General features: G+C 46.1%; 2 long non-coding RNA genes across 3 annotated transcripts; one reads left to right on the top strand and one right to left on the bottom strand.

Moving 5' to 3' along the window:
- The first annotated feature begins 30,558 nt into the window (after nt 1–30,558).
- Nucleotides 30,559–36,530, top strand: LOC309521190. The gene is made up of 4 exons (XR_014214545.1): nt 30,559–30,600; nt 34,304–34,367; nt 35,910–35,984; nt 36,467–36,530. It is a non-coding gene; the product is annotated as an uncharacterized lncRNA (long non-coding RNA).
- Nucleotides 36,531–43,124: 6,594 nt separating this feature from the next.
- On the bottom strand, nt 43,125–43,815 carry LOC309521172. Of its 2 annotated transcripts, none has more exons than XR_014214517.1 (3): nt 43,432–43,815; nt 43,208–43,362; nt 43,125–43,164 (listed from the first exon to the last, which is right to left on the bottom strand). It is a non-coding gene; the product is annotated as an uncharacterized lncRNA (long non-coding RNA). The 2 variants fall into 2 exon arrangements; XR_014214518.1 differs by having other exon boundaries at nt 43,147–43,164; nt 43,254–43,362; nt 43,432–43,814.
- Between the last annotated feature and the right edge of the window lie 28,274 nt (nt 43,816–72,089).

The raw sequence follows: 72,089 nt of genomic DNA, 5'->3' as shown, positions 1-72,089 counted from the left end.
ATTGGGCCGCATCCGGCCCCCGGGCCTTAGGTTGCCTACCCCTGGTATAGTGGTTAGAATTTCAGACTAGCATCTGAGAGACTGGGGTTCAAATCCCGACTCGGCCATTTGAAGCTCACTCGGCGTGACCTTCGGGGGGGGGGCAGTCACTGTCTCTCAGCCTAACCTATCCTGGAGGGTATTTGTGGGGATTAACTGAGGGACGGGAGAACCACAGGCACCACCTTAATTCTTTTTTTGGGGGGGTGGGATGGAAAAGCAGTAAATGAAAAAATAAATATTCGCCAGTGACGGTTTTCTCCTACAATTTTTACAAATGACACATTTCTCCACACATTCCATCCCCTTTTGTGTGTGTGTGTTTGTTTTGTTGTGTATCAAATGCAAATATGTTGTGTCGTGCACAGGTAAATATAGCCTTTTAGGAAATATTGAACAGATAAACACACCATATATATATATATATATATATATATATATATATATATATATGAAGGATCAGTGTGTGGAGACATTCAATTACTTAGCCACTGCCTGCGGGCTTGTGGAGATGAGGTCTCTGGAGTACTCCCTCAGAGCAGACACCACAGGCAGGCTGTCAGCCAGTCTCCAAAGTGCCAGTCCACCGCATCGCACTCTGCGAATGTTATTAAAAAGGAATGGATTATCAGAATTGCCCCCGCGTCTCTTCTTGACTACAATGCAAGGTTGAGTTTAAGCAAATAAACAAAAGCCGTCTGTCGTTATGTAATCTGCTTTCTCTCTCACACACACAAACACACACTCTTTCTCCAGCTGCCGTTTCAAGATGCAAATCTTGAGAAGTCTTTGATTGCTGTAAGTAGGCCACTCGCTACCTTGACAACATCTTCCAATGTGATCGGAATGAAAGCCTCAAATCCCAGGGCAAGGCGTTCAGGGATCTCAAAGAAGCCTTGGGAGACTCCCGGATTCTTTGGAATAAGTGTTTAATCAAGGATTTGTGGTCATTCCGTCTTTCTCCTCGTCGGATGTTGGGAAAGGGTCACCAACATCATTTGGCCACCTCTGGTTTGAGACATTCTGGGATAGCCTTCCATTCATTCTTCCCTTCAAGGCAGATGATATAGGGAATGAACAAGCAGCCTTTAGGACAAAGGTAGCTCACCTGAGGCCCTCCAGATGTAGTTTGAAGTTGGTAGATTCAGCACAGATAAAAGAAAGGACTTTTTCCACACAGCATTGTTGTTGTTGTTTTTTCTCAAAGTCAATAAAGAAGTTTACTTACATCAGTTCACAGTTGAATCCCTGAAGGCAGACTTAGTTACAAATATGTACATGTGGATCTACCCCGTATGGGGGAATAATCCCACTGTTCTGCTAGCTAAGAGCTAGCAGAGCAGTCCTAGCTAGAAGGTAGTCAAACGAAGGAATACAAAAAAAGAGGTGTGTTGCGTGACTCTTCCTTTTGTAACCTGGACAGATTAGGTCATGCCCACCTTCTTCTTCTTTTTATTTCACAAACTTCATTTTACTTATCTTATAAAATAAAATATATTTATTTTATTTATTTCATAAGATACACTAGTTAATGGTAAAAAATAATAATCTCAAAGCAGTTTACAAAAGATAAAACAATAAAAGCAGTAAAGAAAATCTCAACCCTACTTTAAAACATACAAAAGTTATAATACTAAAGCAGATTAAACTTATGTCAACTTTCTAAATATCTGGTAAAGGGACCCCAGACCATTAGGTCCAGTCGCGGACAACTCTGGGGTTGTGGTGCTCATCTCGCTTTATTGGGCAAGGGAGCCGGCGTACAGCTTCCGGGTCATGTGGCCAGCATGACTAAACCGCTTCTGGCAAACCAGAGCAGAGCACGGAAACGCCGTTTACCTATCCACCGGAGCAGTACCTATTTATCTACTTGCACTTTGATATGCTTTCGAACTGCTAGGTTGGCAGGAGCTGGGACCAAGCAATGGGAGCTCACACCATCACTGGGATTCGAACCATCAACCTTCTGATCAGCAAGTCCTAGGCTCTGTAGTTTAACCCACAGCTTATCTCAACAGGAATGCTGTGCAGTGTTAAATGATAGAACTCACTCCCGCAGAAAGCAATCAGGACCACCAACTTGGATGGCTTTAAAAGAGGATTTAAAAGTAAAAGAGAAGAAAGCTGCTAGCTGCAATGGCCAAAGTCTGCCACCACAGTTTGAGGCAGTAAAGGTAAAAGGTAAAGGACCCCTGGATGGTTAAGTCCAGTCAAAGGCAACTATGGGGTTGCGGCGCTCATCTTGCTTTCAGGCCGAGGGAGCCAGTGTTTGTCCACAGACAGCTTTCCAGGTCATGTCGCCAGCAGGACTAAACCACTTCTGGCGCAACAGGATGCTGTGATGGAAACCAGAGCGCACGGAAACACCGTTTACTTTCCCGCCGCAGTGGGACTTATTTATCTACTTGCACTGGTGTGCTTTCGAACTGCTAGGTTGGCAGGAACTGGGACAGACCAGCGGGAGCTCACCCCGTCACAGGGATTTGAACCGCTGACTTTCTGATTGGCAAGCCCAAGAGGCTCAGTGGTTTAGACCACAGCGCCACCCGCATCCCACGTTGCTGGAAACCGCAGGAGAGCATCTCTTGTGCTCAAATTACAGTTAAGAGCAAGAGAATGTAAAAAGAGCCTGGTGGATCAGGCCAAGAGGCCACCTAGTCCAGCATCCTCTTCTGACAGTAAATGGACATAGCCAGGGGGGCAGCAACCCCCAATCATGTAAGGATATTAAAATACTTAACTAATACTGCAGAAACTGCTGCTTGCCTTCTATCACTGTGCCACTGAGAGCGTGCTCACTTATGGCTTATGTGTGCGGTACGGAAGCTGTACTGCCCAGGACAGGATGGGGTTGTGCAGGGTTGTTAAGGCAGCAGAGAGCATTGTTGGCTGCCCACTCTCCACCTTAGAGCAGATTTATGCCACAAGGTGCCATAGGAAGGCACTGGACATAGTAAAAGATCCATCACATCCTGGTCACTGTCTCTTCGAGCTCTTGCCGTCGGGACGGAGATACAGGACGATGAAGACAAGAACGAGCCGTCTTAAGAACAGCTTCTTCTCCAGAGCGATCTCGGCCCTGAATGGGAAGCTTCCAGGAAAACTTGTTTTAGTTTGGATTTTTTTAAAAAAAAAGATGAAAAAAGGGCATGTCCTTTGTAATTTTGCAAAATATACCCATTAACTGCATGAAAGGTACACCTTGATATTATTATTTTACTTCCTAGTTTTCCAGTGACTGAAGATGTTGACAGATTTCTCTGAGCACTCGGGGTCTAAAGAAAGCCATTTAAAACAACTGTGGTTGAGACAATTCATTCCAAATCTGCTAGACAGAGCCAGACAGAGGGTGATGATGACAGGCGGGTGTCATGGGCATAGCCAGGATTTTTGTTAGGGGGGCAGGTTTCATGTTGGGGGGCGGACAGAACCTCAGTTAGTTGAAGTATTTTTATTACTTGATTTCGGGGGAGCAGCTGCCGCCCTTCGCTATGCCAATGGCAGGAGACCTGCGCCCCCTCTCCACATAAATCCCACAGGCGTCTGTCACAGTGGTCACCCAGATGCCTGTGGGAAATCCACAACAGGATTCGAACTCAAGACCACACGCCCCTCCTGCAGCAACTGGCATTCTGAAGCATTGCTACCTCCAGCTGTGGAGCCACAGCTTCGCTCTCCTGGCTAGTAGCCATTGATAGACCTCTCCTCCATGAATTTGTCTAATCCCCTTTTAAAGTTACAGGACGCGGGTGGCGCTGTGGGTTAAACCACAGAGCCTAGGACCTGCAGATCAGACGGTCGGTGGTTCGAATCCCTGTGACAGGGTGAGCTCCTGTTGCTCGGTCCCTGCTCCTGCCAACCTAGCAGTTCGAAAGCACGGCAAAGTGCAAGTAGATAAATAGGTACCACTCTGGCGGGAAGGTAAACGGCGTTTCTGTGCACTGCTCTGGTTCACCAGAAGCGGCTTAGTCATGCTGGCCACATGACCCGGAAGCTGTACGTCGGCTCCCTCGGCCAGTAAAGCAAGATGAGCGCTGCAACCCCAGAGTTGGCCACGACTGGACCTAATGGTCAGGGGTCCCTTTACCTTATCTCAGCTGCTGGCCATCACTGCCTCCCATAGTTTAACTATGCACCACTTGAAGAAGGGCTTTCATTTATCTGTCCTGAAGCTAACAAGGAGGCTTTCATCCTCCCGGAAGGGACAAGTGTCATCGTCCCCCGTCCCCCCATCACCATTCCTGGCAGTTCTGGGACTTCCACACCAGCCTCTCTGCCACAGGACCTCGAATTTGGCAGCGATGCCAGTCCAGCCTTTGATTGTCTCTTCACCCGAAACGCCAGCCTTGTTCTCTGGCTCGGCCTCACAGGATCTGCAAATCTGTCCCTGCAGGGCATCTGTCATTGCCGCATCGACATCTCTCCCAATCTCATCCTGCGTCAAAGCCAGTTGCCAGCCAAGCGCCCCCACCGGGGGGTTGGGGTTTGCTTTTCAGAGGCAGGAAGGGACTCGGAGGGAAGACGGATCGGCAGCTAATCCCAGCAGTGGGTGAGAACGCCAGGGCTCCCCTCCGTCCTCCTCTGACACTCTGTCACTTTGGAAGGAGAAAGTGACAGATGTAAAAAAAAACCCCACATACATAATTAAGTAACAGCTGAAACTCATGTAAATTGGGTGCGGCGAGGGGAGCTCTTCCCAGCAGCTGCTGATGAAAGGGATTCAGGGATTGGAAGCAGAGCGTGGAAATGGGACAATTGAGGAGCCCCAGTGGTGGAGGAAGCGGGTGTGGTGGGTCATCACTGAGGGGGGTGACAAAAATATGAGGTTTTTTAAAAAATTACACAGCCACCCAAACCACACACCCCTGCCAAAGGCAGCCGCCCAGAGTGGCTGGGGAAACCCAGCCAGATGAGCGAGGTAAAGGTAAAGGTAAAGGTAAAGGGGACCCCTGACCATTAGGTCTAGTGTAAAGGGACCCCTGACCATTAGGGCTAGTCGTGGCCGACTCTGGGGTTGCGGAGGTCATCTCACTTTATTGGCCGAGGCAGCTGGCGTACAGCTTCCGGGTCATGTGGCCGGCATGACTAAGCCGCTTCTGGCGAACCAGAGCAGCGCACAGAAACGCCATTTACCTTCCCACCTGAGCAGTACCTATTTATCTACTTGCACTTCGTGCTTTCGAACTGCTAGGTTAGCAGAAGCAGGGACTGAGCAATGAGAGCTCACCCTGTTGCGGAGATTCAAACTGCCGACCTTTTGATCGGCAAGTCCTAGGCTCTGTGGTTTAACCCACAGCGTCACCCGCGTCCCTATGGGTGAGGTATAAATAAATTATTGTTGTTGTTGTTAAAGGGGATGAGAAAAATAAAATTAATGGACTATGCTGAAATGGCAAAACTTCCTAGAAGAATCAGAAACCAAGAAAAAGCGATGTTTAACAAAGAATGGGGAGCATATCTTTTATTCGGGAAATTACTGTGAACAATTACGGTAAATCCATTAGCAGGATTAACTTAAAACTCATAAAGCTGAGGGAGTAAATAATACAGTGGAACCTCGGTTGTCGAACGCTTCCGATGCCAAACGATTCAGAACCCAAACGCCAACAACCCGGAAGTGAATGATTCTGTTTATGAATGCACCTTGGAAGTCGAACGACTTCCAAGACGCGTTTCTCCAGTTTTTAAAAGGAATTTGCCAACTGACAATTGCGCCTCAATTGTCAAATGTTTTAGAAGTCAAACGGTCTTCTGGAACGAATTACCGTACTTTTCCGTGTATAAGACCAGGTTTTTTTCTTTTAAAATTATGCTAAAAAGTGGGGGGTCATCTTATACATGAATAGTGAATAGTGCAAATTTCTGAAATCTGAGTCCCCCCAAATAGGGGGGCATCTTATATGTAGAAAAATACGGTACGTTAGACACCCGAGCTTCCACTGTAATTGGAATCAAAAAGGAGCTGCAGTAAGAAAACCTTAACACAAAGAACCACAAAAGGGGGCAATGGAAGTCAAAGAGGATATCTGTACTGTATTGTACTGTATTGTATTTATTGTATTGTATTGCATTTCCATTGGATTTATTTATGCTATAAAACTGAAAAACTCAAAAATAAAAATTATATTTTTAAAAATGGGGGGGACGGGATGAGAAAGATTGTAGATGGGTATCAGTTTAGCACCATCTGGAGATTGCTCCCTTTCCAGAAAATTTGTGCATCTGGGCTTGCACACAGGAATGGCAATCGATGACTAAAGAGCCGAAAACCACAAAAGGAAGTTTTGCATTTTTTTAATGGTTAAGGGAGTGGGAAATAATACTCTGTGATTGGCTGAGCCTACGTTTGTATCATCTTCCTACAGACCACTGTGCTGCAATCTCTGAAGCTGGCTTGGCTCCTTCACTCTCTGCATCAGTCAATATTTGGGCTCTTAATAAAAGAGCTGTGTGCTCCCCCCCCCCCTCCAAACTCACACATGCCACTTTCGCTGAGCTTGGCTCCACTTGAGAAAGAGAGAGAGAGAGAGAGAGAATGCAAGCCTGCTCCTCTGTGTGGCTGCAGCTCCCCTTATCAGATCCGCAGCTGGCAACCAAGGGCTAAATCTCAACAAACAGAGAAATTAACTGGGAACAAGGGGAGGGCGAAGTCCTTTGCAAACACGGCAACAATGAAATGAGAAATGCCAGTCTCGGTAGGCTTGGCCGGCTCATTGAATTATTATCTGCCACAGGTAGCTCATGTATTTGTCCTGGTATATCCCCCCCCCCCCATTCTCCAGCTGATAAATACCGCTCTCGGTGAGTTTAGGAGCTGTATCAGAAGTCAGTTAGCAGATAAAGTAAATAAATCTTTCTCTTCCTGACACACACTCTCTCTTGCATTAGATAGCCCCAGCACCTTGTCAGTCTAAAGCATGGGTAGGCAAACTAAGGCTCGGGGGCCAGATCCGGCGCAATCACCACCTCAATCCGGCCCGCGGATGGTCTGGGAATCAGCGTGTTTTTACATGAGTAGAATGTGTCCTTTTATTTAAAATGCATCTCTGGGTTATTTGTAGGGCATAGGAATTCATTCTCTCCCCCCCCCAACAAATATATAGTCCGCCCCCCCCCCCACAAGGTCTGAGGGACAGTGGACTGGCCCCCTGCTGAAAAAGTTTGCTGACCCCTGGTCAAAGGCAGTGGATCCCAAAATGTGATTCCCTAGGGGGGCACTAAGAGGCAAGTGGGCAATGGAGATATAAATGAATATCCAACTTTGAAAAGCTGGAATCACTGGATCAAGTTCGTCAGTTTTGTGAAATAGTTTGGATTTTGAAGAAATGTGCAATTAATTGTTACTGGTTTTTTATGCCGCTCTATTCTCTTCCCTAGTGGGTCATGCAAACTGCTCTTCTGTTATTCTGAATAATGCTTTTTATAGGGTAGGGTGCGTTGCACTGGAGATAAGTTTATGGAACCAAGGGGGCAGTAGCTCCAAAGGATTTCGGAACCACTGGTCTAATGGTTCCTTGGTTTTGAGAACTGGAGCTAAGTTTAAAAACAAGACATAATGAACATCTAAGGCAGAGTCCCCCTTTTAAGGCATTCTATTTCACTGTCCTAAGGTCTGGGTGGGAGGCGGCTCTTGCGGGAGGACCAGAAGGAAGACAATGTTGGCGTAACGTGAACAATGCGTTGAATTGCACAGGGCCTGGTCTCATGTCTTGAGTTAGTAAGCACACACACCATGTCTGGGTGTTCAGAGATAAAAGAGCAAGTCCATTGGGCTACCATAGCAAAAGAGCAGAGGTCAAGTGTATTCACCCTCTCATTGGTTCGGGAATGTCGAGATGGGTGCAATAGTCTCTAGGGCATTGCTTTCATTGTGTCTGTTATGTTTATGTTTGTGTTCTGTCCTGTTTGCTGTCAGGGTCTGAATGTGAATCTGTGAGTGTTAGGGGAATAGGCTGTGGGTGTTACACAGCAGTGTTAGCTAGCATGGTTATAGTGTTAGTGGATGCTTGTTTACAAAGCTATTGTACAACCAACTTTACTGTATGCTTGTGAAACATGGACCACTTATAAACGCCATTTCCAACTCCTCAAAAGATTCCATCAACGGTGTCTCCGAAAAATATTACACACCACTTGGGATGTGCAAAACATCAGCAAAAGATGTTTAAATACTCTCTCAATACAAATGTAGTATATACTAAAAAAAGTAGTATAAACACTGACCACTGGGAAACACTGGCCTGCGAGCGCTCCAATTGGAGAACAGCCTTTAAACTTAGAAAATAGAAAGTGTAATGCTGGTGGTCAACAAAAGAGGTTCAAAGACTCTCTCAAGGCAAATCTTAAAAAAAGCTAGTATAAACACTGACAACTGGGAAACACTGGCCTGCAAGTGCTCCAATTGGAGAACAGCCTTTAACAAAGGTGTCATGGGTTTTGAAGATGCTCAAACTCAGGACCAAAGGGAGAAACGTGCTAAGAGGAAGGCACACTTGGCAAACCCTCACCGTGATTAACTCATCCGGAAACCTATATCCCCACTGTGGAAGGACTTCTGGATCCAGAATCAGCCTCCACCGTCACTTACAGACTCACTGTTAAAACCGTGTTCATGGAAGACAATCTTATTCGGCTGTGAGTGATTGCCAAAGACGGAGATGAATCTCTATAGATCTGAAGAACTGTATATAGCAGATAGTAGTGTTTAGCTTTGTCTTGTATCTGCAGACAGTAAACATATTATTACTTTGAACTGTGTGGGAGCAGGGGCGCGGACTTATAAAAAATATTGGGGGCCCCCGGGAAAGCTCATGAATAATAAATAAGCTCATGAATATGCAGATAAAGTGGCGCCGCCTCCTCGTGAGCGAATAGGGGAGAGCGTGCTGCGCCTATTAATCAGCTCCGAAGGAAATTGGGTGGAGCTTTTGCTCGGGAGGGAGGGCAGGAGGCATGCAGCCTGCCCCTGTGCATTTTGGGCTGGGGGAGGGGCGGCGGTGGCGCTCTGCTGGAGGGGCGCCCGAGATTATTGGGGGGGGCAGAGCCCCCCAAATAAATTTTTGAGGGGGCTCGGGCCCCCTCAGGCCCCATGGAGTCAGCGCCTATGTGTGGGAGAGGAGTTTTCCCCCTTATCTGGGAACTCTGGAAGAAGCTGTTCTGCTGGGAGCAGGAATTTTCTGAAGACTCTGCTGCTGTATCTCACCTGCTGAGGAGTGGGGAGCTACCAGTTGACCTCCACAAGTCACCAACAGACAAGAAGCCACTTCTTTGAATCACAGGGCAAGTCCTGCTAGTTTGGGGTGGAAGGGTGAGCACAGGATTTTCACTCTCCTCGTTCGGATATTTTCTCCTCGCTCTGATGTTTGGTTGCAAGTTTTATCGGTTGTTTTAATACTGTGAAATCACTGTATTTTCCCCCCTCTGTTCTGTTTTATGAATGTAAGCAGCCCTGAGAATGTATACCTTGAAGGGTGGCAGACTAGGGCAATTAAATATATAAACAATAAAGATCTGATCTGCTTTGTCTTCTAGCAAGTTGGGCGATTTTCCTGGAGGTAATCAGATCAAACCTTGGATCTGTCAGAGCAATCAAAGCAGCCCCAGACTGATCCGACTTCAATGCAGCTCAGAAGAAATTCAGAAGGATCAGCAATATCTTTCTGAAATGGCCTTTGTTCCAGTGTTGGGGGTTTGCTGTTCTTTTGCAGAGCTGCTTTCTAAAAAACCTTCTCCTAGTTATCTCCTCTAAATAGCCAGTCCCTTGTGACTGCAGACTCTCCAAGTCTCTCTACTTTCAAGAGAAGTCCCTGATTTACAGAAGCCGTCCCAGTTTCTGATTTGATCCTGGAATGTCCTGCTTTTCCTTAGGACATCTCTATTTTCACTGGAGAAATGTTGGAGGGTATGGAGTTATCTGACCCCCCAAGCAGTCTTAAGGCAATCCTATATAGGGAAGTTTTTTTAAATGTTTAATGTTTTATATAGGGATGGGGTCGCACTGTGGGTTAAACCACAGAGCCTAGGACTTGCCAATCAGAAGGTCGGTGGTTCGAATCCCCACAACGGGGTGAGCGCCAATTGCTCGGTCCCTGCTCCTGCCAACCTAGCAGTTCGAAAGCACGTCAAAGTGCAAGTAGATAAATAGGTACCGCTCCGGCAGGAAGGTAAACGGCATTTCCGTACGCTGCTCAGGTTCGCCAGAAGCGGCTTAGTCATGCTGGCCACATGACCCGGAAGCTGTATGCTGGCTCCCTCGGCCAATAAAGCAAGATGAGCGCCGCAACCCCAGAGTCGTCCGCGACTGGACCTAATGGTCAGGGGTCCCTTTACCTTTACCTTATGTTTTTATATATGGTGGTACTTTGGTAGTTGAACGGCTTGGCTCCCGAACAAATTGGCTCCTGAACCCCGCAAACCCAGAAGTGACTGTTCCAGTCTGAGAACATTTTTTGGAAGCTGAATGTCTGAGAAGTGGCTTCTGCAGCTTCTGATTGAGAAAGCTCCTGCAGCCAATCGGAAGCTGTGCCTTGGTTTTTGAACCACTTTGGGAGTCGAATGGACTCCCAGAACAGATTAAATTTGAGAACCAAGGTACCACTGTATGTTGGAAACTGCCCAGAGTGGCTGGGGCAACCCAGTAAGATGTGTAGGGCATAAATAGTACAATTATCATTATGGAATGGGACGTCCCTAGTTTCATCGGAGAAATGTTGGAGGGTATGTGACTGTCCCTTCTAATTCCAAGTCCAGGCAGCCCTGTTTCAGGAAACTATTAATGTTTGATGCTGTATTTTGTTGGAAGCTGCCCAGAGTGGCTAGGGCAACCCAGTCAGATGGGCGGGGTATAATAAATACATCATTTTTATATTATTATTATCCTCAAGAGGCTGAACTGCCAAATCGTTGCAGATCAGTCAATTGCTGTGTGAGATGCTTTACCACCTGAAGAAACAATCTGATATACAGTGGTACCTCGGGTTAAGTACTTAATTCGTTCCAGAGGTCCGTTCTTAACCTGAAACTGTTCTTAACCTGAAGCACCACTTTAGCTAATGGGGCCTCCCGCTGCTGCCGTGCCGCCAGAGCACGATTTCTGTTCTCATCCTGAAGCAAAGTTCTTAACCCGAGGTAATATTTCTGGGTTAGTGGAATCTGTAACCTGAAGCATATGTATCCCAAGGTACCACTGTACAGGGCTTTTTTTCAACCAGAACTCACCAGAACTCAGTTCCAGCACCTCTCAGGTGGGCTCCCATGCCATTATAAGAGAACAAGGGAGGTGTTCATGGTGAGTTCCGGCGCCTCTTTTTCTAGAAAAATAGCACTGACCATACAGACACTCGCATCATTGCAATAAACGAAAAAGTTCTTTCTACCCTGTAAGTTATCAGGTGAGGAGCTTCAACCAATTGTCTTGTGGGAATCCTGATCTTTCTTTGCTGGATCAGAAAACCACCCACTGGTTTTGTTTTATTTTTAAAAAAATCTATGTGAAACGAGACGGATACGTTAGCATTAGAGCAGGTAAATTGACTTCTCTGCCCCCTTTTTAAAGTAAAGCGTTAAAGCTGCGCTCTAAATCAATTAGAAGGAGCCTCAGGCCAGTCAGGAAACTGATTAATGAGAAACCATGCATGTTCCCAATAAGGCTAAAAAGCTTGTTCCCACAGCATACAAACATCAGGAGCTTCCTTATACTGAGTCGACAGCAGATGGATAGCTCAGCTGGTTAGAGGGTGGTGCTGATGACACCAAGGTTGCAAGTTTGATCCCCATATGGGGCAGCTACATATTCCTGCACTGCAGGGGGGTTGGACTAGATCAGCCTTTCTCAACCTGCGGTTCCCCAGATGTTGTTGAACTACAACTCCCATTACCCCTAGCTAACAAGGCCAGAGCTCAGGGATGATGGGAGTTGTAGTCCAACAACATCTGGGGACCCGCAGATTGAGAACCACTGGACTAGATGATCCTCAGGGTCCCTTCCAGATCTACAGTTATGTGAAACAATGGTCCATCTAGCTCAGTAAGGTAAAGGGATCCCTGACCATTAGGTCCAGTCGTGGCAGACTCTGGGGTTGCGGCGCTCATCTCAGTTTATTGGCCAAGGGAGCCGGCATATAGCTTCTGGGTCATGTGGCCAGCATGACTAAGCTGCTTCTGGCGAACCAGAGCAGCGCACGGAAATGCCGTTTACCTTCCCGCCGGAGTGGTACCTATTTATCTACTTGCACTTTTGACGTGCTTTCGAACTGCTAGGTTGGCAGGAGCAGGGACAGAGCAACGGGAGCTCACCTCGTTGCGGGGATTCGAACCACCGACCTTCTGATCGGCAAGTCCTAGGCTCTGTGGTTTAGCCCACAGTGCCACCTGCATCCCTTATCTAGCTCAGTACTGCCTACAAATACTGGCAGTAGCTCCTCAGGGTTTCAGCCCTCCCTGGAGATGGCAGATTCGAACCTGGGACCGTAGGCATGCAAAGCAGATGCTCTACCGCTTCATTCGTTCCAGCTACACAGGTCCGAAAGGGAAGCTGCCAGTTCCCCAATATGATCCACAGCTCTTGTGCCTGTAAGAGAACATTTGAGAGCTTTAGCCTCGGGTATAATTCTGATTTGCCTATTGTATCTCTGTCTCTCTTATGCTGAGCAACAGGAGCATGGCAGGCAACAATTGTGAGCTATCAAAAAGAGGCCTTAAGAGCACAGCTAATCCCCCCTTAATCCAAATTGGATTAATTATATTCGGGAAGAAGATTTATATTTGATCAAGAGCTAAGTGGATTGAAGTGGATTGCAAGATTTCATGGTGTGCTTTTTGGTAGGGGGAAGGATCGGCAATCAGGAAAACAACTTCACTGAACAATGGTTAATTGGGAAACCTGTAAAAAAGCAAAACAAAGCGTTCAGAAGTAGAGGAGTTGAGATGATTGGGCTGGCTCTCAGCTGCTTTTTGCTAATAGGGTAGCCTCAAAGCACCCGCCTCCAAGTTCATCTCCAACATTAAAGCCACCAGAATGGCGGAGGAGCCAGAGAGATTTGGAATGGCGGCTGTTTGTTGGGTTTTTTTATTTTTGTCTCCAGCACCTGCTGGGCCCTCCTGAGGGAGGCTGGACATTCATATTCCTTCTGCATTGCAGCGATAAAAACTACAGCCATGCATTTAAAGGGGAATTTGCTCGCATCATGCTGTGACACAACTCTGAACCTCTCAACAACCACCTCTGGGGACTTTCAATTGGTTGCCATTTAGGAAACCAAGTGAGTCTGGTGCAATTCATGCTGAAAAAAATAGATATAGAAGGAGAATTGCTGGATGCCAATATCCAAGTTTAGGGATCTTTGGAGAGAGAACCCCAAGAGAGATTTAAAATAGCAAAGCATGGAGACATAGGCTGTTAGACATTTAAAAGATGTCCCTGTGAGCTCCAAAACTTACTTTATTTATTTATTTATTTATTTATTTATTTATTTATTTATTTAAATTAAAAATTAATGATAAATTTCCAAACCCCTCTTCCCCCAACATAGGTAAAAGACTATACACTTGGTAAGTTAAAAGTCTTTTACTTACCAACTCTCCAAAGGTCAGGTTTGTGTGCTTTTCCATACAGCATTCAGAAAAGCTTGCACAGGCAGCAAAACTTGGCTTAGTTACAGTGGTGAAAGTTCCTAACTTATTGGGATAGGAACTCAAACAAAGGCTTGTTAGAGCCATGTGGCCTGAGCTTGGAGCAACCAGCTCAAGACATCTTTACGTGCTGAACTTCTCAAATAGACTGAGGTACAAAAACAGGCTTGATTACTTTCCTCCCAAGGTGAGGAGAAGTGGCTTAGATGAGCCTGGCAGGACAGCTTACTCTGTGACGTTAACCCCTTCGTGCATGAATTAAACTTCAACATGTTGATCACATGAGACTGCTTATCCCACCATTACAAAATATCCAGTGGAAGATTTGGCCACTGGAAATAGCATCTGGGGGGGGGGGATTTCCGGAAATTGATAAAAATGTCCAAGAAAACCCAGGTGTACGGCATAACATTATTTGGCAAGTTTCCTAAAAAATACAAACCACAGGTCAAACTTTGATTTTTTTGTAGATTTTGCAGAAATAGCTCAACAACTTTGACAGGGAGTGGGAGGGGAGCTCAACAACTTTTGTGTCCAGATTTTCACTTTCTGAAATATGGCAACCCTATTTAACTAGGATGCGGAAATCAGCAGTTCAGGAAACGGAACAAACTGTCGCGTGAATGCAGCCTCAGTTCTATTCAGAATAAATCCACTGGAAAGAAAGGGCCTAAATTAAGGTTACCAGTTACAGATAGGTAGCCGTGTTGGTCTGCCATAGTCAAAATAAAAAAATTCCTTCCAGTAGCACCTTAAAGACCAACTAAGTTAGTTCTTGGTATGAGCTTTCGTGTGCATGCACCCTTCTTCAGATATTTTTCAGAGAACCCAGGGACATTTTTTTTAAAAGAGAAAAAAAGTTATTAAAAAAGTAATTTTTTAAAAAAATTAAGAAGTAATATATTCTCTTCTGTGGTCTCCTCTGTCGCGCGGCCTTCTCTCTTGGAACACTAGCCACCGTGGAGTAGGATCAGGTGCTCTCTCCTACCTTTCCTCCTCAGAGGCGGCAGCGACATGGCAGGGTTGGGGCTCCCCTCTTTTTTCACCTTCCTCTTTCTCTCTCTTTCTTCTCCTTCTCCTCTCCTCCTTCTCTCTGTGTTGGCTCTGGGGTTTTCCTAGCCCCGGAGCACCACTGGGCAGTCGGCCAGGTGCTCTCGTTCCTGGCTCGATTTGGGTCATGGGATGGTCAGCGCTTCCCCCAGTTGTTGCGCTGGGCGTCCCCAGTTCCCCCTTGGCAGTGGCGGCAGCGGCGGCAGTCTCAGCAGCCCGGAGCCAGCCTGGTAGCACAGTTGGCTCTGGCTGGCTTCAGGAGCTGCTCGCTGCCATGGCAGCCACCATTTTGCCTCGCCAGAAGTCCCCATATGATGTGTCTTTTGCTGTCGAACCAATCACACAATATTCATTCCCTACTAATAAATCTACAACTCTTAAAATATAAATCCGGGGACATTAAATGAAATCCGGGGACAGATTTGAAAATCCGGGGACTGTCCCTGGGAAATGGGGACGTCTGGTAACCATAGCCTAAATCAGTCATGTTCATTGATTTCCCAGGGTACACCCTGAGTCAGGTTAACATGGAATGAAACCCTGCAACAATAACAGGGTGGAGCAAAGAGGAGGAGGAGGAGGAGAAAAAGAAGAAGAATCCAGAGAGCATGTTGAAATCTGCTACAAATGCAGTTTAGAGCACATTTAAGAAAATGAAGGCCAAAATCCACCACCTTCTCCTGTGTCGTTGATTGTCTGTGTCCCCCACAAAGAGAGAGCAGATTAGGGACAAGATGGGGAGAAGCGTGGCTGGATTCGGCAGGCAGAAAAACCATCCCTTGCTCTCTTCCTCTGACAAAGGGAGCAGCCGGCAGCCTCCAAGCAGCTGGTTATCTCTACCGATTGGGTAGCACACGAGTTTCATTACTCCTTATCACTTAGCTTGATACCGGCGCGAAGCCAGTGCGATCCAGGCGTGGGGAGCCTATCTATTTTTATAATGTGTCCTCTCTATATAAATAATCCCTAAGTATATAGTTAAAGCTCCCCCTCTTGCGCTTTACACTCTTGCAAGAGACAGAACTCGATGCAGGGTGAAAAGCAGGTGTCTCTAGTGAATGACAGAGGGCTTTTTCTTGTGGGGCTTCATCTGTCAGGGGCAGATTCCATCTCGGGGGACATGTTAAGGCTCCTGTCAACATCGGAGGGAGGCCTGGGGTGGAGAATCAGAGCAGAAGGAACCCAGCAGAAGCAGAGCACACACACACACAGGCCTCCAGGTGTATTATAACAACAACAACAACAATTTATTTATTTATACCCTGCCCATCTGGCTGGGTTTCCCCAGCCACTCTGGGCGGCCTTCAACAGAATATCAAAATACAATAGTCTATTAAACATTAAAAGCTTCCCCTTCCACACACCTTGGAGATGACTTTGAATCTCTTTGAAAACCCAGGAGAATGTTCAGTGGATGGAGGAAAGGGATGTTGTGCCACACAGGAAGCGCTTGATATGTAAGCGGCAGAGAACCTCAGGCCTTACAACACCGAGACCATATAACACCAGTCCTGAAAGACCTACACTGGCTTGCAGTATGTTTCCGAGCACAATTCAAAGTGCTGGTGCTGACCTTTGAAGCCCTAAATGGCCTCAGCCCAGTATACCCTAAGGAGCGTCTCCACCTCCATTGTTCTGTCCGGACACTGAGGTCCAGCGCCGAGGGCCTTCTGGCGGTTCCCTCACTGTGAGAGGTGAGGTTACTGGGAACCAGGAAGAGGGCCTTCTCGGTAATGGCACCCGCCCTGTGGAACGCCCTCCCACCAGATGTCAAGGAAATAAACAACTATCTGACTTTTAGAGGACTTTTAAAGGCCCTGTTTAAGGAAGTTTTTAATGTTTGATGTTTTATCGTTTTTTGGTAGCTGCCCAGAGTGGCTGGGGAAACCCATCCAGATGTGCAGGGTATGTATGTATGTATGTATGTATAAATAAACAAACAAATAAATAAATAAGTTGTTGTTGTTGTTGTTGTTGTTGTTGTTGTTGTTGTTGTTGTTGTTAATGTGGTGCTCTAAACCTCTTTCCTTGGCCCTTAAGGCTTCGATACTCTCTTCAACACTCTCTGGAGACAAGAAACCCTGATAACACTTTGCTGAGGAAAGTGAACCAAAAAAAGCATATAACTTGAGGGGAAAGGAACAGGGGGCGGTTCTATCTTTCAGGGCAGGCCTTGTTAAGAGCAAAGTTAGTTCAGCTTCACATTCACCAGAAAGCACCTCCTCTACCTCACTAAGGATCATGCCCATCCCTAGTTGCTAAGCAAAGTAACTTTGGCCTGTTCACTTATGGACAACTGAGCTAACCCTGAAGTTACAAACTGAATGATCCACGCTGTTGCACCTCCAGCAAAAAATGAGGTCCTTTAGCAGGTCCTTTACCAAAAAAACGAAGATCATGGCCACTGGTCCCATCACCTCCTGGAAAATAGAAGGGGAAGAAATGGAGGCAGTGAGAGATTTTACTTTCTTGGGCTCCATGATCACTGCAGATGGTGACAGCAGCCACGAAATTAAAAGACACCTGCTTCTTGGGAGAAAAGCAATGACAAACCTAGACAGCATCTTAAAAAGTAGAGACATCACCTTGCCAACAAAGGTTCGTATAGTAAAAGCTATGGTTTTCCCAGTAGTGATGTATGGAAGTGAGAGCTGGACCATAAAGAAGGCTGATCGCCGAAGAATTGATGCTTTTGAATTATGGTGCTGGAGGAGACTCTTGAGAGTCCCATGGACTGCAAGAAGATCAAACGCATCCATTCTTAAGGAAATCAGCCCTGAGTGCTCACTAGAAGGACAGACCGTGAAGTTGAGGCTCCAATACTTTGGCCACCTCATGAGAAGAGAAGACTCCCTGGAAAAGACCCTGATGTTGGGAAAGATGGAGGGCACAAGGAGAAGGGGACAACAGAGGATGAGATGGCTGGACAGTGTTCTCGAAGCTACAAACATGAGCCTGACCAAACTGCAGGAGGCAGTGGAAGACAGAAGTGCCTGGCGTGCTCTGGTCCAGGGGATCACGAAGAGGCAGACACGACTAAATGACTAAACAACAACACCAGGCCAGATTAGACCCCCAAGCCAGATGTTCCCCACTGCTACTCTAGTGCCTCCTCTGCCCCATCCCTCTTCAATTTGCAGAATCATATTAGTGTTTGTTTCAAAGCCTTTCATGGGAGAAGCTGGAATGGGGTGTGATCCTTCCCATCTATTAAGCAATCCGCCTTCTTCCAAAGTAACAACTCAGTTTTATTTCCACCTCATTTGACTGAGACGTAATGAGGCCCGACTTGCATGTCTGGAGACACCTGAATTATGCATTTAATAGAAAGCGTGCAGTTCAGCGGCAAATAATGAAAATAAAAATGAAGCAACCAATCATCAAATTAAGTTATTAAATTTAAAAGTGGAGGAGGGAAAGAAGCGTATTCTGTCTTTGCAGGAATCTCACTGTGCCTTCATTCAGCTGCTGGGTTTCTCAAAGGCAGAAAAGCTCAGGATCGTGAATTGTTGCTTTAATTCCTGTTCCGACTCCTGTGACTCTCCATTACTTTTCGGAGGGAGGGGGTGTTGGGAAGCCCCTCTCTAAAATGGATTTATGTCTGTTTGCTTTTTATTAAATCACTAAAAAAGGAAAATCATGAACCACAGCAGCAGCTAAATAATGTATTATCATTGCCAGAGGGGCAGGAAGACCGAAATAAAAACAAAATATGAGCGTCAAGGGGGAGGGGAGGGTCGGAGGCAACTGTTTTTCTTTGGCTGCGTGGAGCTGTCAGATGAAATGTGGGTATGCAAATGGATGTCTTGGAGAGATGCCGTCTCAACAGGCTTACTCTTCTGGTTTAGGGAAGATTGGCGATTGTCAGAGTTTGGAAAGTTCCTTTTGAAAAGGAACCAGAACTAGTTCCAGTTCACCCCTTTAAGAAACAAACAAAGAAAATACAGTGGTACCTCGGGTTACATACACTTCAGGTTACATACACTTCTGGTTACAGACTCCGCTAACCCAGAAATATTACCTCGGGTTAAGAACTTTGCTTCAGGATGAGAACAGAAATTGTGCTCTGGTGGCGTGGCAGCAGCGGGAGGCTCCATTAGCTAAAGAGGTGCTTCAGGTTAAGAACGGTTTCAGGTTAAGAACGGATCTCCGGAACGAATTAAGTACTTAACCTGAGGTACCACTGTAGTACAATCACATGCTATGCAGAGGTTCAGTTCCAACAGTTCCTGGTATACATGAAAATGCGTATACAGTCATACCTCGGGTTACAGACACTTCGGGTTGCGCGATTTCTGGTTGCGCACCATGCCGAACCCGGAAGTCCCGGAACAGGTTACTTCCGGTGCTTGCGCATGCACAGAAGTGCTAAATCGTGCTTTGCGCATGCACAGAAGTGCCAAATCGCACTTCTGCACATTGCGAACGTGCTTCCTGCATGGATCACTTTCGCAACCCGGGTATCCACTGTGCAGCTGTACCTTGGAAGCCGAACGCCTTAGCACTGATACGTTTTGGCTCCCGAACGCCGCAAACCCGGAAGTGAGTGTTCCAGTTTGCGAACGTTCTTTGGAAGCTGAACGTCCAACATGGCTTCCGATTGGCTTCGGGAGCTTCCTGCAGCCAATCGGAAGCCTCGCCTTGGTTGTCGAACCTTTTGGAAGTCGAAAAAACTTTCGGAATGGATTCTGCTCAGCTTCCAAGGTACGACTGTACTCAGACCCTTGGAACTGCCCCAACAAGAGCATGCTGAGGCTTCTGGAACTGGCATGCCTGTAAGTCCTTAGCCCCCTTTTCTGCCTCTCAAGCGAGGCAGAGAGCTTAAAAGCTCTCTGTTGAACAACTCTGCAAACCCTGAGGTGCTCTCATGAGATCTTGCAGGGCCATGTCAGTTGCCACAAGATCTCACGAGAACAGCCCAGGACTTCTTGAGCTGGTATGCAGAGAAGGCCTCACTCCCCATGCAAGGCAAAGATCTTTAAAGCTCTTTAGGTTTTCCTGGCACAAAAAAAGATATTTTAAGCTCTTTTCCTTGCACTTGAATTTAACCTGCAGGATTTCAAGTAGCTGGTTGCATATCTTTAAAATTGTGGGACATTATAACAACAACAACAACAACAACAACAACTTATTATTTATATGCCACACATCTGACTCTGTAGTCCCAGCCACTCTGGGTGGCTTCTAACAAATTAAAATACAGTAGTACATCAAACATTGAAAACTTCCCTATACTATTCCCTATTTAGATGTCTTCTAAAAGTCAGCTAGTTGTTTATTTCCTTGACATCTAGTGGAAGGGCATTCCACAGGGTGGGTGCCGCTACCGAGAAGGCCCTCTGCCTGCTTCCCTGTAACCTCACTTCTCGAAGTGAGGGAACAACCAGAAGGCACTCAGAGCTGGATCTCAGTGTCTGGGGCTGAACAATGGGGGTGGAGATGCTCCTTCAGGTATTCAGGTATTGCAGTCAAACCAACAATTCATGCTTTGCCAGATGGGCCCATGAAGGGGCTGAGTCTCACAGAGCTTCCCTGTAAATTTACTAGAGAGAACTCTGTGAGATCACTTCCTTTGTCTGCCTTGGCAGGAAGCTATAACATCACATACTTCCTTCCTGCCCGGGCAACCTCTCTTTTCTTTCTCATGCCTCCAAGCTGATTGCATGTGCCTGTCTGAGCTCTGCAGCAAAGACACCATTTCTGAACTTACGTTTAGTGCTTTTATAACTTACATAAACCAGCCTTCATTTTGCTCCTGTAATTGCTGCTTCAAGTCTGCCAATAGCAGCTGAACTTTTTGGAACTGGGTTGGGTCAAGGAAGCTGTTTTGAGTGATTATGAAGCTGTTCCTGTGCTACTTTAAAGAGCAGTAATGCTTCTGAATACCAGTTGCTGGAAACCACAGGTGGATATGATTACCTTGTGCTCAAATCTTGCTTGTGGGATTTCCCTGTTTTGCCACTGTGAAACCAGGATGAGGGACTAGATGGGCCATTGGCCTGAGCAAGCAGGGCTCTATTGCAGTTCAAGGATCCTTTCCATTCCACCCAGGCAAAAACACTCAAAACCTCCAAAAGCACTTGAAGGTGTGTGTTTTTTAGCAGAGGTTGGATGGCCACCTGCCATGGATGCTTTAGCTGAGATTCCTGCATTGCAGGGGGTTGGACTAGATGACCCCTGGGGTTCCCTTCCAACTCTGCAATTCAGGGAGAGTGTTGAACAAGGGCAGTGAATGATTTGGCCCTGGGAGAATCCCAAGGGCCATAAATATATCCCTGGAGGGCCACATACAGCTCCCGAACCTGAGATTGTGCTCAGAAGCAGTTCTGGAAGGGGTGGAGAGGATGGTTTGCTTGTGGAACATACATTAAGACGAGGAAGGGGAACTGCCAGGAGGGGGGTGTGTGTGTGTTTAGGGGGAGGGGGTGTAATTCAGCCCCTCTCAGAAGCAATAATGAGAGCCAATGTTTAATAAATAGTGAGAGCAGCGTGCCATCCATTATGCATGCCAAAATATTACTAAAATATTCAATATTGCTGGCTTGTGAATATTTCATGCAATTATTCATTAATAAACATTTGTCAGCACCACATGTGTGACGGGGGAGTTGACGTGAAACAGAATGCCACAGGAGGATGGGGGAGACCGGAGGATCGAGGCTGAAGCAAGTGGGCAGGTGACAGTTGTCAAATATGGGCACCCAGCCCAGCCGTTGGGAGAATGGCATGTTTGTCTCATGGCATCCAGTTCTGGACACACAACAGATTTGGGAGTGCTGAAGGCTGTTAGTGCATTGTTGCAGCCAGAGGGTGCAGTTAGATCACAGTGGCAGGCAGGTCACACAACCCAGTTTTATGCCTGTTTGGTGCACTAAGTTCTATTAGGACAGGGCTGAGAAGCCTCAAGCCTGGAGGGAGGGAGGGGCAAATATGGCCCTAGAGGCCTCTCTCTCCGACCCTCAGGACTATCTCTAGGCCAGGGGTAGGAAACTGGATCCAGATGGCATGTCAGATTGTTTTATCTCCTCCAACCACTCTGTGGGCCAAGTTCTACAGATGCTTGAGGTTGCCCACCAGTCAACCAGTCAATTGCATTCCAAAGTCAGATGACCCCCTTTTTCGCTCATGGGATTTGCAATCAATCTGTGCAGGCAAAGCCAAAACCCACAAAATAGCAGCGCTGATTATGGTGCTGATCTATGCTTTTTTAATTGCCTTCTAAACCTCCGTCTCAAGGCAGTTTGAATAAAAGGTATAGCATCAGGGGATTCATGGTAATGCCTACAGAAAGTGTCTGTCAGGGGTCAGCAAACTTTTTCAGCAGGGGGCCGGTCCACTGTCCCTCAGACCTTGTGGGGGGCCAAACTATTTTTTTTGGGGGGGGGAATGAATGAATTCCTATGCCCCACAAATAACCCAGAGATGCATTTTAAATAAAAGGACACATTCTACTCATGTAAAAACACGCTGATTCCCAGACTGTCTGCAGGCCGGATTTAGAAGGCGATTGCACTGGATCTGGACCCCGGGTTTAGTTTCCTACCCATGGTCCAGAGGCTTGCTTCCAAAAGCATAGGGGGTGGTGGCAGGAGAAGTATCTTGGTCCAGATCAGAAAGAAGCAAGAAGCTGAGCTCTCATCCGACTGAGCTGCCTGAACTACTTATTTGGCAGACGTTACGCTCCATTTGAAACACAAATGTCAGTCAGTGCTGCAGGAAAAGGCTTCTCCACCTGCCCTTTATTACGGCCATAAATCTCTCTGCCTCTCTCTCTCTCTCCCCCTCCCTCCCTCACCATGTCCCTGCACCCAAACATGATGCTCCGGGCTTTATCAATATGTGCAATCCATCCTGTCAAACACACACACACACTCTTGCAAGATACAGGTGGTTGCTCTCACTGGACCCGATAACGATGAACCCCCTCAGAATGAAAAGAGCACAGAGGCTGAGCTTCACCAACTAGGTGCTCTCCAGGTGTTTTGCAGCATCACTTCCATCAGGCCCAGCATCCCATGGCTGAACTGGCTTGGGTACCATTTCTCCCCGAGGCTATTTAACGTCTATATGAAGCTGCTACATGTGGTCCTTAGGAGCTTTGGGCCTTAAGGCCCTGCCTTTCCAGTACCTGAAGCTGTGTACAGCCTCCTCTGAGATCAAATACAAACCTGATTCAGCATTAAAGTGACCTAGTTATCGTTTTACATTTTGGAGGGAGGGTCCAGAGTGGGAGTCACAAAAACCCTCTCGGTAGCCAGATACAGCCCACAACCTTCAGTGGAGCCACCCCTGCCCCAGCTGGCAAATTTAGCTGTATTCTGTCTGACAGAACTTTCCCATGAGCAAATAAGGATACAGTGGTACCTCGGGTTAAGAACTTAATGCGTTCCGGAGGCCTGTTCTTAACCTGAAACTGTTCTTAACCTGAAGCACCACTTTAGCTAATGGGGCCTCCTGCTGCTGCCACGCCGCCGGAGCACAATTTCTGTGTTCATCCTGAAGCAAAGTTCTTAACCTGAGGTAATATTTCTGGGTTAGCAGAGTCTGTAACCTGAAGCATATGTAACCTGAAGCGTATGTAACCCGAGGTACCACTGTATAAGCAGAGGCTGCTGGATCAGGCCAGTGACCCTTCTAGCCCAGCATCCTGTGGTCAATGTGCTCCACCATCTGCCCCAAAAGGATGCCCAGAAGCAGGATCTGACCACAAGAGCCCTCTCCCCTCCTGCGGTTTCCGGCAACTGGTATTCAGAAGCATTGCTGACTCTGACTGTGGAGCCACAGCACAGCCATCAAATGGAATGGCGAATGCCCAAGCCCGAACTATCCATTTAATCAGATGACCTTGCCCTGAAAAAGCCAGGTCTCCACTGGGCACCGTAAACTGTGAATCTCCATACTGTTATTTTTCTTCTGTGTTTCTGCTACTGCTGTATAGCAAGATGCTTAAACCCCAAAGCCCTCTAGAGAGTTCATCCTTTCAGATATGATGAGGGTTTTCTCTCCCCCCCCCCCCCACTGCCTGCTTGATCGCGTTCATAAAATATGAAAAACTTTATAAATTTATCTGCATGCTGCAAAGCAAGGCAGGCATGCTGGAGTTGACTCATCCGATCCTCTCCGTGTGGAGCACTGCAAATTTGTGCTCAGTCCTTTGTCAGGCTCTGTCACATGAAAAACAGGAACCGGTAGAGGACGGATGCCTTCCTACTGTCATAAATCTCTCCCTGCGCCGGCACTGCCAGCAAGTTCTGCCTAAAGCAAAATGCTGGAGTCAATGTCCAGACCCCCCTGCTTGGGCCAGAAGAGCAGAAGGACATAAGAACATCCCTGCTGGATCAGGCCAATGCCCCATCTAGTCCAGCATCCTAGTCCAACCAGATGCCTGTGGGAAGCCTGCAAGCACATGAGCTTTCTTCCCTCCTGTGGTTTCCGGCAGCTGGCATTCAGAAGCATTCAAGCCTCTGATCATAGAGGCAGAACACACCTATCATAATTAGTAGCCATTGGTGGCCCTTTCCTCCTGAATTTGTCTAATCCTCTTTTAAAGCCAGGACTGACCTGCTGGGAGCCTGAAGGGCCCTGCCCTGCTTCTCTCCACCTGGCTTGGGGTGGGGTGGGAAAGGCTCCGTAAAGGAGTGCTGCTGCTGCTGCTACTACTACTGGGCAGAGAGGGCTCAGTTTTGGTTTTTGGTTTTGATCTATGTCATTTTAAATTGTGATTGATATTAATGCTGTATTCTTAGTTTTCAATTTTATGATTTATGTGGAAATTGTTTTCCATTTGGTTGTGTACTTTTTGATGTGATTTATTTATTGTTTGTGACTTTTGTTATGTTGGTAATTATGTCAATCTTGTCAAGTCCTAAGCTGCCACGAGCATTGTTTTAACTATGGGAAAGCGGCATACAAATAAAATCATCATCATCATCATCAAACCTTTTATTGCCATCACATACAAACATCCAAAACAAATCAATAAAAAGATGACGATGGTGATCAAAGTTGGGGGCCATCACTGCCTCCTGCTGTTGCAAGGATAAGGATCAGCCAGACGCAGCAATGGAGAATAAGAAGGTGAAGTTTATTGCCAGGCAATAAGGACCCAGTTGGAATCTCTTCCAAAGAACTGGGACCCCGATTGACAGAAATACAGGGGTCTTTATACCTGAGCAGATCACAGCAAATCATAGATCATAAGACAATCATGAAGGACTCATAACTTGGTCAGCAAAATATCAGCCAATCAGCAAGCAGTTGTCACGCTCCTAGCTACTGGTATAGCACTGGTCCAGCACAGGGTTCCAGTTCCGCTTTCCAATGCTCCCAGTGACGCTCAGTCTAACCTTTCCCCTAGTTATGACAGGACAGGGAGTTTGGACATTTTGTGGTTTTGCTCTTCCTGTTCTGTGGATTAATTTAGCCTGTTTCTGATGGGGAATTTGTACCAGAATCTCTGATTCATGTCTTTGCCCGGGGTACACAGATGTTTTTAGGGGAAAGGTCGGTTCCTAACTTTGCTGTTTCAAGCAGTTTGCATTTAGCTAAGGCACAGCTTCCCTTTTTGATTCAATTGGATTATAAGTACTGTAATCCTTGATTCGTGTAAGCATATATATTGAATATATTGATTATTGATAACTGGTTATATGGATAGTATAGGGGTAGCCCTTCCTTCCTTGCCTCACTGCGGGAAGAAGAAGAGTTTGGATTTGACATCCCGCTTTATCACTACCCGAAGGAGTCTCAAAGCGGCTAACATTCTCCTTTCCCTTCCTCCCCCACAACAAACACTCTGTGGGGTGAGTGGGGCTGAGAGACTTCAGAGAAGTGTGACTGGCCCAAGGTCACTCAGCAGCTGCATGTGGAGGAGCAGGGAAGCGAACCTGGTTCACCAGATTACGACTCTACTGCTCTTAACCACTACACCACACTACACTACACCACACTGCGGGAGCCAGTTCTAAAGCTTAACTATACGCTGTATGAAGAAGGATTTTTCTTTTATTTGTCCTGAATCTTCCAACATTGTGCTTCATTGGATGCTCATGAATTGAGGAGAAAATGGGGTGAAGGAGAACTTTGAATGCTGCCTTGAGCTTCTTGGAGTAATGGTGAAATATAAAGAGTGCTTTTTTTTCTTTTAAAAAAAATGTTTAGGAGTACTCTCATTTGACTCAAGAGAACCACCATTTTATTGTTCAAATCGGGAAAAATGCAGTAAATGGACAAAAGGCTGTCATTGGGGGTAGCAATGGAACTGAAAATTCACCATGCTAGAGAAGAAACTAATTTTTTTTAAAAAAAATTCTCCAGTTAGAGTCACAAAATGTTTAGGGATATTCATACCCCTGTGTACCCCCCAGAAAAAACTACTGAAATTATAATATAATATAATATAATATAATATAATATAATATAATATAATATAATATAATATAATATAATACCAAAGGTAGTTGAACCAAAAATGTTGCATGCAAAAATGTGTTTAATAGTTTCTGGAAACTACAAAAAGTGGGCACCTGTTGTATTTCAACAAAAGGATTCTGTTCCACACTGCTCTGAGTTGCTGTCGGGGTGGGGGGGTGGGGGGGTTCTGTTAGTTTCAGAGTTTCAAGGAGAGACTCTCCTGCAGAGAGCAGTGGCCTTCTGGGTACATGAGGTGGTTTTTAAAGTAACCGCGTCCTGAACTGCATGGATTCTTAATGTTAGTACCAGAGCCTTGAATTTTGCTTGGTAGCAGATTATGTTATGAAGTCAGGGGTGAGAACAGGACACTTTGGATTTGTGCCTACATTTCAATCTGAGAACACAGGACTCCCACCTCTGCTTGAAATTGGCATAGCATAGCCTCAGAACACATATCTAAGCTGCAGAATGGATCTCCAACTGGAAGGCCCAAAAAGCCCAATTAATCTTTGGTGAAATCCAAAGGGTGCTTCTTAGATGGGCATTACTGAGCAATGAATAAGAGTGAGAAGCTCAGCTGCAGTCAGCAGCTTTTATAGGACCAGGTTGAGCCCTACTGGCTGCCATGTGTCACCTGATCTATGTGAAGCTAGCAGCTGCAGTACCCCTTCCTGACCACCTGCTGCAGTGGTGCTATAATGCAGCACCACCTGCCAGGTGTTGTAGGACTGCAGGTAAGTGTCTGGTATATCACTGGCACTTGGTGTGGCTGTTTGATCCTCCAGTTTAAGATTCAGGGACCTCATAAGTTTGAGTCCTCTGGCTTCTGGGAGCCAGTGTGGTGTAGTGGTTAAGAGCAGTGGACTCGTAATCTGGTGAACTGGGTTCGCTTCCCCACTCATCCACATGCAGCTGCTGGGTGACCTTGGGCCAGTCACACTTCTCTGAGGTCTCTTAGCCTCACTCACCTCACAGAGTGTTTGTTGTGGGGGATGAAGGGAAAGGAGATGGTTAGCCACTCTGAGACTCCTTAAGGGGAGTGAAAGGAGGGATATCAAGTCCAAACTTTCCTCCTCCTCCCCCTCCTCCTCCTCCCCCTCCTTCTCCTCCTCCTCCTCCTCTGCCTTCAGGAGAACCAGATGCTGAACTAGACAGGCCATTGGCCTGAGAAGAAGAAGAAGAAGAAGAAGAAGAAGAAGAAGAAGAAGAAGAAGAAGAAGAAGAAGAAGAAGTTGTTATTTATACCCCAGCCACCTGGCTGGGTTTCCCCAGCCACGCTGGGCAGCTCCCAACAGAACATTAAAAACACGATCAAACATCAACATTAAAAACTTCCCTAAACAGGGCTGGCTTCAGATGTCTTCTAAAAGTCAGATAGTTGTTTATTTCCTTGACATCTGATGGGAGGGCGTTCCACAGGGCAGGCACCACTACCAAGAAGGCCCTCTGCCTGGTTCCCTGCAACCTCACTTCTTGCAGTGAGGGAATTGCCAGAAGGTGCTTGGCACTGGACCTTGGTGTTCGTGCTGAATGATGGGAGTGGAGATGCTCCTTCAGGTATATGAGCAGCCTGCTTTCATGTTCTTATAAAAATATGGGGAATTTTGGGAGAAGCAAAGCAATATATATATATATATATATTGCAATAATTCACCACCACCTCAAATATATTACACCCATCCCTATTCTTGGCCTTTTCAGATTGTGCTGCAAAGGAGGCCTTGATTGATCCATTTGCACAAACCACTAATCATATTCATCACAGTAAATGGGTCTGGACGTCACTGCAATGCTTTTGGATGCCATCAGTTTCTGCCGTTGAGTTTCAAGGATCTGGATCTCCTGTTTGTTCAATAGCAATAAACTTCCAAAGTTTTATAGGGTCATAAAAACACTACAAGTCCTTCCATTTACAGCCTGTGTATAATTTACTTGGGAAGGTTTGCTCTCTAATGGTGCAGCACAAGTGATTTGAGTTCTATTAGCTGGAAACATTATATCTACATTTTCAGAATTCTCATAAATAATTCTGCCATGTGGAAAAATACCCCAGTCTGAAATTGCAATGTAAGAAAAGGAACAGAGAGAGCCAGGGATCCTCTCCTGCATAAATAGAAAAGGCAGCTAACAGGAGGACGTCATTGAAGACAAAACATCCACTCTCTGGCTCTTTCCATTAACTCCTCTAAACCAATGGAGGCAGAAGTATTAATAATGGGTTGTGGGTGCCAACACGGAGGGTTAACTCTGAACTTTGCCAAATAATTCACTGGCAAAATAGAAATACATTACATTGAACTCCCAGGCACAGAGACCTACTTGTATATGCATATTCAATGACCAGTAGTGTAGTGGAAAATTCAGAAGTGCATGGTCCCTTCATGATAGTCACAATGCTGCTCCCTCATAGCCATGCCCCATTCTAAGATGACATATTATGCAATAATTGTAATTAAGAATGCATTGCAATGATCAACCTGTGGGAATTTTAAGGATAGTAGGAGAGGATATGTTGATTAAATACTATCCTTCCTTCACTCACACTAGTAAGTCATGTATCAGAGCAAATTCTCCACAATACAGCAGGAAGTTAGTTTGCAGATTCATTTGAATCTCTTTAGTTAAGCAATCCAGTCTAGCTTGAACAGACTGGATTATTCCCGGTGTCCCCTTTGATCCCTCTTAAAAGAATAAAGACACTGGAGTCTTTCCTTAAAAGTAACAAGAAGTTTACTCACATTCAGTTCACAGTATGATCCCTGAAGGCAGATTTTAGCTTGTAGTTACAGAACATAGTGTGAATTCATCCTTTATGGGGATTGAGCCCATGTGCTGCTGGCTGAGAGCCAGCAGACAGCAAAATACATTAAGAGAACAGCATTAAGAGAACAAAATGGCTGCAGGAGAGCAGCATGTCATCAAGAGAGAGAAGTGGCTATGTGACTCAGCTCTTTTATGGAGTCAGCCAGGGTCACGCCCATTTTCCTGGTCACATGCAGGGGGAGGACGCTCCAGACCAGTGGAACAGGAAGTTACACTGGCTGGAGTAACATCCCCCTGCCTGTGCCCACTCTAGGGAAACAAGAAATGTTGTATTTGACTGCTCCAATGGATTACATCCCACACAACCCAGATCGCCATCCACTGCCTTTCAAAACTACTATTTCTTGTGCACGTGGAAATGATCTGGAGTCTTCCAATGTCATCCTTTGAAGTTGCATTTTTTCATCAAGTTCCATTGCACATAACAGAACATGCACACTATACTCTGGAAACTGCATGCTCCTAAATGCTTAACTTTGGTGCATAAGGAACAACTCCTCTATGGTGTTCTTCCAATGCGCCTTCTTCAGAGTGGCCCTAGGAGTCCGTTCTCAGCTGCTGACTCACCTCCTTTCATGCTGATTGGCCCCAAGCACCATGAAGGGTGAGAAGATGACTTCTCAGAAGCTTAAAAAGCTCCCCTTTCATGTTGATTGGGTGACTCTCGAATGCTGGAGGCAGGGACTCCACTGCAGAAATGGTAACAGGTCTTCAATTCCCCCATCCCCCACATGACTCTGGACCACTACATCTCTGCCAATGACTGAAACATTAAGTTCAATGTGTGAACCTACTCTGCTGAGAAGCTTATTTCTTCCAGGAATATTGGGTGATATTGTAGTAATATGGATTTCTTGGTCAACTTTTTATAGTGGGGAAAATCAATACTCAAAGCAACTCACGTAAATACATACAAGAAATAAGGCGAATATTAAAAAGAGGATATAAAATGACTCAATGGAAAAGCAGTAGTGGGAAGTGAAGAGAATAAGAGTTGCATCATAAACTTACTCGAGGTAGACCCATTGAAATTAGAGAACTTAAGTTTGCTGCAGCCTATCAATGGGCCTAACTCTGGTTAGGGCCAGCACTGGAAGCAACCTTGAGGCTGCAATCCAAAACCCAAATTCTCCAGGGTGGGAAGTTTTAGACAGCGGTGGCTGGTGCCCATTGGAATGGATGGGTCAGTAAGTGAGGAACCCAACAGAAGGTGGAGCCAGAGCCAATGACAGGCAGTGCCAATTAATTCTACAAGGGCAACCCTCATACTTATTAAGAGGAGGAACCTGGCAGGCAGGGCCATCCTTCTGGACTGGTTATAGGAAAGAAGACAGTCATGTGAGTGCTGGCTGAGGGCTCATGTGATGGAGGCTGGTGCTCCCTTTGCCATAACGGAACAACCTTGCCTGCTGAAAGCTTTATCTGTGGTGTATGATCTTCAGTGGCTCATTCCCTCATTGATACTTCATCATTTACCTCTTGATGGCTCATTCAATCATGAGCAGTCTTAGCCAATTATGGCTCCCATCATAAAAGGATGATGTCACATGGGACTAGCCAATCAGATTTGACCAGAGGTCTCCATGGGCAAAGACACCTACTGGCGAATAAGATGCCATCACTACACTATAGCATCCATCAGGTTTGGTGAGGTGATTACATCAATGAATGCAATAAAGTCTATTGGGCAGGTGGGGTGGGAAGAGGGGGCAATGAAGATGAGCAAGCAAGCTGTTATGCAAGCAGCACCAAATAGGTTGGCCAAAGACTTTCCCCCTTCCTGTTTTTCAGGAATAGTTTTGGCAGGATCAAAAAACAACAACGAGTGCTTTCGATTCTCCCCTAACCAGATGAACTTTATAAAGCCACCCTGAGAAGGAAATGGCTTAGCGTTTCTGGGAGAGGGGGAGGAAGATGAAAGCAGAGTGGCAACACAAACATTCCCATCCAAGAGATGATTGTATTTCAAAGGTAATTATGGATGCTTCCAACGGGTGAGGAGGGTGCATTGAGTCTCACAAAGCAAAGATAATTTATTCATGAGAAGCTGATCTGCAAGGCTTCCCAGGCAGAAGGAACCTCTCCATATTCATGGGGGATAATAAAGTTGGTAGTGAGAAGGGTTTGTTTTTCAACAGGCTTCAGGAGGAGGAAGCCAAGTACAGTATGGACAGGTATTTCACTGATACACGATGTGTGTCTGCCCATCCACATGTTGGGGATGGAGTTTGCTGGGGGAGAAGTGCTGCCCCCTTTCACCCCGTGGCTCCTCCTTCCTCCCCCTTTTGGGTTCTATATAGACAGAGGTGGGTGCTGAAGTCTGTGCATCATCCCAAGATCCTCTGAGAAAGGAAGAACTTGTTTGTTGTTGTTGTTTAGTCATTTAGTCGTGTCTGACTCTTCGTGACCCCATGGACCAGAGCATGCCAGGCACTCCTGTCTTCCACTGCCTCCCGCAGTTTGGCCAAACTCATGCTGATACTGTCCAGCCATCTCATCCTCTGTTGTCCCCTTCTCCTTGTGCCCTCCATCTTTCCCAACATCAGGGTCTTTTCCAGGGAGTCTTCTCTTCTCATGAGGTGGCCAAAGTATTGGAGCCTCAGCTTCAGAACCTGTCCTTCCAGTGAGGACCCAGGGCTGATTTCCTTCAGAATGGATAGGCTTGATCTTCTTGCAGTCCATGGGACTCTCAAGAGTCTCCTCCAGCACCATAATTCAAAAGCATCAATTCTTCGGCGATCAGCCTTCTTTATGGTCCAGCTCTCACTTCCATACATCACTACCGGGAAAACCATAGCTTTACTATACGGACCTTTGTTGGCAAGGTGATGTCTCTGCTTTTTAAGATGCTGTCTAGGTTTGTCATTGCTTTTCTCCCAAGAAGCAGGTGTCTTTATCAGCTGGCTATTGCCAGCTGCCATGACTCCAATCCCTCCCATATTACAAAAAAAAACCTCTGACCTTGTTGAAGCACAATTCTGTGCTCTCGGAGTTACCTTGGAGTTGTCTTAAGAAGGCAAAGCTGTTTTTTGTTAGGAGTCAAAGGAACTGATGGACATTTCCTTTTAAGAGAGTTCGCAGGTGGGGGACGTTTTTCAGTTCAGCTAGCCACATCTTGAGATGCCCCATTCAAAGTCGGTCACTATAACAGGTGGATGGAGCCCTTGCATTTCGCTTTTCCAGTGTGGCTTGTAAACCTGCAAAGTAGGTTAGGCTTAGAGGCAGTAACTAGCCCTGAAGGTCACCTAGTTAGCTTCATAGTTCAATACAAACTTGAACCCTGGTCTCCCACGTCCTAGTTGAACATTTTTGGTGATCACTCCTAGCCAAGTAAGATTGTCTTCCACAAACACAGTTTTAGCAGGGAGTCTGTAAGCGACTGTGGAGGCCAATTCTGGATCCACATGTCCTTCCACAGTGGGGACATAGATTTCCAGGTGGGAGTTGATCATGGTGAGGGTTCGCCAAGCGTGCCTTCCTCTTAGCATGTTTCTCCCTTTTATCCTGATTTTGAGTGTCTTCAAAGCCCATGACACCTTTGGTAAAGGCTGTTCTCCAGTTGGAGTGCTCTCAGGCCAGTATTTCCCATTTGTCGGTGTGTATACTACCTTTTTAAAGACTTGCCTTAAGAGAGTCTTTGAACCTCTTTTTTTGAACCTCTTTTGTTGACCACCAGCATTACACTTTCCATTTTTAAGTTCAGAATAGAGTAGTTGCTTTGGAAGGCAATAATCAGGCATCCACACAACATGACCAGTCCAATGAAGTTGACGTTGACGAATCATTGCTTCCACAGTGGTGATCTTTGCTTCTTCCAGTACATTGAAATTAGTTTGTGAAATATACTCAGAGTCCTGTAGTGATTTCATGCTCTTTATTGCAGCTTGTAAAGCAGTGATTGAATTCCCCCCCCCAACCCTCAGGCTTTTATATACATTATTTACACAATGAGTCCTATCTGATTGGCTAATTCTGCTTCCCTCCTGGAGCCTGACTGGTCTTTTCCTGCAGGCCAATCAGTTGTTGCATTCTACGATCCTACCAGCCTAATAGGCTGATTAACTTCCTCCTGGAGCCTGATTGGTCTTTTCCTGCAAGCCAATCAGTTGTTGCATTCTACTATTCTACTTGTCTATTGTTCTAGGATCCAAGCTTAGTACATAACAATTTGCCTGCCTTCCCAAGTGATGTGTAATTTTTTTCGGAGACATTGTTCTAGTTCAACACTCTAACCATGGCACCATTGTGTTATCAAACACCTCTAGCTGGGCACCTTCTGAAGTGGGCCTGCCGCCTCCTTCTCCTACTGTCAGTAAGGAGTCTCATCCTTCTGGAGAGGTACTTGAGAGTATGTCCAATACTGAGCCAGTACTGACTCCAACACCAAAGACATGGAGACGCCAGCACAGACAAACCTCACAGACCCAACTCATTTGCAGTAGTGCCCATTTGCTTGCTAAATCCTGAAACACTTATCACTTGCTCCGCTAAGACTTTTGCTCTCTCCACTCTTCAAAAGGAAGAGACAGGCAGCATGTTGCTTGTTGAATCAATGTCTCAGTTTGCACTTAGTCATGTAATTCACCCCCTGTGCCTTTGATTCTCACGTGTTCATCATGCAGATTTATGCATTAGAGATTTTGGAGGAAACAGTATCCCAAGTTTGAGTTATTCATCTGGCAGTGTGGACCAGGACAACTCAACCTCCTAATCAGGCCTGTGGAACAGGGGTGCCTGACCACCAATATCAAATGCAATGTATTTTCCAGAGTACATTTAGCTGCCATGTTCTAAAAGAATCCCAAAACAGGGACAACCAGCCTTTAAGAAAGCTGACCACTGTTAGAGAAATAAATAAAGTTTGGCTTCAGGATTAATGATTGTGAACTTTTTCTGGTCAACAAGAGTGAAGGTGACATGAAATAAGGGTAAGGGCAAATTTGACTATTCATGTACACAAAAGCCACACACACACACAAGCTGTGCAAAAATGTTCTAGCACATGAAACCACAGACTGCCAATAAAGTAAAATATTCTCCACGCAAGCCGAATCTAAGGTAAACAACTATTTCAGAATGCGTTGAAATATTGCTTTGAACCTTTTCTGCAATATCCCACTATATTGGAGAAAATTAGTCTTTGAGCTTTGTGTGACAATTACTGTATAAATACTGTATTCTGCATTTCACATCATGTTCAGAGGACTCCCTGGCTCTCATGAGTTTGGGGCCCTCTCCCAAGCAATTCCTGCGGTTTTGATTTCCACAACACTCCCCATCACACCTTTCACAAAACTTCTGCTGATGCTGGGGAGTCAGGCCTGAAAGTGTAACCATATTCTCTCTACAGTGTGATATCACAGCCTCCTACCCAAGCAGGGACTCCTCATCGTCCCCAGAAGCTGCGCAGGAAGGTTAGAGTCTAGCCAATTAACCTCCATTTTGCATTAATGCGATTGATTTTCTCTTCCTGCTTGTAGCATTTGATACCTCCCTGTTGAAATTCAATTTGAAGGTGCCTGCACTGTGCAGGCAACTTGCTTCTATTTCAGCTCAGCTTGGACGAATGACTGCACATCAGGAACCTCAGAAAAGTCTTGGGTTGGATTGAGATACATCTATTTCAGCTGTTGCAGCCAGCAGCAGCCGGACAATTACCTCTGGAAACTCATGGGGCAAGGCACAGTCCTGGTGCCCACAAGTGACATAGACAGTGGCTTGAGGAAAGATGCAACCACTTCTCTTGGGCTGGCCTTGACTACTGACCCGCATATTGACCTGGAGATATAGGGGGCAGAGAACTGGCATGGATGATTGGGTCTGAAGCCAGGGTGGGAATGAGCGTTACCTGAACATAGGACCGTCAGAAGCTGCCTTAGATAGAGTCAGTCCATTGGTCTAGCGAGTTCAGTATTATCTACGCTTACTGGAAGTGGTGGGGGACATTTTCAGGCCTATAAGAAGCAGAAGCAGAGGAGGAGGAGGAGGAGGAGGAGGAGGAACTTATTATTTTCACCCCACCCATCTGGCTGGGTTTCCCCAGCCACTCTGGGTGGCTCCCAACAGAATAATAATAATAATAATAATAAAGCGATAAAACATCAAACATTAAAAACTTCCCTAAACAGGGCTGGCTTCAGATGCCTTCTAAAAGTCAAATAGTTATTTATTTCCTTGACATCTGGTGAGAGGGCGTTCCACAGGGCAGGTGCCACTACCGAGACGACCCTCTGTCTGGTTCCCTGTAGCTTCACTTCTTGCAGTGGGGGAACCACCGAAAGACCTTCAGAGGAGGACCTCAGCATCCTGGCTGAATGATGGGGGTGGAGACACTCCTTCAGGTACAGTGGGCTGAGGCTGTTTAGGGCTTTTAAGGTCAGCACCAGCACTATGAATGGTGCTCGGAAACGTACTGGGAGCCAATGTAGGTCTTTCAGGACAGGTGTTATATGGTCTCGGCAGCCACTTTCAGTCACGATCAGAGATTGCCATCATAGATTGGACCTGGGCCTTCTGCTTGCAAAGCAGATGTTCTATCACTGAGTCACAGCCCTTCTTTGGTTAGGCTAGCCAACACTGCCCTGAATAACTTCAGATAACATTTCCTGGGGTCTTATTTTTCCCTTCCCCCAAAATTTCCAGGTGCCACATACTCGTGCTGAGTGTGAACAGATGCTGGACAATACCGTTGTCTACATTCTAGACAGGCAAAGGTCCAAAGTTTCTGCACAGAGACACCCATGCATCTTTCCACATTTTTTTCTGGGCAAGCAAGAGGCTTTTCTCCTTGTCCAGTCTTACCAATCCCCTGGGGTAACTAGGGAACTAGGGTTATATTCAGTGCTGCATGATGCCCATTGGGACTGTTTGGGTGAAGTCAGAGAGCGCAATAGTACGTGCCTCCAGAGTCAAAGACAGGCAACAGGCAACTAGTTTTGTCCCTATCCTCCTCCCAGATGAGTTCTACAAGGGCAACACTAGGAGACTAAGGAGGAGGAAGCTGATAGGATGGGCCACCCCCTGGACTGCTTGTAAGTAAGAAGACACTCAAGAGATGGCTGGTTGAGGGCAGACTGTGGTTGGTGGGGCATTGCCCATTTGCTCTAATGAGTATACTGGCTCGGAACTCTGGGATGTAACATAAGCAGTCAAGTACAACACTTCCTGTTTGCCCAGAGTGGACATGCAGGGGGGTGTTACTCCACAGCCAGGAGGACTTCCTGTCACACCTGGTCTGGAGCTTCTTCCCCCTGCGTGTGACCCTGGGAAACCCCATAAAAGGGGCTGGTCACACAGCCATCTTCCTCTTTTGATGCCTTTTCTTCTCTTGGACTGCACTGCTGACTCTCTGCCAGCTGCACATGGGCCCATCCTTACAAGGATGTAAGCCACACTGTATCTGTAACTGCATCTGTAACTGCAAGCTAAAGCACAGGGATCCAACTGTGAACTGAATGTGAGTAAACTTCTTGTTACCTTTAAAAGAAGCTTCTTGTGTCTTTATTCTTTTTAGGAAAGATAAAAAGGGGACTGGCCAGGAACAAAACCCAATCTGAACAAAGCCAGATTGGATTGCTTAAGTAAAGAAATCCAAAAGAATCTACCAACTAACTTTCTGCTATATATTAGGGAATGTCACTCTGCTGCTGACTCACAAGTGTGAGTGAGGAAGGATACTATTAAATCAATATATCCACTCCTAGTATCTACAACATTCCCACAAGAACATGAATGTCCCATTTGAGCACTTTCAGCATCCCCATTCATTTTGAGGAGGCTTTACACAGGAGAATTCCCTACTCAATGGGTCAGGTTTGTTTCCTTCCTGATCTTCTGCACCCTTAAGCTTAACTAGGGATGTAAGAACACATTGTTTTCTGTTCCACCGTGTAGTCTTCACACGCAGCAGCGTTTCCATTCTGCTGCAGTTCGTCTTCCACCAAAACTACGTCATTCGACTCACTCTCTGCTGTGGTGAAATTAAGTCGCTTATGTAAGTGACATTGTCATGACTTCCTTCCAACCACATTCACTTCAAGGCAAAAGAAATGCAGACATAAACATTCACGTACCTTTAGCAGGATGACAGCAACAACCAAAAAGTATTCGCTGGATTTATTTCAGTTCTGGACATGGAATGAATCAAGCATTGGCAATTTCTGTTTCTGTTTAAGTCCAGATTCTCTGACATCCACTGTCATGACTGACATTTCCTCCCTGAAGTGGCAAACACACCTGGTCAGTCTGGAGATATGCATCCAGCTGAGGGACGCATTTGCCAGCTGCCCAGTAGCTCGGAGGTTGGAGCCAGCCACACACGTTTATTTTGCTGAGCCGCCATGTTAAAACGTTTCCTTGGGAAAACAGAGCTATCTCTTAAGTAATTAGAGTAATTAGAGCGATTATTTGCCTGCACTTAGCTGGGGCTGTGCACTGGAAATGTGTCTACATCTTCATTATCCGGGCGGCTTCCTCGGCGCAGGGAACACATCTCAGTCCCTGGTTCTGCAATGATAGCTCAGAGAGCCATCTTGCGAGATTCTGAAAAACAGCAAGCCAAAGGGGGCTTTTCCTGATGGGGTCCACAGCTGCTGGAGAGCCATTCCTAGGCGTACTGATGGTGAACAGCAGCCCATAATGGACCTGTGGAGGAGTTTTGACGGCCCTGGCAGTTGACCCTTCTTTCTCCTTGACTCAGAGGTCACAGCTCCCATCTACCTGGAAACTTCTCCTTGCCCCATCAACATCATCTAAGAGCAAGCAGTGATTTATGACCCCATTGAAGGAGGGGTCTCCTTTCTAGAGAGGATGGTGCCCTTCCACCTCTGCTTCTCCAGGCAGACACGATTTATCTTACGTTGCTATAACGATAACGTACCGCCTCTGCCTTTTCCTTCTCTTCGTCGACTTTTTCTCCCTCGCAAATTTATTCTTTTTGCTTTTGTTTATTTGCTTCATATCCCACCCTTTCTCCCAAAGGAGCCCAGGGTGGCAGTCACAGCAATGATTAAACGTTTAAAAAAACACCAACAAGCGAAAGCAGCTTCAAAACATTCTGAAAACAGTTTAGAAACATTTTCTCAGCTGGTGTTCTCGGGGTTTCTAGGAACAGTGTCATTTTTTAGCCACCAACTGCCTGCTTAAACAGGAATGTTTTCAAAATCTCCCTGAATGTCAATAATGAAGGAGAGGGACACACACATCACTACGGAGGGCATTCTATAAATGGGAGCCACCACTGAAAAGGCCCTGCCATGGCTCAACACCAACCAAGCAGCTGCTGGGAATGGCACTTGCCCCCAGCCACAGTGAAACAACTGAAGTGAGAGCAGGAGAGGATGTTTGAAGGAGAAATGAGGTGTGGCAAGGGGCAGGGTTTGGAGTCATATCCCTTTTCAGAGCATCCACATGTTCAGACCCATCTCTCTGAGATTCTGCACTGATTCACTGCAGCCAGAGATGAAGAAGAGATTAATGACAAGGATTCCAGCTCCCAGACTAGAAGCAATTGGGTATGATGTTCAGCCCTGAGCTTCCTCGCTCCAGCCTGTCTCCCAGACAGGAGATGAAAATAATATTACCTTTCAATTTGATCCTTGCTGGCTGCTAATTGATTTGAGAGTGCTGTCCGTTCACTCTCTCTTAGCTGCTAACCGACCCAACTGAATCTTCCACTGCCAGTTGCAGATAACTCGATGAGGGTAATTACGCTAACGTGGTGGTCGGGTCTTTAAAAGGTGGAAGGCACCAGTGGCGTAGCGTGGGGGTGCAGGGGGGCCGGCCGCACCGGGCGCAACATCTGGGGGTTAGGGGGCGCAAATCCACGGGTTAGGGGGCGTAAATCCACAGGTTAGGGGGCACAAATTACTTGCCTTGCCCCGGGTGCTGACAACCCACGCTACGCCACTGGAAGGCACAGCTTGAGAAGAGGTTGGGGGAGAAGGAGGAACCTCCCCCAAAGGTATCCTCTTCTTTTTTTATTTTCTTCTTTTCTTCTCTTTTGTTCCTTTTTTTCATATATATGTGCTTATTTGAAATATATATGTATGTATTTGCAATATTTTGCTTAAATTTTGTAACAATTATGTTAAATAAATTTGTTTGTTTGTTTTTTTAAAAAAAGAACCTTAGAAGAGCCTGCTGGATCAGGCCAATGGTGCATTAAATCCTGTTCTCAACAGATGTCCCAATAGGAAACCCACAAGCAGAAGGCAAGCGCAAGAGGGCTCTCCCCTCCTGCAGTTTCCAACAAATGGTATTCAGAAGCATTACTGCCTCCAACCATGGAAACAGAACATAGCCATCATAGCTAGTAGCTGGTCCAGTGTGGAGTCTGACTGACTGCTCCTCCATAAACAACAACAACAATTCTTTTGTTCTGAGGGTGCAGAATGCTGCAGCGAGACTCCTTACAAGGTCTTCGCTGCGAGATCACATTCACCCAGTGCTACACCAGCTGCACTGGCTCCCGGTGGAGTACAGGATCAGGTTTAAGGTGCTGGCATTAACCTTTAAAGCCCTATACGGCCTAGGACCCTCGTACCTACGGGACCGCCTCTCCTGGTATGCCCCACAGAGGAACTTACGGTCTTCAAATAAAAACATCTTGAAGGTCCCGGGCCACGGAGAGGTTAGGCTGGCCTCAACTAGAGCCAGGGCTTTTTCGGCTGTGGCTCCGATCTGGTGGAACACTCTGCCACAAGAGACCAGGGCCCTGCGGGACTTGACATCTTTCCGCAGAGACTGCAAGACAGAGCTGTTCCACCAGGCCTTTGGCCAGGGCACAGCCTGACTCCCTCCCTCGGCAATCTTCGCGGAGCTCTGGCCCAATGGTTGCCAGTGGCCTGAATTAACTAATTTTATAATGAATGATTTTAGAGTGTTGTTTATGCTATACTTTTATACTGTTTTATTGTTGTTAGCCGCCCTGAGCCCAACTTCGGCTGGGGAGGGCGGGATATAAATAAAAATTTATTATTATTATTATTATTATTATTATTATTATTATTATTATTATTTATATATTTAATTTTTATTAATTTTCAACATATCATTTTCAACAATAATTAAACATACGTTAACATCTTATACAATATTTTGACTTCCATCAATCACATCTGAAAATTTTCCAATCTATTCACTAAGTATACATTTCTTACTTCCACAATTACATTTAACTCATAACTAATATCGCTATTCTTTCTCTACTTTGCAATGCTTCATACATTTCTCCTTACAAAACTTCTTGTAGTCCTACCAGTGTAATTTGTTGATTACAGTTGCTCTTCAAATAGTTCGTATATTTCTTCCACTATTCTGTAAATCTCTGGTCCCGCAGGTTTCGAATCCTTCCTGTCATTTTACCTAATTCGGCATAATCCATTAATTTTGTCTGCCATTCTTCTTTCGTTGGAATTTCTTCTTGCTTCCATTTCTGGGCTAACAATACTCTTGCTACTGTTGTTGCATATAAAAACAATTTAACATCTTGCCTATTAATATCCTCACCTATAATACCAAGTAAAAATGCTTCTGGTTTGTTTTTTTAAAATGTATATTTCAACATCTTTTTCATCTCATTATATATCATTTCCCAGAAGTTTTTTTACTTTCTTACATTCCCACCACATATGGTAAAATGTTCCCTCTTTTTCTTTACATTTCTAGCATTTATTATTTATCTTATACATTAACAATAACAATTCTATGCACATAGAAGAACGTAAGAGCCTTCTGGATCAGGTCAGTGCCCCATACTTTTCTCACAGTGACTGTCCAGATACCCACATGGGAACCTTCAAGGAGGACCACGAGCACACAAGCGCTCGCTCCTCCTGCCGCTTCCAGCAACCAGTATTCAGAAGCATCATTGCCTTGGACTGTGGAGTCGGAGCATGGCCATCATGACTAGTAGCCATTGCTATCCTCCATGAATTTGTCCAGTCCTCTTTTACTGCCCTACAAGTGAGTGGTCATCACTTCCTTCTATGGAAGTGACTTCCATATTCAGTTCAAGCAGTGACCTTTCAACACTTCCATAGGTCAGACCTACAACTCAGTGATACAGTGCAGGGACAAGAAGGCTGGTGTCCTGAGCTTGATTCCCACTCCTTCTGGCAGCCTTGCCAGCATCAGTGTGGAAACACAGCCCATCATAGTAGGCAACAGTAAGGCAACCAATGGGCTTCTTCAGACTCATTCTGGAATGCTGCATGAGTCCCCATTGTCTACCAGCCGTTGGTCTGCATTCTTTCCCTGCTACCAATCCTCTTTCTACTGGGGCTTGCCATGGTGATGAATACAAGAGCCTCTTCTGGGCCAGGGGGGGAATCAGCACCCTGGACAGATCCTAGGGGAACCTGCTATCTGAGATTGGTAAAATGTTTTCATCCCCTCTTAAGCCATATAAAGGTTGGCAGGACCTCGCCTGCCAGTGGCTCCACCTCCCTAGGAGGAGCTGCTTGCAATGTCTATGCCATGGGTAGGCAAACTAAGGCCCAGGGGCCGGATCCAGACCAATTGCCTTCTAAATCCGGCCCACGGATAGTCCGGGAATCGTTGTGTTTTTACATGAGTAGAATGTGTCCTTTTATTTGAAATGCATCTCTGGGTTATTTGTGGGGCACAGGAATTCGTTCATTTTTTTGTCCAAAATATAGCCCGCCCACCCCCACAAGGTCTGAGGGACAGTGGGCCGGCCCCCTGCTGAAAAAGTTTGCTGACCCCTGGTCTATGCTTATCTCTATCCAGCAAGCAAGAGGCATTATCACAATTCAAGGGCACATTTCAGCCAGGCAAAAGCAATTGAGAGTGTGGATCAGCACAGATGAGAGGTATGGCCCACGGAGCGGGTGAGGCAGTCTCAAGGGCCAGGTAGAAAAGCCTGATGGGCCACATCCAGCCCACAGACTTGAAATTTCCCTCCCTGCCCTTTTCCAAAGTGGTTCTCATAGGCTAGGCCATTGCTTGGGAAACACTGGGCCAGGCCTTGCAATGTAAAGGGCAAGGTGACAGAGCCTCTTCTCTAAAACTGGTGATTGGCTCCTTCAGCTTGCTCGGGAGTCCTCCCCTTCCCCATCAGTGGTTGATAGAAGAAAAGCTAGTTGGGCTTACATCCTACCAAGGCAGCGGGGAAGTCAAATCTCTTTTATGTGTCTGTATTGAAATGGTCCTGCCAGGCAAGGAGTTGGCCTCCCTCTGCTTCTGCTTGCAATGAGTTCAGCAAATTATGAGCAACAGCCATTTACTGTGAGCCCCAGTGCTCCAGTAACTGGGAGAGGATGGGGCAGGAGCCAAAGGACTCTCCCTGGAACACTTTCTGGCTTTCTCCTTTCATCAGCATGCTTTTCTTTAATAAGGCCTGCTGGCATGATCTTGCTCTGAAAAAGAGAGAGAGAGAAAACACTCCTCTGTGCATTGCCAGAAACTATGCAGTTCTGTGTTGCAGTGCAACAGCCCCAGTCAGAATCATGTGTCCACAACATCTCTGATAAAGCCCATATTATGATATCTGGAGCAGCCTCCCCTAGTCTGTGGTTCTCCAGATGTTGTGGGACATCAATTCCCATCAGTCCAAGCCAGCATGGCCAATGGTCAAGGGTCAAGGGATTTGCAGTCCGGTGGTGCCCAATGGTGGAGCAGCAGCTTTGGATGCAAAAGGTCCCTGGTATGGCCAAATTGGACAAAGAAAAGACTCCTGTCTGAAACCCTGGAGAACCACTGCCAGCCAGTACTGAGCTGGGTTAACCAATGGCCTGACTCTGGATAAGGCAACTGCCTGAAGCAAGCTAACTTTACTTTCTAGAATGAACCACCTTTACTGGCTGGAGTGAGCCATCCCAACTGGGTGGAGTGAACCATCTCTCCTGGCTAGAGTGAACCATCTCTCCTGGCTAGAGTGAACCATATCTCTTGGCTAGAGTGAACCATCTCTCCTGGCTAGAGTGAACCACCCCCACCTGCTGGAATGAATCATCTCTCCTGGCTGGAGTGAACCACCTCCACCTGCTGGAATGAACCATCTCTCTTGGCTAGAGTGAACCACCTCCACCTGCTGGAATGAACCATCTCTCCTGGCTGGAGTGAACCACCTCCACCTGCTGGAGTGAACCACCTCCACCTGCTGGAATGAACCATCTCTCTTGGCTAGAGTGAACCACCACCACCTGCTGGAATGAACCATCTCTCCTGGCTGGAGTGAACCACCTCCACCTGCTGGAGTGAACCATCTCTCCTGGCTAGAGTGAACCACCACCTGCTGGAATGAACCATCTCTCCTGGCTGGAGTGAACCACCTCCACCTGCTGGAGTGAACTATCTCTCTTGGCTAGAGTGAACCACCTCCACCTGCTGGAATGAACCATCTCTCCTGGCTGGAGTGAACCACCTCCACCTGCTGGAGTGAACTATCTCTCTTGGCTAGAGTGAACCACCTCCACCTGCTGGAATGAACCATCTCTCCTGGCTGGAGTGAACCACCTCCACCTGCTGGAGTGAACCATCTCTACCTGCTTGTCTGTGAGCAGACATTGTGTCCATCCTGCAAACCATTGAAATCCTCCCCAAATTTGCCACCTGTGAATGGCATGATGAATTCAGGAAAGTCCTTTCGGCTCAGGCTTTCTGAGATTGAAGAGAGTCCCACAGGACACACACAACGTCTTGCAGAAGGCCAAACCGGCTCATCGGATGTCACAGGCTGCCAGGATTTTATGCTGCATCCTTGCACACTGAGAGGGATAAAAAGCAGCATATGGGCCTTTGCTTCCAACGCGACTTTGCAGAGCTTAATTGGATCATCCATTTTTGCTATATTAACATATTGGGACGGCAGCTAATCCCCTCGGGAGGCCCTGTAACATTGCAGATTAAAGCACTTTTCATGATCTGCATGACATGGTTGGCTAAACAATCTCAAGCAAACCGGGTCCCTGGGTGACTTCACTCCTTATTTGGTTCAGTGGCGCAAAAGTTTTAATGCCAGCCCTCCCACCCATCCCAGTGGGTGCTTCTTTAGATGCATGGCACCCACACACCTCCCATTTGTCACCATAATCTTTCCCAAAGAATAGAGTTGTCTCCATAGAACACCTGCTTGGGACTGATGGGTGGCTTCCTTAAGAAGATTTAAGGGCCAGATTTCTTCCAAAAGAGGAACCGGAGGGTAACAAATCATGGCTGGATTCAGGATGCGCACCTGGTTTCCAGGTGCAAAAACATTCTCCCTCTACTACAGTCTCATCTTCTTGGGTTTGTTTTTGGGAGGGCGGGGGGGGGGAGTGTTGCATAAGGACCAGGTACGCAGCCTGGGAGTCATTTTGGACTCACAGCTGTCCATGGAGGCGCAGGTAAACACTGTGTCCAGGGCAGCTGTCTACCAGCTCCACCTGGTACGCAGGCTAAGACCCTACCTGCCCACGAACTGTCTTGCCAGAGTGGTGCATGCTCTAGTTATCTCACGCTTGGACTACTGCAACGTGCTCTACGTGGGGCTACCTTTGAAGGTGACCCGGAAACTGCAATTAATCCAGAACGCGGCAGCTAGACTGGTGACTGGGAGTGGCCGCCGGGACCACATAACACCGGTTCTGAGAGATCTGCATTGGCTCCCAGTACGTTTCCGAGCATGATTCAAAGTGTTGGTGCTGACCTTTAAAGCCCTAAACGGCCTCGGTCCTGTATACCTGAAGGAGCATCTCCACCCCCATTGTTCAGCCCGGACACTGAGATCCAGCGCCGAGGGCCTTCTGGAGGTTCCCTCATTGCGAGAAGTGAGGCTACAGGGAACCAGACAGAGGGCCTTCTCAGTAGTGGCGCCCTCCCCGTGGAACGCTATGGGTGCCTGTATCCAAACCTAGGGCTGGATCATAGACTCATTTAATTTCAAGGGGCATCTACTGCAACTCCTTGCAATACAGGAATCACAGCTAAATAATCCCTGAAAGATGCCCATCCAACTTCTGTTTAAAAGCCTCAAATGAAGGAGAGTCCACAACCTTCTGGAGGAGGTTTGTTCTGCTGTTGAATAGCTTTTACCATCAGAAGGTTCTTCCCAGTGTTATTTTTCTAGAAAGCGATGTCAGAAATCATCATGAACACCTCCCTTGTTATCTTATAATGGTACCCACCTGAGAGGAGACAGAACTGAGTTCTGGTGTATTCCAGTTGGGAAAAGCCCTGGTTCTTCCTAACGTTTCATTTGAATCTCCTTTCTTGTCATTTGAATCCATTGGTTCAGGTCCTACCCACTGGAGAAGCAGGGGGAAAAGTTTGCTGCATCTTCCACATGACAGCGCTTCAGATATTTGAAGATAGCTCTCATATCACATCTCATTCTCCTCTTCTCCAGAATGAACATGCCCAAATCCCTCAACTCATAAGGCTTGGCTTTCAGACTCTTGACCATAGTACCTCTTATTTCCTCCCTGGGTTTCTGAAGTCCACTGCAGGAACTGAGAACCTCAAATGTAGCAGACAGACAAAGGTAAGGTAAAAAAGGTAAGGTAAAGGACCCCTGGATGGTTAAGTCCAGTCAAAGGTGACTATGGGGTTGCAGCTCTCATCTTGCTTTCAGGCCAAGGGAGCCAACATTTGTCCACAGACAGCTTTCCAGGTCATGTGGCCATCATGACTAAACCTCTTCTGGCGCAACGGAACACCGTGACGGAAACCAAAGCACACTGGAACGCCGTTTACCTTCCTGCCACAGTGGTACCTATTTGTCTACTTGCACTGGTGTGCTTTCCAACTGCTGGGTTGGCAGGAGCTGGGACAGAGCAATGGGAGCTCACCCTGTCATGGGGATTCGAACCACCGACCTTCTGATCAGCAAGCCCAAGAGGCACAGTGCCACCACTGCCTACCTACCTACCTAGGCAGGAAAAGACCCTGCATTGTCTTTTTTTAAAAAAAATTATTGAGGTTTTACAAATTATATCAAACAAAACAATACACAAACACAAACAAAAAAGAACAAGTATAATTTCAAAACCTTATTTTCTTAAAGCTTACTTCACCGACCTCCTCATACCTCCCCTTTCTGCATTCCCATTTTAAATATTTAGTTCAGCAAATCCTCACCCTTAATTTTATCTAATTGTCAACCTTTCTTTTCATTTAACTTAATCTTTACAGCTGTACTCCATTTGATTTTTAAAGCCGCCTCATTCTAACACACATTGATTTTACAATATTTCTTAAGATAGTCCTTAAATTTCTTCCAATCTTCTTCCGCCATCTCTCTTCCCTGGTCTCGGATTCTGCCAGTCATTTCTGCCAATCCCATGTAGTCAATTACCTTCATCTGGCATTCTTCCAAAGTTGGTAGATCTTGTGTCTTCCAATACTTTGCGATGAGTATTCTTGCTGCTGTTGTAGCGTACATAAAAAAAGTTCTATCTTTCTTTGGCACCAATTGGCCAACAATGCCCAGGAGAAATGCCTCTGGTTTCTTAAGGAAGGTATATTTAAATACCTTTTTCATTTCATTATATATCATTTCCCAGAAAGCCTTAATCCTTGGGCACGTCCACCAAAGGTGAAAGAATGTACCTTCAGTTTCTTTACATTTCCAACATTTATTATCAGGCAGATGGTAAATTTTTGCAAGCTTGACTGGGGTCATGTACCACCTATAAATCATTTTCATAATATTTTCCTTTAAGGCATTACATGCCGTAAATTTCATACCGGTGGTCCATAACTGTTCCCAGTCAGCAAACATGATGTTATGACCAATGTCTTGTGCCCACTTTATCATAGCTGATTTCACTGTTTCGTCTTGTGTATTCCATTTCAACAGCAAGTTATACATTCTTGACAAGTTCTTAGTATTGGGTTCTAACAATTCTGTTTCTAATTTTGATTTTTCCACCTGGAAGCCAATTTTCCTGTCCAAGACCCTGCATTGTCAACATAGGACAAGCAAAAAAGTACAGTATTAATTTCTTTTCTAATATCAAGACAGGTACTTTACATAGATACCGATGTAGGACATGACATTACGCACCACTTTTTCTGCCCACACCGTCTACCAGGCTCAAAAGTAGGTGGCTGCCTCATACAGAATCAGGCCACTGGTCCCTCTGCCTGTAATAGTAGTGAAGACAGAACAATTTTTTGTTAGGTAAGTGACTGGGGAAGGAAGAGTTAATCTTTATCTCCACACACACACTGAAAATCAGCTCCAGCACCTGCTATTAAATAATAATTTTTAAAACTGGCTGGTGTTTCTAAGGATACATTTAGCATCCTGTCTCATGAAGTCCTAAGAAAGTACAAACAGGAAGTTTGTCAGATGAATGCCAAGGGGATACTCCTTCGGGGAGAGCCCTGATACTAGTTTTTTAACCCTGCTGGGTGTTTCCTTGAGCCAAACTTCATCCAAGGGACAAGTGTTTTCACCTAACCTCTGTTTTGAGAAGAGCATGGCTGCTTGATCAGGCCAGAGGCCCATCTAGTCCAGCATTCCGTTCTCACAGTGGCCAACCAAATGAACCTCTGGGAAGCTGGAAGGTGGCCCAGGTGGGAAGGTGACCCTCAGGCTAAAAATATTCCCACACCCACAAAGCATATAGGAAATTAAAAATGGCATCTCCAAGCTGACTGGTGCTGATCTCAGTGCTGATGGTGCACCTGCCTGCCAGGTTGGCTCACAGCTGATGCAGTTTCTATCCATTTACATGTTCAATATTAAGACAAAAATTCACATTGAAGTACCATCCAGTGAAGTATTTCCTCCTATATACATAAAAATGTAAGGCTGTCATCACGTAGCTCCCATTGGAAGATTTGTAGTGCGGCATCGCAACCTTGCATTTGCATGAAGAAAAATCCAAGAGGCCAAGAAAAGTGAACTAAGTCTTTGCATGGAGTAAGAAGAAGAAGCTTTTGGGAATTAATGCAGCAGGGGTGGCCAGGGGGTTGGTGAGCAGAGCAAGCAGGGATTCAGCCCCCAGTACATACCTATTTTGTGATGATGATGATGATGACGACGACGACAATTATAAAAGTGAAAATAACCCATAACAGACAGATTTGACCCTTCCTAAATCACACTGTGACTTTTGGATTTTTTCTTATTGATGGGCCAGCATTGCTACCTATGGCTCCCCCACCCCCTCCACAATTCCCCTCCTGCAACAAGAGTTACTTACTCAGTGCATGTTGATGAATCAGACTTGGGCCAGGTGTAGCGTCTCCAGAAGAGTCTCCATTTGTCAGGGCTATTGATTCCTGCCTCCACCTTTTGATTTACGTCTTTAATCAAATCGACTGGAGCGGAGCGAGGGGGCTGCAGAGAGCCCCTGCTTGTCCGCTCAACCTCCTCCTGCAGCATTGTGGTTTACTAGCACCCACTCTGACAGCAGACTGCTGAAGCAGCAGGATCCCTCACCGCCATTAAAGAATCATGAAAGGCACCATTAAGGCAGGCTACTGGGATGGAAGATGACAGATTCCTCAAAGTGGGAGATGATGCTGGTTTGGACTCAGGCCACAAGTTGTTGCCTGGAGGATCCCTGAAGTGTGTATATATGTTGACTTCATACCAATGGTCTGACTCCGTATAAGGCAGCTTCTCATGAAACCAGCCCTTCATTCAGAACCATGAGGAGTGGAATCCTGTTTGATCTGTAAGGGGATGCAGGTGGTGCTGTGGTCTAAACCACTGAGCCTCTTGGGCTTCCCGATCAGAAGGTCGGCAGTTCAAATCCCTGCGATGGGGTGAGCTCCCGTTGCTCTGTCCCAGCTCCTGCCAACCTAGCAGTTGGAAAGCACACCAGTGCAAGTAGATAAATAGATACCACTGCAGCGGGAAGGTAAACAGCATTTCCATGCACTCTGGTTTCCATCACGGTGTCCCGTTGCACCAGAAGCGGTTTAGTCCTGCTGGCCACATGACCCAGAAAGCTATCTATGGACAAATGCCAGCTCCCTCGGCCTGAAAGCGAAATGAGCGCTGCAACATTATAGTCACCTTTGACTGGACTTAACTGTCCAGGGGTCCTTGGCCTGGGTCAGTGATGGAACACCTGCTTTGCATGCAGAATGGCCCAGGTGCAATCCTCCATGGCTGGTAAAAACTCCTCACCCTGGAGGGACCCTGCCAGTCAGAGTAGGCAATATTGAGCTAGATTGGTGAAAGGGTGAAAAGAAGTTCAATTGCATGTTGTAGTAGTTGTTGTTGTTGATTACCAAAATTTGTATATTAGATAGTCATCTAAAGATCTTAGGGCAGTTCACAGCTTAAAAATACAACATGAAAACACCAAATACATAATAAAACTAAACAATAACTCCCCTCCCACAAACACATTTAAAAGATCATTGGACAGTGCTTTTTTCTGGGGGTATGCAGGGAGATTAATACCCCTAATCATTTTGTGAATATTTGTACTTTTGTCCATTTACTGTATTATTTTTCCCGATTTGAACTATAAAATGGTGGTTTTCTTGAGTCAAAATGAGAATACCCCTAAACATTTTTTATTTTATTTTTTAGGGGGGAAAGCACTGACATAGGGTTGTTAATCAGCTGAATGCCTGGTAGAAGAGGAACATATAGAAAGATGCACAGGACCAGTTTGAACAGACAACTATAGGGATTCAAATGGCTTACAAGGTCACATTTTGACTGGTGGAGCTTCCATTCTTACTGCAAACTTGTGCAATATGATAGGGTTGTAAGTGTCATTGGTGTCGAGAGCTTTTGAAGGGACAGGATCTGAAGGGCCAGGTGAGCCTTGTGTAGGAATGGGGTGGACATTTGACTCAGTTCTCATGTTAATGAAAACTACCTGATTTACACTTCCCAGATGTGATATGTGAAACAAAACACAGCCTTCCTTCAAAATCCAGACTTCTCTGTGGGCGTTTTCATTGCAGCTCTCCAGCCAAATAATATGTGTGAATGTGTGCATTAAAGGAAAGATTGCATATATTAGTGAAAGCAGCAGAGCATCCTATTATGGGGCAATGTTTGCGAAAATAAGCGCATCAGGCAAGATGGTATGCAAAAATGTGCATATATTAGGAGTGCTTTAACACTGATGAATTTCCTTGAGGACCTCTTGCTGGATCAGACTCATAGCTCAGCACCCAGTTCCCATGAGTAGCTGGTGTGATGGCCTGGGACTCAGGCTCATACTCGGAACAAGAGGAGTCTCAGTCCACACCGGATCCTTTGCCTCAAGTGGCATCTGAACCAAGTCTGGGGCCTGATCCTGAAGAATCCCAGTCTGCACAGGTTCCCCTGCAACAAGCACCAGCTAGGTCGAGTCAGGGGCCTGAGCCTGCCCTGGCTCCAGATGTGGGGATCACCTCATTGCCTTCAGCTGGGCCATCACTTACAGCTGCTCACTACCGGTTTAGTCAGGGGAGGCTGAGGCGGCCCCTGGGTCTAGTAACCCACCAACGTCTCCCGAGCTGCAGATACTAAGGTCTGAGAGAAGGAGAGACCTGAGTATTCGCAGGAGGAGTGCTCGCCTTCGGGCGAAACAGGGAGGTGAGTCGCTGGGAGATCAGGACCAGCCGTTACCCCGCAAAGATAAAAGGCTGTTGGACCCTGCCCCAGGTTGTGGGAGCAACATTCCTGCATGCCAGACCCTGCCTGAGGTCCTGTGCCTCTGTGCCTGACCTTGCCTGGTTTCCTGCTTTGTGTCCTGCCTTGACCCTGTCGGACTGACTCCTAGTGGAACCTACGGATTCTGGACTGGACCTGGTCCACGGTTCTCGGGTTACCCCCAGGCCCAGCACAGCTGGCTATATTGGTTCAGGAATTCCTTCTTCACAAATTTGCCATATTAAAGTTATCTAGGTGTGACTTCTTCATGCAGCTTCAACAATGGAACTCACTCCCACATGAGACGGCCACCAATTTGGATGGCTTTAAAAGAGGATTAGACAAATTCACGGAGGAGAAGGCTTTTGATGGCTCCTAACATTGATGGCTCTTTTTTGCCTTCATAGTTGGAGGCAGTAATGCTCCTGAATAGTAGTTGATGGAAACCACAGGAGCGGGGAGTGCTGTTGCACTGGGGTCCTGCCTGCAGGCGTCACATAATAAGCAAGAACAGGATGCTGAACTAGACGGGCCATTGGCCAGATACCCCAATGGGAAACTTGCAAGCAGAGTCTGAGTACAACAGCACCGTCGCCCCATGTGCGATTCCCAGTAACTAGTATTCAGGGCAGGTAAAGGTAAAGGGACCCCTGACCGTTAGGTCCAGTCGCGGACGACTCTGGGGTTGAGCCGCTCATCTCGCTTTATTGGCCGAGGGAGCCGGCGTACAGCTTACGGGTCATGAGGCCAGCATGACTAAGCCGCTTCTGGTGAATCAGAGCAGTGCACAGAAATGCCGTTTACTTGCCCACTGGAGTGGTACCTGTTTATCTACTTGCACTGGTGTGCTTTCGAACTGCTAGGTTGTCAGGAGCAGGGACTGAGCAATGGGAGCTCACCCTGCCGCGGGGATCCGAACCGCCGACCTTCTGATCGGCAAGCCCTAGGCTCTGTGGTTTAACCCACAGCGCCACCCGCGTATTCAGGGCAGATGATACTGCAGTTCTCTGTCTTAAAGCAGCCTTCACCCTAAAGCAAGGTTACCAAGCCTGCAGATAGCAGCTGAACTTCTTTTTGGAACCGGGATGGTCTAGGAAACTGGGCTGTTTGGAGTGATTATAAAGTTATTCCTGGGCTACTTAAAAGAGCAGAAAGGTTGTATCAACTGGCAAGTGCTAGATTAAGAACGGCCCCCCTTGCAAAAAAAAAAAAAACACAAAAAACAGCCCACTCACTCTTACTCAGGATTGTGCCTGTCAAAGCCATATGCCCAGATTCCCTGGGCAAAGACAGATTAGTCCAAAGTGGGTTTTTTGCAGTAAGTTAATGTGAAAAATCGCTCTCTAAATGAGGGCAGATCCTCCTCAGCCCTGTTGAGAGTGATTAGAGGAGCCACAGCTTAGCCTTTAATTCAGAAAGCAGGATTTGCTCTTTATTTACGAGGATAACGTTAGCCCTCTTTTCACCCCAAATGCAGAGTTGTAAATTAACCCTGCCCAGAACAAGTCAGAAGCCCCTGCAATGCCTCAAAGCTTTCGTGGCCCAGGCCTTCGTGCGTTTTCCAACCTGTGGCCTCACTACGATTAACACCTGATGGAGAGAACATCACATAAGAAGACCAATGACCCATCTTAGTCCAGCATCCTGTTCTCACAGTGGCCACCCAGATGCCCCAATGGGAGAAGCAGGACTGGAGCACGACAGCACACTCTCCTCCTCAGGCTTCCAGCTACTGTTACCCAGAAGCATTGCTGTCTCTGACCATGAAGGCTGAGCATAGCCATCAGGGCTGGTAGCCTTCTCCTCCATGCATTTGTCTAAAACAGGGTTTCCCAAACTTGGGTCTCCAGCCATTTTTGGACTACAGCTTCCATCATCCCTAGCTAGCAGGAGCAGTGGTTGGGGATGATGGGGACTGTAGTCCAGAAACAACTGGAGACCCAAGTTTGGGAAACCCTGGTCTACAACTTCCACATACCCGATGTAGGCAAGACCTGGCTAGATGAATCAATGGTCTGGCTTGGTAAGAGGCAGCTCCCTGTGTTGCTTCACAAGAAATGCTCCTTAAAAGTCACCCCAGTTTGGAATCTCCAGCGTCTGAAGGCTTGAGTCAGTGCATCCTGCCATCAGAACGTACAAAGTATCCCGTTCTCACAGCGGCTGTTGCCAGATGTGTTATGTACTGAAGTTCTCACCCTGGACCAGCAGGGGGATACTGTAGATAGTTTTCATTCAGGTCCACATATGCAAATAAGGGATTGAAAGTGAGGTTCAGTGATTGGATAGTTACAGAAAATGGTTACTGTTGCGTTCTAGTGGAGCTCTATATAAGCAGGCTGGCTGAACCCTTCAGTTCAGTCCGGCTCTGGCCTGTGAATAAACAAGAGCTGCTTGAAGAATCACTGTATCGTCTGATATGTTCACCCACAACTTAACAAGATGCCTGCAGGAAACCCATAAGCAGGAGCTCAGTGCAAGATGACTCTCCCCTATGGTGGTTTCCAGCAAATGCTATTGCCTCTGACTGTGGAGGAACAGGATGACCATGATGGCTAATAGCCCTATCCTCCATGAATTTATCCAATCCTCTTTTAATGTAATCCAGTCTGGTGGCCCATCACTGCCTCCTGGGGGAGCAACTTCCATAGTTTAATGATATGTTGCATGAAGAAGCACTTTTTCAAACTGGTTTTATCAGAGGGTCTGAGGGAGCCCAATGGTGGCTAAAGCCTCCACCGCCATCGTTCACTGAGGTCCAGCTCCGAGGGCCTTCTGGTGGTTCCCTCACTACAATAAGTGAGGTTACAGGGAACCAGGCTAAGCGCCTTCTCGGTAATGGCACCCGCCCTGTGGTACGCCCTCCCATCAGATGTCAAGGGGATAAACAACTATCTGACTTTTAGAAGACGTCTGAAGGCAGCCCTGTTTAGGGAAGTTTTTAATGTTTGATGTTTCATCGTGTATTTAATATTCTGTTCGGAGCCGCCCAGGCTCCAGGTTTAGCCTGCGCCATGCTCAGACTTAGAGATCTCCCTCGGGCCAAAGATGGCCACCAGGCGTCTAAAATAGGACTGTTGGCTGAAATGACATTAAAAGCAAATGTCCGCTAAGCAGATTGGAGGCTTTGAGAATTAGGCATTTGACTTATTTTGACCTAAATCTCCAGTTTAATAAAGTCAAATCCCTCCACATTCCCCTTGAATGCGGAAGACTTTGCTTGACAGGCTAGGCCACCGTGCAAGATGTGAGGGTTCTCGCTGTAGCCAGAGTGTGGAAGATTTTTTTTACAAATATCAGTCAGCATAAAGAACCCCAGCCCTCTTGAGGTTAAATCAGGTGGGGCTGCAGGTGGTAGGGAAAGGTGGGGGCCTGAGGTACCTGGGTACAAAGCCCTAGAAATCATCTTTCAATGGAACAATGAAGGGCTGCAACCAGATGTTGCAGTATAGAGTATTCTAGTCCCTGTCCAGAGTACTTCATGCCGTCCTTTCCCCACTTCAACAGAATTCAGTGGCCACAGATTATACCCAGACCTCACTGGGGTATGTATAGGAACATAGACACACAGCAGTGGGACAGGGGGATAGCTCAATCAGTAAGACCATGAGACTCTTAATTTCAGGGTTGTGGCTCGAGCCCCACGCTGATGATCCTTGTGGTCCCTTTATCATTCTATGATTCTATGTACTATATGATGCTCCAGTACATCTAGCTGAGTATTCTGTACATGCAGTGGCTTTGAAGGGTTTCAGACAGAGAGCCTTTCCTATCCCTACATGGAGAAGCTGGGAATTGAACCCAATGCTTTCTGAAGGCTCTGCCACTGAGCTGTGGTCCTTCGCTGTACTGAGTCACACCCCCGGTTTCATCTTTTAAAAAAAGGTAAAGGTAAAGGACCCCTGGACGGTCAAGTCCAGTCAAAGGCGACTATGGAACGTCAGCTCATCTTGCTTTCAGGTTGAGGGAGCCAGCATTTGTCCACAGACAGCTTTCCAGGTCATGTGGCCAGCATGACTAAACCGCTTGTGGCGCAACAGGACACTGTGATGGAAGCCAGAGCGTACAGAAACGCCGTTTACCTTCCCACTGCAGCAGTACCTATTTATCTACTTGCACTGGTGTGATTTTGAACTGCTATGTTGGCAGGAGCTGGGACAGAGCAACAAGAGCTCACTCCATTGTGGGGATTTGAACCACCAAGAGGCTCAGTGGTTTAGACCACAGCACCACCCGCGTCCCTTTTACTGGTCCATCTGGCTCATAGGGGAAGGATGGTTACTTTTATTTTCAGCTTAATGATTCGTATGTCGTGTGCATAATCTTCCAACATTCAGCATCACTGGGTATCCATGACTTAAAGTGATGCTGATCATATTTTTTGGCCTGAGAGCCGTATTCCCTCATGTGTCATCTCCCCAGGAGACACATGACAGTGTTGGGTGTGCCAGAGACAAAGGGCTGTTGGTACAATAGATGCCACACCTCTGTATGGGAGGCTACATTCCAGTTCTGTGAAAGTCTGTGGTCTTTACACCCACACTCAACACACACTTCTCTCCATTTTCCATTCAGGCAAACAGGAGACATGATCATAGCTCAAGAACACACACTAGCCAGGCAAAAGTAAGCAAGGAGTGCATAAAGAATGGCCAGTAAATCTGAGCCGGAGAAGAACTAGGGAGCCACAATGCCCCCTAGAGTTACAAGCTGGTATTAGAAAGCCAAACATTACAAGTAGGATTGGAGGAGAAATTTGATTCAGTTAGCCCTTAACACTGAACCTACCAAACTGACACTTTTCGATGCTATACGTGAACTAAAGCATCCTTTGAAATTTGTGCTTCTCTGAATTTTGTAATGCTAGGGTAAAACATGCACAGAAAGGTATACATATTGGTGAACAAAATATACAAAATGCATTATATAAGAAAGAATCACTTTGCCGCCGCCCCCCAAAAAAATCTGTATATTGGGCAAAATTGCATACCTAGATGTATAATGAGAAATTTGCAGTAAGAGGTTGGTGACTTTTCATGGGATTATTTTAAAACAAAAAAGAAAGAAATCAGAAATGGTTGTGGAAATATGGGGAACAGAATTTAAGATTGGAAAAATAAATAACTTGGGGAACTGAAATTGACTGCTAGGTTGGCAGGAGCAGGGACCGAGCAACAGGAGCTCACCCCGTTGCGGGGATTCGAACCACTGACCTTCTGATCGGCAAGTCCTAGGCTCTTTGGTTTAACCCACAGCGCCACCCGGGTCCCCACACTTAAACTACTATGATACAATTTTAAATAGTCATGTCCTTTCCCTGAGAATCCTGGGAAGTGTAGTTTGTTAAGGGATCCAGGAGCTCTTAGAAGACCCCCAGAGCTACATTTCCCAAAGTGGTTGAACAATTAATCTCTCTTCCAAGGAAAAGCTGAGAATTGTAGCTTGGGGCAGGGGGATAGAGGAGTCTCCTATTAACTTTCAGTACCCTTAACAAACTACACCCATGATTCTTTGGGGGAAGCTAGTGATGTAAAAATTGGGGTTTGGCTTTTGCTGCCCAACTCCCCATAGGACTCTGAGTCCCCTAAGTCCATGATCGGTCAAGGAAGAATGGATGGAGGCAGAATCCAGTGGAAAGCAAGGCAGATATTTATTTTTCTGTTGCAACAGAGTTCTCTCCCCTCCTTCCAAGGAGGGAGAGACCCTGAACAAAAGTGTACAGGGACCTTTAAAGACTTTTGACATTGCCCAACCCCTTAGCCAAAGACCACCCCCAAAATCTTCATACATACAGCACAGAAGGAGACAGTTTACAGCAAAAATCCTGTCTGCCAGGATACCTGAGGATGGTCGCCGATTGCATTAACCAGGGCAGTCTGACCATTCTTTTGTGATGGTTAATACTTTAGATTCTGAATCCAGGTCGCAGGCTCACCATATTCATACACAAATACGCCCTTAAGGCAAGATTTGGAAGTGAAAAGACAATGGGAAGTCTTTCCCCATTTGCCTCTGTTACTGCAGAGGAATATTTGAGGTCATTGGGAGAGTCAAAATGGCTTCAGTATTGCTCTCCTGTGCTATTTCAGACACATGGTTTATATATTTAGATAAAAAGGTAAAGGGGTAAAGGGACCCCTGACCATTAGGTCCAGTCATGGCTGACTCTGGGGTTGCAGCCTCATCTTGCTTTGCTGGCTGAGGGAGCCAGCGTACAGCTTCCAGGTCATGTGGCCAGCATGACTAAGCCACTTCTGGTGAACCAGAGCAGCGCACGGAAATGCCATTTACCTTCCTGCCAGAGTAGTACCTATTTATCTACTTGCACTTTGACGTGCTTTCGAACTGCTAGGTTGGCAGGAGCAGGGACTGAGCAATGGGAGCTCACCCCGTCGCGGGGATTCGAACCACCGACCTTCTGATCAGCAAGTCCTAGGCTCTGTGGTTTAACCCACAGAGCCACCCGCATCCATATATATATTTAGATATTTAGATATGTGAGCATTTAATCCATATTTGAGACCTTAGAATTCTCATAACACCATGACTTTTGATACTTTAAACGTGTGGTGCAAACGTGACTGTGTTTTTGTTGTTTAGTCGTTTAGTCGTGTCCGACTCTTCGTGACCCCATGGACCAGAGCACACCAGGCACTTCTGTCTTCCACTGCCTTCCGCAGTTTAGTCAGACTCATGTTTGTAGCTTCGAGAACACTGTCCAACCATCTCATCCTCTGTCGTCCCCTTCTCCTTGTGCCCTCCATCTTTCCCAACATCAGGGTCTTTTACAGGGAGTCTTCTCTTCTCATGAGGTGGCCAAAGTATTGGAGCCTCAGCTTCAGGATCTGTCCTTCCAGTGAGCACTCAGGGCTGATTTCCTTAAGGATGGAGAGGTTTGATCTTCTTACAGTCCATGGGACTCTCAAGAGTCTCCTCCAGCAGCATCATTCAAAAGCATCAATTCTTTGGCGATCGATCAGCCTTTTTTATGGTCCAGCTCTCACTTCCATACATCACTACTGGGAAAACCATAGCTTTTACTATACAGACCTTTGTTGGCAAGGTGACTGTAGAGACCCACAGAACCCCACCCTGTGGCAACATCACTGTGCCTGCCAGATGCTGTTGGACACGAGCTCCCATCAGTCCTGCCACCATGGGGCAATGATCCGAGATGACGGAAGCTGTAGCTCATCGACTGCTGGAAGGACACTAGTCCCTGACCCCTGTTATAAACTCCCCCCATTTCTTCTTATTGATCATCTGCTTGCCCCCTCGATCCCAGCTTGGGTCTCACTATAACACACAATCACAACTGCACGCATGGCTCCTGTTTCTCTCCATGAATCTCCTTCACAGCCAGCAGATGCCTCAGAGTCTATTCCCTCCTCCTTCGCACTGCACCGCCCCCACAACTCCTTTCATTACACCAAAACAGCAATTCTCTCGGAAAGAATAACTGCTTATCTTGTCATTCTGTTTGTTAATAGAAATGGCTTGTGATTCCCATACAATGGCGTGCTGAAAGTCTCATTCATCGCGGGTTCCCGGTTGCCCACCCCCCACACCACATCTCTCCCCCCCCCCCATTCTATCATGTTGCCAGCTCATCTCCTTAATGCTTTAAGAAAATCAGCTGGATCCTGGGAGCTAATTGCCCTGGTGACACGGGCGTTTGCAGCTCGCATTGCAAAAAACCTGTATAGTTTTTGTCATTTGCAAGCATAACATAAATCCCTCTACACGTTTCATCCTAAAGGCCTGTGAAATCTGCTCGCACTGTTTCTTTCTCATTCTTTCTCTCTCTCTCTTTTATCTCGGTGGATTAGCGCCTTATCAAGCCTGCGTTGCTATCATGTGAATGGAGATAAGGGACGGCTAATCCTTTCCTTCTGCTCCCTGACACACAATATTGGCGCCAAATAGGAAGCCTAGAAGCAGAGATAAATTGTCAGCCCTCGGCATGGAGGGGGAGACCCCCGATCAAAATAGGAATATATTAAAGAGTCATTCAGCAGCCTCCTCAGAGGGAGAGCTGTTGTTCCTCCATCCCTTTCTGAGACAGGTATTATTGCGTGCCAGGTATTAAGCTATTAGTTGTCAAGAAGGTGCTTGTTTAAGGCAAACCTATCAGCCCTGCGCAGGAGTTGCTATCAGAGGAAGCTGGAGTTCGAATGCCTCTCACCTGGGAGTCCTGTGCTGCCTGCATCCCAGGCATCAGATTCCATCAGCAATTGGAGGGGGAGGGAGATGGATGGAAAATAAACCAGGAATGGCAAAATAGCACCTGCAAAAATACTCAAGGTGGGCAAATGGCCAGGCTGCCCCTGGTCCTCAGGGAATAAAAATAAAGCCCCACGGGTGGCGCTGTGGTCTAAACCACAGAGCCAAGAACTTGCCGATCAGAAGGTCGGCATTTGAATCCCTGTGATGGGGTGACCTCCCGTTGCTCGGTCCCTGCTCCTGCCAACCTAGCAGTTTGAAAGCATATCAAATAGGTACTGTTCCGGTGGAAAGGTAAACGGCGTTTCCGTGCTCTGCTCTGGTTCGCTAGAAGCGGCTTAGTCATGCTGGCCACATGACCCGGAAGCTGTATGCTGGCTCCCTCGGCCAATAAAGCAAGATGAGTGCTGCAACCCCAGAGTCAGCCACGACTGGACCTAATGGTCAGGGGTCCCTTTACCTTTACCTTTAGATCAGACTAGGTAAAAGGTAAAGGACCCAGTCAAAGGCAACTATCTTGAGATGGAAATATGTTAAAGTTCAGAGTGGTTTCACTACTGTTTCCAGTTGTTGACTTCTGCTAATAAAAGGAGCTTCTACAAAGCTAGCCGGCAGCTTGCTTGGAGCATGCTTGCTAGCTTGCTTCTGCACAGCTCACCTGGATTACCAACACCCGTCTCATGCCTTCACGTCAGAGGTTGGATGGTCATCTGTCATGATGCTTTAGCTGAGTTTCCTGCATTGCAGAGGTGCTGGACTAGATTATCTTTGGGGACCCTTCCAGCTCTACAATTCTATGTTCTAGTCCACCATCTGGGCAAAGGCACATCTCCTCTCCCAGGTCCTACTTATCAGCTTCCCATTGGCACATCTGGGTGGTAGCTATGAGAACAGGATTGTGGAGATGAGCCATAGTGGTTAAGAGCGGTACAGTGGTACCTCGCAAGACGAATGCCTCGCAAGACGAAAAACTCGCAGAACGAAAGAGTTTTTCGTTTTTTGAGTTGCTTTGCAAGACGAATTCCCCTATGGGCTTGCTTCACAAGATTAAAACGTCTTGCAAGTTTGTTTCCTTTTTCCTTATTCTTACTCTACGGTTTCTCCTATGGGAAACTGTGCTTCGCAAGACGAAAAATTTCTAGATGAAAAAACTCGCAGAACGAATTAATTTCGTCTTGCGAGGCACCACTGTAGTCTCGTAATCTGGGGAACCGGGTTCGCGTCTCCGCTCCTTCACATGCAGCTGCTGAGTGACCTTGGGCCAGTCACACTTCTCTGAAGTCTCTCAGCCCCACTCACCTCACAGAGTGTTTGTTGTGGGGGAGGAAGGGAAAGGAGATTGTTGGCCGCTTTGAGGCTCCTGAATGGGAGTGAAAGGCAGGATATCAAATCCAAACTCTTCTTCTTCTCTTCATTGGCCAGCAGGGTTTTCCCTGTGAGTTCTTAACGCCCACATTGAACCCCTATTGTCCTAGCTTGTAGAATAGATGTGTCCGTGGGAATTTGTTTCACTGCTGGACAGAACATGAGAAGAGCCTGGTAGATGTATCAGATCAGAGGCCCTGTCTAGTCCAATACCCCAAGTTCTCACAGCAGCCAATCAACTGCTGTAAGTTACTGCCTTGTTATGTTCCAAATTGTCATATGGTTTGAATGACTAAAGCTTTTGCATCGCCTTTGTTGTTAGTTGCTGGGGGTGCATGGTTTGTAAGGCAGAATGGTGGGGGTCCAAAACCTGAAACAGATGGATTGATTATAGCTTGCAAACTGCTGGTAGAGATTATATTTGGGGTTTGCTTCTGCTTCTAGTTAAGCTGTGATTTTAGACAGAAAGAATATTGTGGGTTTTAAGCTGTTTTTTATGAGTTCTTTTATTGGATTGTTGCACTGAGCATTTATTCTCTTGTATTGCTTAAATTTTATTAGTTGGGCTTTAAATAGGTGGGGGGGGGGAGAAGCTAGCTGATGATAAACGCTCTCCAGCATCCTGATGTTTCTTTGAAGACAGAACCATGCAAGTGGAGCCTCCTTTCCTTTTGTAGGCTCTGTTGAGTATAGTAATTTAATTCCCTGAAATTTTAAATGCTTACATGCATTACTGTGTGTTTAAACTTGATTGGTTGGTATCTGAATTCTACAGAGTTCTCTAGTAGTTCTCATGTGATTAGCTAACATTGGTCACATGGGAGGCACCTTGCAAAGGAGAGGCTCCTTTTTTATGTGAAGCAAGATGACTGTGTTTTAGACTCCACTGTGAACACTGCTCAGTGGAATAGAGTGGAAAGAGCAAAACTGCAGGAGAAGGTAAAAGTGAAAATCTCTCATTGGAGCTTCAAGGCATGGCCTAATTGAGATACAGAAGGCTGAGCTCTGGGAAGAGGGGGAAATGCAGTTGTTTGGAAGTTTGAAGAAGAGGCTGTGAGCCCATGATTGGAGAAGCAAGCGACTGTAAATACAGTGGTGCCCCGCAAGACGAATGCCTCGCAAGATGAAAAACTCGCTAGACGAAAGGGTTTTGCATTTTTTGAGCTGCTTCGCAAGACGAATTTCCTTATGGGCTTGCTTCGCAAGACGAAAACGTCTTGCAAGTTTGTTTCCTTTTTCTTAACACCGTTAATACAGTTGCGACTTGACTTCGAGGAGCAACTCATAGAACGTGGTGTGGTAGCATTTTTGAGGTTTTTGAAGACTTTGGTGATTTTTGAAGCTTTTCCAAAACTTTCCCGACACCGTGCTTCGCAAGACGAAAAATTCGCTAGACGAAAAAACTCGCAGAACGAATTAATTTCGTCTTGCGAGGCACCACTGCATTGTGCTTTAATTCATCCATAACTGTAAGTTTCTGCAAGTAAAGTTTTTGAATGTTAAAGTCTGGGCACTGGTTTGATTTCCAAAGAAGGGTGTCAGTCACAAATATGATTTGAGCTTCCTAGCTGTGTTTTCGCTACCCTTACATCAACCGACTCCCCACTCACTTTAGAATCCTGGGAAATCATGGAGACCTAAAGTGGTAGTAAAGGTAAAGGGACACCTGACCATTAGGTCCAGTTGTGACTGACTCTGGGGTTGCAGCGAACATCTCGCTTTATTGGCCGAGGGAGCCGGCATACGGCTTCCGGGTCATGTGGCCAGCATGACTTAGCCGCTTCTGGCAAACCAGAGCAGCACACAGAAATGCCGTTTACCTTCCCACCACGTTTACCTATTTATCTACTTGGACTTTGACGTGCTTTCGAACTGCTAGGTTGGCAGGAACAGGGACTGAGCAATGGGAGCGCACCCCGTCGTGGGGATTTGAACCGCCGACCTTCTGATCAGCAAGTCCTAGGCTCTGTGGTTTAACCCACAGCGCCACCCGCGTCCCTCAGCGCCACCTGCGTCCCTGTACAGCCCTATACAGTGGTATAGGGCTGTATATATTGTGGACATCCAAGGAAGCTGAATGGTGGAAAAATGAGTACACGTACAAGAAAACTCTTCTGCATGCTGTGCATGGTTTAGTGACCACAGGAAGCAGTGGTGTCCTCCAATTTGGATGGCTTTAGAAGAAGATTGGACAAGTCTTCTTCAATGGCGATCACTCGTAGCTGAGTAAGATTGTCTTGAATAAACACGGTATTAACAATGAGTCTGTAAGTGACTGTGGAGGCCAATTCTGGAGCCACACGTCTTTCCACAGTGGGAACATTGGTTTCCAGGCAAGAGTTGATCATGTTGTGGATTTGCCAAGTGTGCCTTCCTCTTAGCACATTTCTCCCTTACGTCCTGAGTTTGAGCATCTTCAAAGCCCATGACACCTTTGGGAAAGGCTGTTTTCTAATTGGAGTGCACACAGGCCAGTGTTTCCCAGTTGTTGGCGTTTATACTACATTTTTAAAGATTTGTCTTGAGAGAGTCTTTGAACCTCTTTTGTTGACCACCAACATTACGCTTCCCATTTTTGAGTTCGGAATAGAGTAGTTGCTTTGGAAGGCAATAATCAGGCATCCACACAACATGACCAGTCCAACAAAGTTGATGTTGAAGAATCATCCCTTCCCCAGTGGTGATTTTTGCTTCTTCCAGTACACTGGCATTAGTTTGCCTGTCTTCCCTAGTGATGTGTAAAATTTTTCGGAGACACCGTTGATGGAATCTTTCAAGGAGGCGGTGATGGTGTTGATAAGTGGTCCATAGAGGAAGAAGGCTGTATCAGCGGCTACATATGGCTATGCTTTGCCTCCATGTTCAGAGGTAGTAAAGCTTCTGTATACCAGTTGCTGGAACTGAAAGGAGGGGAGAGGGGTCTTGTGCTCAGATCCTGCTTGCAGATTTCCCATCATGGACATTTGATTGGCCACTATGAGAACAGGATGCTAATCAAGAAGGACCATTGGCCTGATTCAGAAAGTCATGTTAAGTTCTTATGAGCAGCTGGATACTCTTGGAGAAATTCCACCAGCCTTAGCCATCTCTTTGTTTCTCTGAGAACTCATTCAATGTCTAACCCAAAAAGGAAGATCCGAATTCACCTGCAGATTTTGCTTCTGTGGCAATACAAAGGACTCCAGTTCTGAGGTGCATATATATATATATATATATATATATATATATATATATATATCCCTTAAAAAAAAATGAGAATGAGATGAATGTTTGCACCACTGGAAATGATGGCTTCATTGCTCCGCTTCCGAATCTCTGGAAAAACCCATCCACCTTCAGCCTAAGTTGCATCCCCATTGTCAAACATCAAATGGGCATTTTAAAAAAAAAAGCATCAGAGAACTGGAAATTGAAGAGGGGGAGAGAAAAGACTTTCCAGAGTGGTAATATTATCTACTGGAAATGAAAGAATTGGGGGGGGGGAGGTTGTTGAGAAAAATAACTAAGTCTAGATAATTGATGACTTTGCTGAACACGCAAAATGAAATTCAAATAGATGAAAAGAAAATGATACCATTATGTATTGCCGGATACTATTTCACAGATGGTAACTTTTTTATAATTAAATGTTATGATGAAGTATCGAACAGCTGAGATGGCATGTTTAATTTGTACCCAAAAAAATGTATTTTGTTGAAATTTGGAAGAAAGCTCTCCCCATACACACACATACACAGACTGCATCAAACTTTCATAGCTTTGCTCCAGATTCCTAGGGGAGACTGCATCTAAGAATATCAGAAGAACCTCGTGCATTAGGCCAATGGCCCATCTAGTCCAGCGTACTCTCCCCACAGTGGCCAATCAGATGCCCCCATGGGAAACCCAGAAGCATGGCTTGGGCACAAGAGCAACACTCCCCTCCTGTGGCTCCCAGCAAGCATCACTATTCCCAGCTGTAGTGGCAGAGCATAGCCACCCATAGTCTCCACCCCCACCCCCTATGAATTGGTCCAATCCTTTTCAAACCACCTCTTTTAATGACACCAAACTTGGCTGGGAATGAGCCGGGAGAGTTTGGAGGCTGTTTAGTTTGGGGGAAAATGTGAGTAAGGCGGGCATGAGAGAGGTGTATAAAGTATATAAGGACGTTCAACACCCGCCAACCCATCCAAGCTCTGAAGAAACTGTTTGCTCAAATAATTCTCTTCCCTCCCAACTTCATTTCGTCATAGGAAGATTCCTCACATTCACCAAATAGGAAAGCACAGGAGTCGCTGAACAGCATTGTCTTCTCAAATGGCTCGTAGGTCGATCTGTACAACCTGAACTTTGCATTTCAGCCCGCAGCATGGTGTACGCCACTCCCATTACTTGGAGGTGATCAGGATATACCTTTCCCTTGGGTAGTTTTCATGCTCTGTGGCTGTGAAATAGATAACTGGTCCTGTTGCATTGGTACTCATAATCTGAACAAGCCCTCATGAGCATTCAAAACTGATGATTGCATTTTGGTTGCGTACTTTCTGATGTGCTTTGTTTATTGTTCAGGACTACTTGGGTTATCTCTGTCATTATGTATTTATTTATTTTCATTTTGTAAGCTACCTTGAGCACTGAAAGTCAGCATACAAATAAAATGATGGATGTATGAATGCCAAGACCATATTACACTGGTCCTGAAAGGCCTATATTGGCTCCCAGTGTGTTTCCGAGCACAATTCAAAGTGTTAGTGCTGACTTTTTAAGTCCTAAATGGCCACAGCCCAGTATACATGAAGGAGCGTCTCCACCCCCATCGTTCTGCCAGGACACAGAGGTCCAGCTCCAAGGGCCTTCTGGCGGTTCCCCCACTGCAAGAAGTGAGATTACAGGGAACCAGGCAGAGGGCCTTTTCAGTAGTGGTGCCTGCCCTGTGGAACGCCCTCTCATCAGATGTCAAGGAAATAAGCAACCATCTGACTTTTAGAAGACATCTGAAGGCAGCCCTGTTTAGGGAAGTTTTTAATGTTTGATGTTTTATTGTGCTTTTGATATTCTTTTGGGAGCCACCCAGAGTGGCTGTGATAGACAGATGCCCTGGACACAGAAATGACCTGTGCCTCCATGGACAGCTGTGAGTCCAAAATGACTCCCAGGCTGCACACCTGGTCCTTCAGGGGCACAGTTACCCCATTCAGGACCAGGGAGTCCTCCACACCCACCTGCCCCCTGTCCCCCAAAGCAGTACTGCTGTCTTGTCAGGATTCACACACAATCTGTTATCCGCCATCCATTTTTAGCCAAGGCAGTCGAGGAGATGGAATCAAGATCTGGTAGATCCTCAGGTCCTATGTTATTTTCTGTTTCTAAACCATTTGCCTCTGATTTCTATCCTTCCTGCAGCTAATGCGAAAGAAATACACAGGAGAGGACATTTCAGTGAGCACCAAAGAGGTTGTTTTGGAACAGTGAGAGAAGTGACCACCACTATATGAATTTTTCCTCTGACTGGAGCCAATTCTGCTAGGTACACAGAAGAGAGGGGACAATGCTTTGGAACAACAATATGTCATTGCACTGTCCAAACACCTTGAAATTACCTTGCATTTCCAGAGTCTATCATGTGCGAACGCAGGATGGTATTATAAATTATGAAGTGTTTGCTATTTCCTCTTTGTTTGACTGGAGACTGATTTCCTTCCAAAACACACAGGAGGTTAACAACCCCTGAAGAGTGTTAGTTTTATCTGATGGAGTGGGGTGTGTGGTTTTTTTCCTCCTTTCTCTCCCCCACAACTAAATGCCAACACATTCAGACATAGGCTGCATGGGGAATTAAGTCAAACAGATTAACGAGATAAACAAATGCCGCACTCCTTCCTTGAGGGGTACAGTGAAAGATTTTGCCAGAGATACTTTATTCAGGTTTCCAGTCCAACAAGCCTCCTCATATCCACAGCTGGAGGATTATAGCCACCAATTTTAGGACTGACTGCATAACCTCCAGAATATTTAGCAGAGCTGAAAAAAAGGAAGGAAGACCCAGCCTCCTCGATCACAGCAACTCAAGTGGCCTCTGTTTTCTCACAATAAAAAAAGGGATGTCCCGGTTTTTACAGGACACTTACAGTGTATCTTGCTATTAGATTAACCCTCAACAAATTGAGACAGGTTTACCTGTGAGATCACTTTACCCCCTATACGCCCTCTCGGCCGCTTCTATCTGCAGAACTTGCCCTGTTACACAGGGATGTCTTAAGCATATGCAGCACCGGGGTGCAAAGATCCGTCCGGCGCCCCCCCCCCCAGGTTGCCCAGTCCCACGCATGTAGAGTGGAGCCGGCCAGCTGCCTCAGCATCTTGCTGGCTCGGTCGCCCCTGAACTCGCGGCACAGAGCCGCCCGCAGCAGAGAAGTGAAGTTACAGGGAACCAGGCAGAGGGCCTTCTCAGCAGTGGCACCCACCCTGTGGAACACCCTCCCATCAGGAAATAAACAACAATTTGACTTTTAGAAGACATCTGAAGGCAGCCTTGCATCAGGAAGTTTTTAATGCTTGACATTTTGTTATGTTTTTATATGCACTGGAAGCCGCCCAGAGTGGCTGGGGAAACCCACGGAGGTGGGCAGGATATAAATGATAAAATTTGTATTGGTATTGGACTAGATGACCCTTGGACGCGGGTGGCACTGTGGGTTAATCCACTGAGCCTAAGGCTTAATGAACAGAAGGTCGACGGTTCGAATACCCGCGATGTGGTGAGCTCCCATTGCTCGGTCCCAGCTCCTGCCAACCTAGCAGTTTGAAAGCACATCAAAGTCAAGTAGATAAATAGGTACCGCTCTGGTGGGAAGGTAAAAGGCATTTCCATGCGCTACTCTGGTTCACCAGAAGCGGCTTAGTCGTGCTGGCCACATGAACTGTATGCCGGCTCCCTTGGCCAATAAAGCGAGATGAGCGCCGCAACCCCAGAGCCGGTCACAACTAGACCAAATGGTCAGGGGTCCCTTTACCTTTACCTAGATGACCCTTGGGGTCCCTTCCAATTCTACGATTATAGGATTCTATGTGGGGACTCTGGTGAGAAGGAGCAGCTTCCCTCTGCCTCTGCTAAGCTGCTCATAACAGAGAGCTCTCTGTACGCATTCAGGTTTACAGACCCAGGGGAGGAAGAGAGAGACGTTCTATTCCACTCAAAGCCCAGGGGACCGCGGGAGGTTTTTCTCCCCCGCCTGCCGATACAATGCCCGTTTAAAAACAAATTTACCTTTCCGCTCAGCTTGATACAGAAACATTTCCATTTGCAAACAGAAAATGAAGAATAACCACTTTGTGAATAATTTTGTAAAGATTTAGAATCAATAGGGAGGTGAAATCTCCTGCCAACAGCTCTCTGGGATGACAGAGGGGGAAATGCCAGGAGGAGGCTGTTTGGTTTGCAGCCTGAAATTAAAGCAGGTTTTGCTCTGATCCACTGGGCGACACCACGGAACTTACTTACTCCCCAGTATTACGGTTATTACTGAGGCCTCAAAAAAGCCAGGCTGTTATTTTTCCAGACATTTGATATGAGAGTGTTTCTTCACATGCCACACACCCGGTGCTGCTCTCAGCAATGCCCTTGTAAGAAGGATTATTTTACTTTAAGAAACTGGTTTTCTTTATCCCTCTTCCCTCCCTGTCCTTTTTTCCTTTCCTTCACCATGTGAGTGCGGCCTAAATCTATTTTCTAAATCCTCAAGGTGGATTTCAATGGGTGGATCTGAGGCAGTAGCGTTCATCCCCAACCTCTTGCCTGCCCATGGATTTTTATTTATTTTTTTGGTTAAAAAATAAAATAAAAATCATTTTTGCCAGTAGCTAATTGATTGATGCTCTTTGTTTTCCTATCTCTCACAGAAGGTCAAACCTAATTCAGATGTATTGCTCTTGGTGGTAGCGCAGACTTCAGACCCCAACCACTGGCTAATTTACAAATGTTTCTGCTGACCTCAGGGGGTGGGGAGGTCTGGGAAAAGGGCAGTCATGGAAGATGGAAAGGGCATCTCCAAAGATGAAGGGAACAGATTTGAGTGTCTGTGTAAGGAAGTAAATGGTAAAGAAATTGGGGCTTTTTAGTTTAGGAGGGGGAAGATGACATCATAGAGGTGAGGGGCAGAGAAAGGGAGATTTTCCTCCATCTCTCACACTGCAAGAACTTGGGACCACTCAAAAAACATGTTAGCAGAAGATTTTCTCTTTGATTAAAGGAAATACGACTTCCCATAAAATGCAATTGGCACGATGGAATTTGCTGCTACAAAATGTGAGCGATGCTCATGTATTGTAGATGGCTTTTAAAAAAGTAGTAGAAGAAACTGCCACAAAATGTTGCAGTACATCCTTACATGCCCCCACAACAGGCCCTACCTATTATCTTCCTCCAGGACACTTTAAGCTTATAAAGGCTCAAGAAAACTATTATATATTCAGTGGTCTGTATTTGCCTGAGCTTGAGTCTGGTCTAAGGATTCTGAGCTCCTGTGTTCTGATTCATTACATGATATCCAATCATAGAACATTTCAGGATTTAGGCCTCTGCCATTGGCCCTTAAACGCCGAGTCATGATTCGCAGCTTGGATGTTTAGACAGCCAATCACGTTGGGAGTGGGAGTGGCCCAGGCCTTCAGAAATGTATATAAGCAGTTGCTTTGTCCCTGTTGTCCAGTTCCGTTAGTTCAATAAAGGTTCTTGCTGTTATCACTGTGTCATGTGGGAACCCACCTACACTTCAGAAACTACTTCGCTCTCTTTTTCCCATCCGCTCTCACACACTGCTTTTCTGTTCTTTTGCAATAGACGCACGGCATTTATAAGAGGGAAGCAGCACACTAAAAGTCCCTGGCTCAATTCCTGGCATCTCCTAGTAGAACTGGAAGGGAATTTTGTGTGCGGTTCTTGATAACTGCTGCCAGTCAGTGCAGACAACACTGAAAGATGGGTTTGGCTCCATATGGTTTCAGTTTATATCCTTTCTTAACAGCAGTCATCTTCCTTCCATCTCCATCGCAGCAGCCACCATGGAGAAATTATCTTAACGCTCTGGATTGAAGTCCACCCTGTGGATATGAGCTTAATCTGTAATGTATAAGATTTTTCGAGTTTATTTGGACGCCATGTGGATGATTGCATGCGGCACATAGCATCTGCACAGGTATTTGTCTTGGAAGACAACACTTTTACGTTTGGTAATTGTTTTTGAAATTTGCAATAGAGTTTGTAAACAAAGAAGACACTTCATTCACTTTTAATTTTAACAGTTAGCTTCACAAATACCATATTCTTCCGTGTCTAAGATGCCCTCGTGTATAAGATGCCCCTTATTTTGGGGGACTCAAATTTAAGAAAATGAGGGGAGATGACTATCCATGTATAAGACCCCCATTTTTAAACACTAGAGTAAAAAAAAACCTAGTCTTATACACGGAAAAGTATGGTAAGTAATAATCATATACACATAGGATTCTCTGAATCCCTGGACTTCCCTCCATCCCTCCATGGTTTCCATAGTTATCCTTTTCCAATTGCATCATATAATATTCTCCACATTTATTTATTATTAAAAAATCAATTCTCACCATAGCTCTCGTTACATTGCAAGTGTTTTTTTTAAAAAAAATCCTGACATTTATTTTTGCTTGTTTACAGCGTTCTTTTAAGTCACTTATAAATTTTCCCCATTCTTTATTAATTTTTTTATCTTCTCGATCTCTGATCTTCCCAGTCATTTTCGCCATTTCGGCCTAGTCCATCATCTTTATCAGTGATTCATCTCTTGCAGATAATTTGTCTTCCTTCCATCTTTGGGCTAACAGCATCCACGCAGCTGTCATAGTGTACATAAACAGTCACTTCTGCTCCTTTGGTATTTCTGGACCTAGAATTCCTAATAAAAAGGCTTCTGGTTTTCCCCACAAATGTCATTTTAAACATTTTTTTCAACTCATTATAAATCCACCGTTACCCATGCCCTACTTGCACAGTAAGGTTTCGCACAGAGAGGGGAGGCGCAGACTGGGCGTCAAGAAATTACTTTGCTGGGGAAAGTTTAAGTCCTACCCACTCACGGATTCTGCCATTGAATGAGTCAGCCACGGGAGAGTGGCGCTCTGGACAGATAAAGTTTATTTTTGCAGCAAAAGCAAGGCTTCACAGCTGAGCAGGGAGGTATTTGCCTGCTTGCTCTCGAGCAACCCCTTGGAAACATAACAGATCCATTGTTTTCATATAATTTTCCTTCAACGTACAGCATGGTGTAAATTTTAAATCTTCCCTCCATAACTTTTCCCACGAAGAAAATTTTATATTATGTCCAATATCCCTTGCCCAACAACAAAGAAGACACTTAGCTGGATGGACCAACGATATGACTCAGTATAAGACATCTTCTTGTTTTCCTATTTGGGGAGGGGTTGGAGGTCAGTGGTAGAGGACTTGTTCTAGATGCAGAAGGTCCCGGGTTCAATTCCTGGCATGCTGAGGTCGCACTGTGAAAAACCCCTGCCAGGAATGCTGAAGAGCCAGCGCCTGTCAGTGCAGACAGCTAGATGGACTGGTAGTCCAACTCAGTATAGTGAATGACTGTAGCTCCGGGGTAGAAAATCCACTTTGCATGCAGAAGTTCCCAGGTTAGATCCCCAGCATCTCCAAGTAGGACTGGGATTTCTTGCTTGAAATCTTGGAGAGCTGCTGCCAGTCAGTGTAGACAATACTGAGCTAGATGGGCCAAAGGTCTGATTCAGAATAAGGCAGCGTATTGTGTTCTACTGGGAAGAACCCAGTCCATAATTCCTTAGTGTGCATATGGCCATTTTAAAACAAAATCTGGATGACAGTTTTTAAATTCCTGTCTCTTTTCTTTAAAAAAAAAAGAGAGAAAGGTGAAGCTGTTTTAAATATAACAAAAATCCAAAGAACAGGTAAGTCAGATGATAACCTAGTGCTCTGCCAGAGTTGCTGCAACGCCGTTAGCTCATAAACCGGCAAGCCATCCGGGGAGGTAATCCAGCCGTAAAAGCTTCTAATCCAATGTTATATCATCTTCAAAAAGGGATTGCGGACGAGAAATCCAATAAACCATTTATGCCGTATACGCTAGTGCTCTGGCAGAAATTTATCCCTCTTCGCCGCCACCACCTGCTTGACCATTCTCTATCAGTTAATGAGAAACAACAACTGAGGTTTTGTTAGAAGAGACCCTCGTTTCCCTCCCAGAGCTACAATTCCCAGTGTTCCCTACTGGGGAAGGGAAGGGTTGGTGGCTATACCACTCTGGGAACTGTAGCTCTGGGAAGGGGGATATGCGTCTCCTAGCAACTCTCAGCACCCTTAACAAACTACAGCTCCCAGAATCCTTTGAGGGGAAGCCATGACTGTTTAAAGTGGCACCATGCTGCTTGAAATATGTGGTGTGAATGTGGTCTCACTTGCCTAGATGGTTTCGACATTCAGTTGCAGGCATTCTGGAGTTATGACAAAATGCTTTCTCCATTTTTCTGAAAGGAACTGAAGAACAATGACCTCAAGATTTATTCCTGTATTACAAAGCTGGGGGAACCTCAGGCTGTGGGACCAGATGCAGCACTCCAGGCCTCACAAACTGACCCCAGGCAACATCCCTTCTTCTTACGCTGCCTGGTTGGAATGTATGATTGAACTCTGTTAAGGCCTGCTGCATACCTGCCAACATTTCTCTGATGAAAATGGAGACGTCCTATTCTATACCCTCCAACATTTCTCTGAAGAAAACAGAGACACCCTCTTCAACATTTTTCCAATGAAAATAGGGACTTCCTATTCCATCCCCTCCAATATTTCTCTGGTGAAAATAGGGCTGTCCTATTCCATGCCCTCCAATATTTCTCCCATGAAAATATGGACATCCTATTCCATCCCCTCAATCATTTCTCCGGTGAAAATAGGGATTACCCATTCCATTCCCTCCAACATTTCTCCAGTGAAAATAATGAT

The sequence above is a fragment of the Podarcis vaucheri genome (genome assembly GCF_965113315.1).
Source record: "Podarcis vaucheri genome assembly, chromosome: 16".
Lineage (NCBI taxonomy): Eukaryota > Metazoa > Chordata > Lepidosauria > Squamata > Lacertidae > Podarcis > Podarcis vaucheri.
This window is presented reverse-complemented; position numbering and strand designations above follow the sequence as displayed.